The following is a 66,972-nucleotide window of genomic DNA, read 5'->3' on the forward strand; positions in this document are numbered from 1 at the left end:
TTTAGGAGAATTTTCAATTTATCTAAAAGAGTTGATTTTGGAGAGATCAGATCTTCTGGTCCACAAAAAAGTGGACCAGGGGATGGTCCATTCTCAATTGCGGTTAGATCATAATTACGATCCAGTCGCAATTGGTTGCGATCTCTTCATGGGTTTTGTAGGTCCCTTTGGAGGCCGGCAAGAGGGGAGGGGTGAATTGCCCTACAAAATAAAACCAAAAACCCTTCTCGGATATTCAACTAACTTAAAAGAACTTGTAATTAAAAAAGGCAGAGACTAATTAAAACAGAAAATAGACACAGAGGAATTACTTGGTTTGCAATCAGAGGATTGCTAATCCAAGGCAAAGAAGGCGCACTAATTGATTCTCCTCTGGGCGGAGTAGCCTCTTACAGCGTTGAAAGCACAGAAAGAAATAACACAAATGAAAGCACTGGATTACAAGTAGTTGTTCTTAATGTACGGATCAATACTTTATTTATAGTACTGGTCCGGGCGCCTGAAAGTGGTTCCGGGCGCCTGAAAGTGGTTCCGGGCGCCCCCGGGGGGATAACTTTATCCCCCAACGGTTAGATTGCGAAAATCGCGATCCTGGTCAAAATCATGCTCCGAGCGCCCGGAAGCATTCCGGGCGCCCCGGAGCAAAAAGTCAACTGCAGTTGACTTTTTGTCCGGGATGACTTCTCCGTTAAGTCCCAGTCTCGGTCCGGGTCTATTCGCTCCGGCTCCGCTAGCTTGGGTGATCTCGGCCTTCCGGAATAGGGTTCACCCGAACCCATGTTCCGGCCTTCTCCTCGAGCAGCCTTCCTTCCCGGTTTCTCGTCCCTCGAGCGCCGCGCACGCTCTTCTCGTCCACCGGTGTACTCTTCCGCGGACACCTCGTCCCTCAGACGCACCAAGCCCATCGGCTCTCTCCCGTGCCGTCCTTCTCGCTAGCCGCGTCTTCCGCTCGACTTCCTGTGTTCCTAAGTTCCTGCACACTTAGACACAAGGGTTAAACAAACGCAGGATCTAACTTAGCTTGTTTGATCACATCAAAACATCTTGGGGTTCCAACAGGTTTATCGTCCCCACCAAGTTATAGTTTGGGTCAAAGCGAGCGGCCGGAGGCTGCCCCTTGCTCAACGCCCAGCAACTTGGACATTTGCCCGCCTCCGGCCGTCCGCTCTGACCCAAACTATAACTTGATGGGGACGGTGAATCCATGAAGAGATTGCAACCAATTACAACTTGATCGCAATTATAATCCGACCGCAATTATGAGTGGATTATCCCTTAATCTACTTTTTGTGGACCAGGAGATCTGCTCCTAGAAGGGCAATTAAATAGTTTCACAAATACTGAAACAAAAGTGAAAAAGAAAATAAAAAAAAATTATATTGGTATATTCATGATTGATTAAATAGAGAAAATAATGTTTAGAAATATCAATTGTTTCTTCCCTCTCTTGTTAATTTGTAAGCTTGATTATGAGAGTAATTTTCTTAGAAATTACAAAAATAATATATCTATATATATACAAAATTATATTTATATATATATATATATATATATATATATATATATATATATATATATATATATATAGAAATCTTCTCCTGCGGTGCATTTCTTACGGTTTGGTGCAGTAGAAGTGATTTGGCATTCCACGTCAAAGCCAAAAAAAAATAAAAAAACGCGGCATCATCTCTCTTCTCGTCTTCTTCGTCGACCTCGCCACAACGCTGCCGATTCTGGCTGCGATCCGGCCGGAATCCGGTCGCGATCCGGCCGGAATCGGCAGCGTTGCGTCTGCTAGCGTCGCGGCGCAAACGGCCTGATTCCGGCAGCCATCTGGCCTGAATCCGGTCGCGATTCGGCCGGAATCCGGTTGTGATCCGGCCGAGGGGTGTTCCGCCAGCGTCAAACGCCGGGAGAAGCGTTCAGAGACCGATCAGGAGGTTCCCTGATCGGTCACCAGACCGATCAGGAAGGCAAGTCCGCAGCGTGCGTTTTTTTATTTTTTTTGGCTTTGACGTGGAATGCCAAATCACTTCTACCATACCAAAACCGCAAGAAATGTACCGCAGGAGAACATTTCTCTATATATATATATATATATTGAAAGAGTTTTGATGTCTTGCATATCTTTTTATTCTGTGCATCCCATGCACATTCAAATTTTTTTCAATTTAAAATTTTTTTTATGTTTAATATTATAATCTAACTTCTAAATTCTAAAGATAAAAATTTATTGGTATAATTAAAATTTTAAAAATAAATAAAAAATCACCCTTTGGTGTGACTATCACGTGACCTTTCGCTATGCACTCATGCGTGACACTGGTCTAAGCGTCTAGAATGAATCTGTCTAGATTCATTTAGTAAGTTTTTTTTTTAATTTTGTTTTGGATATATTATATATATTTAAGATTTAAGATTTAGGAGTTAGGTTATAATAGGTTGAGCTAATAAAATTTTTTCTCTAGGGTTCGGACTTTTTCTTTGGATTATAGTGTTCAAGATTATAAATTTTAAACTCTCATGGAGCATATTATATGTATTTAAAATTTAAAATTTTAGATTTTAGGGTTTGAGTTATAATGAATTTAGCTAATAAAATTTTCTCTTTAGAATTTAAACTTTCCTCTTAGGTTGTAGTATTTCAGATAAAAAAATATTAGATATCCATGGGATATAATATCTACCTTTAAGAAAATATTGATTTTATAAAAAAAAAAAAAAAAAAAAAAGAATCCCAACACCTTGATATCATCTCATCCGTAGTAAAGCAAAGTGCTCTCTCTATACACTTTATTATATAAAGGAAAGAGTGTGCCACACCATCTCATCCGCAACAAAGCACAGCTCTCTCCTTGCAGGTCAGATCCTCTGGACCATATTTGCGGTCTAGATAAAGCTCCCTTTGTATGTATTAGTGGAGATGTATGGTCCCCACTTGTAAAATAAGTGGGGATCATGCACCCCCATCAATACATGAAAAGGGAGCCTTCTTTAGATCATTTTTTGCGATTTAGAGGATCTCTGCTCCTCTCCCTGTATATATAGTTTAGTTGAGATATAGACATCTTTTAACTAATCAATTATATACATCCATTTGTAATATTAATTTTTTTTTAGAGAATTAAATAGAATATAATAATAATAATAATTAAATTTGTTAAATATATATATATATATATATATTAAAAAAAAAAGAGAGAAGACCAGCGTGCTCACTTTTCAGTCTGTACGCGTTTTATGGCCTTCCGGCAAAAAACAGAGAGAGAGAACATCAGTATTTTATTAGAGCACCTCGTCCTTCCCGCAAAAGACGAGACTGTAGTCTAAGTTTATGGCCTTGCTCTCCCTGTGCAAGGGACAAAAAAGCTTTGTTATAGACTCGCCAGACGCAGACTCTGGCCATGCATGTTCTTTTGCGGTCGCCTGTACTGAATCATCCAGTAGCGGGTAGCCGATAACATTCTACAGGATAAATTTGTGTGTATTAAAAATTAAATTTTTTAGAATTAATTGGTTTCTATAAAAATCTTGTTTTGTTGATAAATTGTGTTCCGCCTTCAGATTTCGCCCTAGCAAGAGAAGTCAGCAGTGGCGGCGGCTTAGAGGGAGATGGAGGAGAAGCAGATATAGAGGGATGGGGCGAGCAGGCAGCCGCATTGCGGCGGAGGAAGCCCGGCGGATAGGGTACGTGGTGGCGCCGATGGTAGGCATGATGATGTCGCTGCTCCTTATGTTCAAGTTTCCTCCAGGTCGGCCTGTGGATTTTATCTGTTGATGGGCTTACTTGTAATTTTTACACAGATATATGTCATTAAAAATGAACCAAGCGATATAATTTAAGATTATTAGATGTGGTTATTATATATATATAACCCGTATTGTTATCATCTATCATCTATGGGTTGATAATAAATATGAATCTTTATATATAAGATTCAATCCATGTTGGATTAGGGATCTAATGATTTTCTTTGCTCCTCATCGATGAAAAAATTTACAGCATTGTCATCCTAATTCTTTCAGAGGACCAACCTTTTTGCTTCTTATTTTTCTCTATAGGATTTTTGAATTCAAGACGATGCTTTCTGAGAAAATGTCAACTCCGCTACATTCAGACTCTTCTTATCAGTTTAACAAGTTCCCGTGGCATAACTTCGATCCAACAAGATCATTGGAGTTTTTGTTTTTCCTATATTCGAATTCTTATTTGTTTTAGAATTTATATGGTTTAGGAATTACAATTTCTAATAAGTAGCGTAGAGTAAGGTTGTTTCATTGATTTATTGCATTAAGGTTTAGGGTTTTCATTGATTTTAATGTTCTATGCTAGATTAGGATTTCTTGGAATAAAATAATGTTTGATTGTCAAAAACACTATAAAAGAAAACCAAGGGTAGGCTAGTTTTTCACGAAGAACACGAAGAACAGGGCTAACCACCACACTTTTCAAGGAAAATTGTCATTTTTGGTACATTTTAAGGCAAATTACGATAGAGCAATCGACTATCATGGCCTAGCAATCGATTGTCAAGTTAAATTAGTGAACAGAATCAATTGACCAGTTCAATCAGTTGACGTCAATCAATTGTTGAATTCAGTTATCAATTGATATGACTAAATTGAGCACAGGATCGATTTGAATCGACTGTTTAGTTTGACTACTTCTAGCAATCTATTGGTGTCAAGCACCAATCTACTGCTAATTATAGGGTTGGGCACAAAATCAATTTTAATCAATTGGCCTAATCAACTATAGCTACTAGTCAATTGATGATTTTCGTTAATCGACTGATGGCCTTGAAGTCAGATGAAGAATTAATTTTAATCGATTACCGGAATCGATTGCTTAAGGCAATCGATCGTTGATTTTTAGTAGTCGGTTGCTAATTCTAAAGTCGAGCATAGAATGCTCTGGAATCGACTGGCGGATTGACCGGTGATCACCAATTGATTCCTTATACCAACAATCGACTATGAGTGTGAGGTAGAATATAGAAGACTATGGAATCAACTATCAGGATCAACTAGTGTTACCAGTCAATTGCTAGACACCATCAATCAACAAATGGTCATAAAGTCATATACAATAGGCTTTCTAGTCAATTGAGGCAATCGACTGGTTGTTTCTAGTTGATTGTCATATAGTATTTGTTGGATCGTATAGTTTCGCTAGGGGGGGGGAGTGAATAGCAATTTAAAAAAAATCGAGAGTACACAGCGGAAAAGATGAAATCAAAACAATGCTAACACAAGAACCTTTTACTTGGTTTGGAGCCTTTGGTGACTCCTACTCCAATGTCCGCACACAAGGGTGCTTTCGATGGGTAATTCACTAGCAATTCGGAAATTATTACAAACTAAGTACAGGAATGCCAATGAAAAAATAAAACAATACCGACAAAGGAAGAAACTAAAAAGAGCAGCGCGTTGTCGGAGATTCGCAGCGTCGCAGGAGCACAGGAGAGCGAATTCTGAGTTGTGTTTTTAGCTCCAGCCTTGACTCTCCTTATATAGGAGGTTCGGGGCGCCCTAAAGTGACGTAGCCGAGCCAACTAGAGAACTCCACGTGGCACAGTGACGTTGGGGATAAAATTTACCTCCGGGCGCCCGGGTACCCTCCGGGCGCCCGGGTACCTCCCGGGCGCCCGAACCCTATTTTCCAGCGGTTTCCTACCTACAAGAAAACGTTAGTCCAAGGCAAATATATATCCTGCAAAATAGAGTGTTAGCATAGTTTATCATTAAATAAAATATTAATTAGATTCCATCTCCTCGAGACCGGAATCTAGTCAAGATCTCGACTTAGAGTTCCGAAATGGTTCTAAGTCAGATCGGCGCCTAAGTTCCCTTCCTGGGAACATGTCCTCACAGTCACTCTCCTCCAGTGACTTACCTTCACTTACCTGTCAGACGTCCAGTAAGCCCTTCGACCCGTCCGGACTTCGCGCCAGCTATCCGGTCAGCCCGTCGACCTAGCTGGACTTCATGTCAAATGTCCGGTCAGCCCGTCGACCCATTTGGACTTCGTGCCAGCTGTCCGGTTAACCCGTCGACCTAGCTGGACTTCGTGTCAAACGTCCGGTCAGCCCGTCGACCCGTTTGGACTACTCCTGCACACTCGGTCAGAGTGTTAGACAACAACGAAACTAACTTACCTATTTTGTATTCATCAAAACTCAAGTTAGACCGTTAGTGTTAATCGCACCAACAATCTCTCCCTTTTTGATAGAATGACAACTTGGTTAAATTAGTGTAAAATGCAAGTAAAACAAGCATTAACAAGTTTTTAAGTTAGTTCTTATTTTCAATTTGCTTTAGCTAACTTAACCACCTAACCCTCCCCCTTTGGCATTCATCAAACATAAACATGGATTAAATAATCATAAATCCAAAAACATTGCAAAAAGAATGCAAACACAAATCAGATCGACTCAGGGTAGTTAAATAATTAGAAATTTTGCTTTAAAAAGTATCTCTTATCCTTTTCAAAATAGCTAAGTTATAAGAAAGATAACTTAGAAAGAGTAATTTTTAATAACTTTTCTAAAATAGCTAAGTTTTGAAAAATGACAAAGTTAGAAAGATAACTAATTTAGCAACATATCTTAGTAGTAATTTTGCAGATTAATTTTCAAAAGATAATTATTGCAATCATAAATTTATAAAAAGCTAATTTTTCAAATAAAAGTTTAAAGTTAACAAAAAAAATCCAAACTTCCAAACATAAGTTTATATGTTCCAAAATTTTCAAAATAAACTTGAACTTGAAACATTTTTCAAACATAAATTCTATAAAGATAAATTTACAAAAGTAAAATTTTCAAAAACCAGGTAAAATTCAATGTTCAAAATCTAATTTTTCAAAGTTAAGTTTGTGAAATCTAATTTGCAAAACTAAGTTTCTATTTTCTTAAATTAATTTTCAACATTAAGTTTGAAAAATCATAATTTCAAAACTAAGTTTGTAACATTCGATTTTCAAAACCAGTTTTCAAACCAAATTTATAACATACAATTTACAAAACCAAGTTAAAAAAAAATTAACATAACTTAGTTTTACAAAGGTTAGGTTTCATAAACACATTTCTAAAACATTTTTAGAAGAATATTTTCCAAAACATAATTTTAAAAATATTTTTAATAACAAAAAAAAAATGTGAAAATAATTATTGCTCCCCCTGAACCTGACACTATTAAAATAAAGCTTTTGAAAGTATTTGCTAAGAATATTTAATATAAGATTTTCAAAAAAATTAAATAAATTGAGGTAGAATTTTCTAAAGAGATTTTAAAGAAAAAAAATAACACTTAAGGAGATAATTAAAAAAAACATCCCCTGAATTTGATACTCCTTTAATTTATTACTCTCCCTTAATTTATTAATCCTCCTTATTTTATTATTCCCCCTTAATATAATGCTAAGGTTTGGGTGTGTTAAATTTCAAATCTCTAACACATTTTTCTACCTAAGTATTTTAGGGGATTTATTAACACTTATATTATTTACATAATTATCTCCGTATCCTGTGTAAAATTGTTTATTTGAGTTTAATTAATCAATAATAAATTTTAGATTCAGGTGCTTAAGCTTCAGTTTAAGGCTAAATATGATAAGATTTTATTAATTCAATAACAGTTAACCATTATCAATAATTTATTGATTAATTTTTACTTGATTTAATAATTTTAAAAATAATTTAAATTTCGTATTAATTGTTTGAGTTGATCAATGAAAGTATTAGTTATAATTAATTTTTTTTTATTTATTATCTTTTAAGTAGAATTAATTTAGTTTGAAGTTAGCAAGAAGTTAAAGTTATTAAATGCAGTAAAATAAGATTTAAGTCAAGTCATATTTAATTCTCAAATAAAGTTAGACTTAAACAGTTAAGTTCTACTTATTAATTACATAACTAAGTTTAAAGCTTAAGTTAATGGAATTTAAGTTAAAATTTTTAAATTTTAATTGTAATTTCAATATTAAGTTTTAATTTAAGTTTTAATTTTCAGTTAAGTTAAATTAAGTTAAAAAATAATTTTAAGATTAAAATTATGTTTAAGGTTAAAAATAAGTTTAAAGTCTAAATAATAATTTTTATAGTTAAAATAATCTATAAAAATAATTTACTATTTTCAAATTAACAAAATTTTATTAAAGTGAAAAATAATATTTAAAAGAATTTTTCAAAATGATTTAAAGTTTTAATTTTAATTACAAGTTTTAATTATTAAAAGAGTCTTTTTTTTAAAAAAAATAATTTTTAAGAGAGTTTTTAAAATAATTTTTAAAAGAGTTTTAAATAATTTTTAAAAGACTTTTTAAAATTATATTTAAAAGAGTTTAAAATAATTTTAAAAAGAATTTTTAAATAATATTAAAAAGAATTTTCAAAAGAACATTTAAATATTTTTTAAAAGAATTTTTAAATAATTTTTTTTAAAAATTTAAAAATTTTTAAAAGAGTTTTTAAATAATTTTTAAAAGAATCTTTAAATAATTTTTTAAAAAAACTTTTAAATAATTTTTAAAAGAATTTTTAAATAATTTTTAAAAGAATTCTTAAATAGTTTTTTAAAATAATTTTTAAATAGTTTTTAATAGAATTTTTAAATAATTTTTTAAAAGAATAATTTTTAAAAGAATTTTTAAATAATTTTCAAATTTTTTTAAAATAATTTTAAATTTTTTAAAAGCATTTTTAAAATAATTTTTAAAGTTTTTAAAAGAATTTTTAAAAGTTTTAAAAAGAATTTTAAAATAATTTTTAAAATAATTTTAAAAGAATTTTTAAATAATTTTTAAAAGCATTTTTAAAGAATTTTTAAAAGAATTTCTAAAGAGTTTGTTAAAAGAATTTTTAAATAATTTTTAAAAGAATGTTTAAATAATTTTTTAAAACATTTTTAAATAGTTTTTAAAACAATAGTTTTTAAAAGAATTTTTAAATAATTTTTAAAAGAATTTTTAAATAATTTTTAAAAGAATTTTTAAATAGTTTTTAAAAGAACTTTAAATAAATTTTTTAAAGAATTTTTAAATAATTTTTAAAAGAATAATTCTTAAAAGAATTTTTAAATATTTTTTAAAAGTATTTTAAAATAATTTTTGAAAGAATAATTTTTTAAAAAAAATTAAAGAATTTTAAAAGAATTTTTAAATAAATTTTAAAAGAATTTTAAAATAATTTTTAAAAGAACTTTTAAAAATATTTTTTTAAAGTTGAAAGATCTTTTTTTAAAAAAAAAAAAAGGTTAAAAAGATTTTTCAAATAATTTTTAGTTAACTTAATCTTAATTTAATTTTAATTTTATTTTAATTTTATATTACATTAATTTTAATTTAATTTTAATTTTAATTTAATTTTACTCTAATTTAATGTTTAATTTGTAATTTAAATTTAAATTTAAATTTTTTATTTTTAATTAATTAAATTGGTCAAATTATCTTTCTTTAAAAGAGTATATTTAATATTTAAATTGTCTTTCAATTTTAATTTTATTAAGTTAATTGAATTATCTTTCTTTAATAGATTATTGTTAATGTTTAAGTTTTTATTAATTTTTAAATTTGAATTAATTAAATTATTTGAATTATATTTCCTTTTAGGTTTATCTTTTATCCTTTCATTAATTGTTAATTTTGAATTTTTCAGATTATCTTCGTTTAATATATTATCTTTAACATTTAGTTTTAAGTCTGTTAAATTTAGTTTTGATTTTATCAAAATATTTGATTTTATCCTTGTATTTTCCTTTTAAGTTGATATGATTAGTTGAATTTATTAGATAAGTTTTATCTTTAAAACTTAATTTTTTTGTTAATTAAATTATCTTGAGTTTGGATAGGATTTTCCAGATTGATATTGCCTAGATTATTAAACAATTTATTAATTTTATCTAGATCAATATTGACCTTATCATTATTATCTAAATTTTCAAATTTGTTTAGGTTTAAATTTGAATTTTTAGAGTTATTAATTATTTTCAAATTTTTTGAATTTTCTAAATTAATTAGATTTGTTTTATCAGAAAATATCCTAGGAGTATTTTTGCAAGTATTGTTAGCTACACTATTTTCACAGATATTTTCAGAAATATCCAAATTAACATTCTTTAATCTACTATTAGCAGGGGTATTTTGGTAAATATTACTAACCTTGAGCGCAACCCCTAATTCAGTAGGTTTTTCTGTTGGATCTGACTCAAGTTTGGATTCGATTTCGACTTGATCGTCCAACTCCAACAGCTCCTCATGAAGTTTGATCAACTATGTCCAAAGCTCATATGCATTCTTGTACTTTTCTAATCTGCATAAAACATTGTTAAGTAAAATATCACAAATAATTTTACTTACATTTTTGTTCAGTTCCGAATCTTGAGAAAATTTTCTTAATATTAGCACATTATCGAAATCTAGGCTTCCTAAGAAACATTCAATTGATCGCTTCCAGTAGTTGAAATCTTCTTGATCGTATGGTGGTGGTTCGTGGGGGTTCCGTCCTTCTTGAAGAGACATTGGTCTTGCACACAAGGAAACAAAGAAAAAGTCCCAAGACTTGTCTTGAATTAGCAGTGTTGGAGAAAAAATATAGTATTTCACTATTTTCGAAAAAAAATAAAATATTATTAAAATATTAATAAAAAATATTATTTCAAATTTTTGAAAATGTAATATTTTGTCAATACTAAACAATGGTGAAAAGATGACGATGTATTTTTCAAAAACAATTTTGGAGGGAAAAAACGAAAGGTGTAAAGTTTTATTTTAAAGATATACAATATCTAATTTTAAAAAAAAACACCCCCTTTGCCTGATTCGTGGTTGCACCAAATCAGAGTGGTACATGCTCTGATACCACTTGTTGGATCATATAATTTCGCTAGAGGGGGGTGAATAGCGATTTAAAAAAAATCGAGAGTACGCAGCAAAAAAGACGAAATCAAAACATTGCTAACATAAGAACCTTTTACTTGGTTCGGAGCCTTTGGCGACTCCTACTCCAAGGCCCGTACACAAGGGTGCTTTCGACAGGCAATTCACTAGCAATTCGGAAATTATTACAAACTAGGTACAGGAATGTCAATGAAAAAATAAAACAATACCGACAAAGGAAGAAACTAAAAAGAGCAGCGCGTTGTCGGAGCTTCGCAGCGTCGCAGGAGCACAGGAAAGTGGATTCTGAGTTGTGTTTTTAGCTCCAGCCTTGACCCTCCTTATATAGGAGGTTCAGGGCGCCCTGAAGTGACATAGTCGAGCCAACCAGCGAACTCCACGTGGCACAGTGACGTTGGGGATAAAATTTACCTCCGGGCGCCCGGGTACCTCCCGAGCGCCCGAACCCTATTTTCCAGCGGTTTTCTACCTGCAAGAAAATGTTAGTCCGAGGAAAATATATATCCTGCAAAATAGAGTGTTAGCACAGTTTATCATTAAATAAAATATTAATTAGATTCCGTCTCCTTGAGACCGGAATCTAGTCAAGATCTCGACTTAGAGTTCCGAAATGGTTCTAAGTCGGATCGCCGTCTAAGTTCCCTTCCAGGGAACGCACCCTCACAGTCACTCCCCTCAAGTGACTTACCTTCATTTACCTGCCAGACATCCGGTCAGCCCTTCGACTCGTCTGGACTTCGTGCCAGCTATCCGATTGTTAGTTAGAGCCCTAGAGCCAATCATTTGATGATTGTTGTATGGACTCGTTGTATCATATTCTTATATATATATAAAGGCATTTGTTTATGGTTATTATGCTTACTTGTATTGGTGCCAAATAACTAAGTATAATAGCGTCCTTGAGTAGAAGGTTCTTACCTATATGAATCGGTTAGTTGAATCGATAGTGAGATGATATAGGGAACACTACTCTTAATCATTCCTAGTCAAGTATTAGCATTCAAGGACAATGTTAATGCGATGAGACTAACATGTAGGTTAACTCGATGACTTGATCTCACAAGTCATGGATATGGAGATATCAAGTTGAGACATGGGTATGCATTGGAGAATGTATACTGAATGACCCGCCATGAGAAATCATGGATCGTTATATGAGTGGCATATACTTTCTCATGTGGCTATTAGTATGACTATTAGTCCTTGGACCTGAAGTCACCATGGTTCCCTACATAAGGAGTTGTATACTTTGGCTTCGTCAAACGTCACTCGTAACTGGGTGGACTATAAAGGCGATTACTGGGTATGTAACAAATTATACGGAGGGATGTGAGTGATGTAGATGGGATCTATCCCTCCTATATGACGGGAGTGAAATCGATATTCTTGATAGAGTGAGACCACTAAGTGCATGGTCATGCCCAAATGAGTCAATATGAGATGTTGAGCTCATTTGATTGAGTGAGTCTACTTGGGATTCAAGATTTAGATTGATTAGAGGATGACACGGTCTATGCCTCACATTGATCAATCTAGATGTCAAGGATAGAAGGACACTTGTCATATATTGTGAAGAGTCACAATTAGTAGTCACAAGGTGATGTTGGATCTCAACATTCTTATAACTTGGGTAGTAATGATGTGTTGCTAGATACTGCTCATTACTTATGCTTCTAAATGGGTTTAGGAGCATTGTCAATGTTATAAGAACCTATAGGGTCACACACAAAGGGAAAATTAGATGGAGATTATGTTCATTTGATGAACCTAAAGAATTAGGTCCATGTGATGAACCAAATTAGATTAAGAGTAATCCAAATTAGGCTAATTGAGTTGGACTCAATTTGGTTCATGTGTTAGATGAGTCTAATTTGGACTTAGACTCATTGAGTCAATTTAATTCAATAAATAGAGATTCATTAAATTAAAATTGACTTGAACCAATGGTTAGATTTGATCAACCATGGGAGAGAAGTGGTCAAGTTTGACTTGACTTGAGAGGAAGATGAAGGGTCAAGTTTGACTTGACCATTTGCCACCTCATTGGTGAGTTGGCAAAGAGTGGGTCAATGATAATGCTCCACATCATCATGATTGCTTAAGTAGGATGCCACCTCATGGGAGTTATCAAGAGTTGTGACTCTTGGTATTCCATAGAGGTTATTAACCTCATTCATGTGGCCGGCCACTCATTCATGGGGTGAGTTTCATTTCTTTTGTGTAACTCTCATCTTCTTCCTCAAGCTCTCTCTTCTCTCCCTCTCTTCCACCTTGGCCGAACCTTTCAAAGGTGCTAGCACACCTTTTTATTTGGTTTCTCTATCTCTTGCTTGTGTGGATACACATAGAGGAGTATCTACTTTGATACTCTTGAGATCCGGCGAACCTTAGACGAGCGGGATTAGGGAAGGGCATCGCATCAAGGGTAAAGTGTTAGGACCGATGGTCGCGGCTAGAGAGGGGGGGTGTGAATAGCCGACCCCAAATTCGCGTTTCTTCCTACGAATTAGGTTAGCGCAGCGGAAATAAAATAATAGAAACGAGAACGAGAAGATCAAACCTTAGACGCAGCGATGTAACGAGGTTCGGAGATGATACTCCTACTCCTCGGCGTGTCCGTAAGGTGGACGAAGCCTATCAATCCGTCGGTGGATGAAACCCCGGATAACCGGCTAATATGAACTCCTTCTGGGTGGAGAAACCTCATCACAAAGTCTTTGCAACAGCAAAACAGAGGAGTACAACAATAGAGGAAGCAAACACGAACAATAGAAATTGTAAACACACTTGCTTCCCTTCTCGTCGGAGTCCGTTGATGAAGCAGCAGCTTCACGGCTCCAGCAGCTAGAAAACCAGCACGAAGCTCACGCGAAGCTTCAGCAAACCGAGAGCTCAGCAAAGCTCAAATCACAGTAAGGAGGAAAAGCAAGAACTATATCTGTAGAGGCCCTCGATCTCGATATATAACCTGCGAAGAAGAAGACACATAAACTAGCCGTTGTGTCGCAACGGCTAGGGCCTGGACCGATCAGGCACACTCCTGATCGGTCCAGGAGTGTTCTGATCGGTCTTGGGGACCGATCAGGACATAGGCTGATCGGTCCCCAGACCGATCAGCCATCTCACAGAGCCACACTCATCGGACTCTGATCGGTTTGTGGACCGATCAGGCCTTAGGCTGATCGGTCCCCAGACCGATCAGCCAACTCTCTGTGAGAGTTGGCCTCGTCTCTGATCGGTCTCCAGACCAATCAGTAACTCTCACAGAAAGCTACTGATCGGTTACTGATCGGTCACCAGACCGATCAGCCGTATCACTAGATCGGTCCCCAAATCGATCCAGAGCTTGGTTTTTCCCAATACCAAGTCCCAAGTCTCCCACACCAACATCCGGTCAACCTTGACCTGTTGGTACATCATGCTTAGCATCCGGTCACTCCCTTGACCTGCTAAGACTCCCCACCAAGTGTCCGGTCAATCCCTTTGACCCACTTGGACTTTTCTCTTCGTGCCAAGTATCCGGTCACTCCCTTGACCTTCTTGACCTTCACAACACCAGATATCCGATCAGCCTTAATCCATCTGGATTTTTCCTTGCCCGGCTTCACTCACCAGGACTTCCCAACTGCCTGGCTTCACTCACCAGGACTTTCACCAACTGCCTGGCTTCACTCACCAGGACTTTCACTTTCACCTAGCTTCACTCACTAGGGTTTTCACCTGGCTTCACTCACCAGGATTTCCAATCTGCCTGGCTTCACTCACCAGGACTTTTCCGTCTGCCTGGCTTCACTCACCAGGACTTTCCATCTGCCTGGCTTCACTCACCAGGACTTTCACCTGGCTTCACTCACCAGGATTTCCAATCTGCCTGGCTTCACTCACCAGGACTTTTCCGTCTGCCTGGCTTCACTCACCAGGACTTTCCATCTGCCTGGCTTCACTCACCAGGACTTTCGCCTGGCTTCACTCACCAGGATTTTCACCTGGCTTCACTCACCAGGATTTTCCATCTGCCTTCCTGATCTAGAGAACGAGCTACCGAGCCCTCTCTGACCTAGTCCGGAGAACGAGCTACCGAGCCCTCTCCGTCTTTCACTTCCGGTCCAGAGAACGAGCTACCGAGCCCTCTCTGACCTAGTCCGGAGAACGAGCTACTGAGCCCTCTCCGACTTCCACTTGCCAAGTTCCCATACTTGGACTTCTCCGTGCCAAGTCAACTCACCTCGAGTCAACCAGGTCAACATTGACCAAGGGTTGCACCCACAACCTCCCAAGTTTCTGTTCTTGTCAAACATCAAGATACAACTTGAGTCAGGTCAACTCGAGTCAGGTCAACCTTGACCTAAGGTTGCACCAACAATCTCCCATCAAAATACAACTCTTCTGTTCTCGTCAAACATCAAAATACAACTCGAGTCAGGTCAACTCGAGTCGGGTCAACCAGGTCAACCTTGACCTAAGGTTGCACCAACAATCTCCCCCTTTTTGATGTTTGACAAAACCATAACCTAACTTAGGTTTTCTAATGTTCTTCCTTGAACATTCTCCCCAAACCTACACTCTCCCCCTTTTTGACACACATCAAAAAGAGTGAATCAAGGTCAAGAGTTTCTTTCTAATGAAGGTCCCATACCTTTCATTGAAACCCTTAATTTCCCCCTTGATACTAAGGTCAACAACTAACTTAGTGATAATCCCATATCACTCAAGTCTTTAGGAGTAAAAACTTCCCCTAAAAGTCAACTCCCCCTTGACTAATAGGTAAAAATCCCCCTAAAGGTCAACTCCCCCATGACCATTGCACCAACAATGTCTTGGAGAGTTTTAAACCTTTAGAAATCTAAACCACCAACTTCCATAGCTGAAATTTCAGTCAACAGTCGAAAAATCAGCATTTGGCACGCTTTGATCGGTCACCAGACCGATCAGCCTTCACTGGATCGGTCACCAGACCGATCCACACTCTCCTGGATCAGTCCTAGTGACCGATCCATACTTTCCTGGACCGATCAGAATCCTCTCTGATCGGTCCACAAGTCTGATATCAGAATTTCTGATTTTCCTTCGAAATTCAGAAACTCCTAGAAAATTCCAGAAAATTCCAAAAATTGTAAAACTTTGAGGATATATTCCTCATAACATATACTATCAAGAAAAAATAGTTTTCTATGAAAATAACTTCCATTTTCAAAACTTGATACAAAGTTCGAAAAACTTTGAAAGAGTTCAAGTTTAACTCAACTTTGTTTCAACTTGCTCAATGATGAATGCTATCACTAGAAAAGCTTCATCAAGGTTTTTCAAATCAATTTTAAAATGATTTTAAACCCTTTAATTTAGGACCATAATCTCAGGACTATATGTACATGACTTGTACACAAGTTTTCCCTATGATCCTCCATTTCGAATTAGGCTCATCTAGGTACAAGAACTATGCACCTTGATCCTAACTCATGATCCTAATATCTCACACACATCTAAGGTGTATCAAACACATCCAAGTCAATTTTGATGTGAGATATGAGTTTAGGTCGTCTTAGACTAAGTTCTCATGCATTTTCTAAACAACAATTTGATCTCCATATCAAATTGTGTTTTTATCCTTAAATCAAATTAATTGATAAATGCAGGAGATGATGACATGGCATAAAATAATATCATAAGTAAAAACATGTGCCAATGTCATGATGTCATGTCATAAAGTATGAAACTTAAATAAGGCATGACATATAGCTAACCTAAGTATTATCATGACATTTCAAATGATAATAAATTAAATATGATGTCATGACATGGCATATGGCAAAAAATACATGGCAAACAATATATAAAGGTATAGAAAATACCTAATTTTAGCCTTAGTTGCCATTTTTGATAATTTTGATCATTTTGCCATAAATTCCATATTCCTAAGTGTAACGACCCAAATTTTCTCGTTTTGAGTCCCAAAAATAATTCAAAAATATTTAGAAATGCTATAGAAAAATTCTAGAGATTTTTAGAGTTTTTTATGCAATTTTTGGATTTCGTTTGGTATTTTTACCAAGGAGAATAAGTTTTAAAAATAAATTAAAATTAAAACAAAAAAAGAGTTGTAGAAGCTGGGTTTCGAACCCAGCACCCCTGGCCCAAGCAAAATCGGCCCAACCAACCGAGCTGCGCTCGATTTGTTAATCATATATGGAGCGATATATATTTAAGTAGTAGTTAGGAACAGTAAAATAAATTGGAAATAAAAGTGCGCGGTTGAGGAATCGAAGCCAAGATCTCTGATTTGGTTAAAGCCGGGCTGACCAAGTGTGCTAGCGATTGTTTGTTATTAAAGAAGGAGAAAATTTTCATTTAAGCTATAGTTGGAAACGAAAATAACCTTGAGTATAAGTTTTAAATCCTTTTCCCTAAACCTAAAATTTCTCCCGAAATTCCCTTTCTTCTCTCACGCTCACGACGCCGCGCGACGGCTCTCGCTCTGGTGGAAACGAAGACGACTTAGGGCACGTCTCCGGCGGCCGACGAGCATCGTTTTCCGACCGGTCTTCATCCGCGTGTGACCACCTCGACGAGAGGAGCTCGGAAACGCAAAGAAGCTGCCGGGATTCTTATCTATCCGAAACCCTAGATCCCCCTTTCCGGCTGTGAGTTCAAGGATACAAGGAGTAAGTTGCTACTCACCTGCAGTAGGATAGCTCCGATTGTTTCTTTCTTTTTCCGAAAGCTTTGGGATAAATTGTAGGTGGTTTGTGCTTTTGTTTTCGGATTGTGTTGTGCCGAATTCATATTTGCTAGGGATTTTGATCTCTTTCTTTGCTTCCGGAGTGATGTGCAGAATTGGGTTTTTGTTAGAGGGTTAAGTGTAGTTCTGAGAATTGATTTCTCCTTTGTGCTTCTGTGGTAGCATGCTCAAAGATTGAATAAGTTTTGCATAGGTTCTATCTTAAAAACAAACCAGCAAGCATAACTTAGTATTGTGCAATGAAAAGGATAAAAACAGCTTCTCTTGAAGTGTTCTGTGGAGTTCGGTTGTGCTGGGAAAGGGACACGAGCAGTTCCTTTTGGGGCTTGCTGTGCAATTCGGATATTGTTGTTGCCAGGCAATGAACCTGTGAGGGTTTAGATTTTTTTGAGCATGTGGTTTAGGTTTTGATTTTCCAGCAAATTCTGTGTTGATTTACGCTACAATAGGGGCACGAATAGCTTCATTTGGAGCTTAGAGCAGCCACATTCCTTTTTGGAGTTCATTCCAGTCCAGATTTCTTTGTGTTTGCTGCAGAAATGCACAGCTCTATTTAGAGCTTAGAACAGTCTATAGTGGCAATGCAGATTTATTTCTTTTCAAGCCTTTATATAGGATTTAAACGGTAGCAGATTTCTAGTTTAGTTCTGGAAGTGTTTAGTTAGATAACAGTGGCTTAGTTGTTTCCATATAGAAGTCCAGTTGTCAAATTTGAATGCCACGGAAGTGGATCTCTAAATTATGTTCCTATCCTTGTTGTTGATCCATATATGATAGTATATGTTAAGCATTTAGTTGGCATTCAATTACATGTTTCAGTTACATGTTGCAAGTTATTGATTCTGTTTATGTAGATAGAATTCGGTTTCCAAAGGAGTTAATGGTTGGACTTGAAGTTGAAGGTATTATTCGATTTGATCTTCAGACAATAAGAGTATATTTTCTAGTTATGTTTGCTATGAGTTGAGCATGACTAGTCTTCTTTGCTATTAGATATGCACGAGTATATGGTTTAGTTTCTTTAGAGTGCAGATTTGAAGTTTACTACTTCATTAACGAGCAAGAATAGCTCTTTAATATAAAGCATGTGTTTCATTAAATTTTTTTTAGAAGATTATGAGTAGCTATAAGTAAGAAAAGACAAAGGTCTTGATAGGATCTCTAAATTTCAGAATTTGGGATCAGCAGCACGCCAAGTGCTCAAAGAAATGTTGAGGCATTCTATAATAAAAGAATTAGAAGATAAGAAACATTTTAGTTCTTTCCTTGCTTGTGGAAATTTCCGGTGTAGATTAAGAGGTTTCAAGTATATTCCTTTGTAGATTTGAGAGGTTCTGTTGGGTTAAAGATGTTCTTTACATGTTATGATAAGAATTGAGGAAGTCTTGCAGTTTATTTCAAGTATATGTAAAGTTAGATTTATCTTTAAGCTTTTAGTTTCCCTTTTGTTTTGCTATTAGGCAATGAATACAGAATGGCTTGGAATAGGTTTTGGTTTATTAGGCTAATTGGAGGTTGATCCGGCAGTGATTTTTGGTTTATTTATGATGAAGTAGGTAGTGTAATTCCCTTAGTGCAGAAGTGTGGATGAAAGGGTGAAGATGAGCATATGTATTATGATGTTTTGGTGAGTATCATGTATTAAGACTAAAAGATGATTTGAAGTGATGTAATGAATTTAACAGGTAAGAAGTATGTGATTGATTTAGATATGCAAGTAGTAACTTTAGAGTAGAAGTTTAGTTTAGAAGATGAGAAAAGAGATTTAAATGTTACATCAATTTTGAGCATGATTTCTACTCTTTTGTGATGACTCTAAATGTTGATGACGTAAATTAAGGATGGAAACTTTACCTTCGAATTTAGCCATAAAGAATTTCGGAAGTGCTAGAGTTTCAAGTCCTAACAAGTTTAGACCTTTTTAGTGTTATTTAATGGGCAAGGACAGCCCTTTGTTAAAGTATAAGTATTAGTTCTAGCTATGAAATGGGCACAAACAACCCCACTTTGGAGTTTCTGTTTAGATGTTTTATTACGGTTTTAAGAAGCATGATCAGCCTTGTTTTTTTTTTAGCATGGCAAATTTAGTTTCCGTGCATTGATAAGCATGAACAGCCATAGCTATTACGCAGATTTTAATTAAATTAGTATGTAGATTTCTGTTAAGCTATTATGCAGATTTTTATTAAGCTAGTATGCAGATTTCTGTTAAGCATTAGTACAGATTTTTGATAAGTATTGTATGTGCAAATTTCTTTTGTATTCTATGCATGATTATGTGTTACATAGTTAGTTTCATTCATAGATGCATACGAAAGATACCCTAACAGTATTTTGGGTTTAAGAAAAGTATAAGAAAGATGAAGAAAAGTATAAGAAAGATAAAGAAAAGAAAGAAAAGGCCAAGGCCTTAAGTAGATCCCAAAGTCAAGACTTTAGGGATTTTTGGCACACAAGGTGCCTATTAAAATGCCAAGGAATTTAAAGAAATAAACAAGATAATAAGTATTTTACTTTTAAGAAGAGGCTAGTACCCGACTTCACAAGGATGTCGTTAAACAAATCCAGGTGTCCAATTCCGAGGTCTTGGCCCTGGTAGACCAAGGTCTGCTCTTTTAGGATTGGTGGCTCGCTACCCCAACCTATTAGGGAACGCGCATAAGATGGTACTATGCCTGGGCCCAAGAAGAAGTTGATTATTATTTTGAAGTATTAAAAGTATAAGCTTTTGAACAAGTAAAAAAATAAGTTTCACATAAGTATTAAAGAATAAGGCTTTAAGCAAGTGAAATAAGATAAAGAAGGTGTTTAGAATTCAGTAAGTTAAGTTCTTTATGCAAGCATGATAGTATAGACTTGTCTTACATGTTTAGCCTTTCAGTATGTTTCTTTACTAATAGAAGAGCATGAGTTAGTTTACTGTTCTTTGCTATTTATGAGCATGATTAGCTATACATGTTTAGTATTAGTACGATTCCTTGTATGTCTTGTTTAACTTTATGTTAGATTCGGTTTTAGCATGTTTTTATTTATATACATGCATATCGAGATTTTGTGAGTTAGATAGCGCTTACTAAGCAAATTTTGCTTATAGACTGCACTTCCTCTTACTGCAGATACAGGAAAGGAAAAGATATAGAAAGGAAGGCGACAAGGAGGTGTTTGAAGGATGTGTGATGCCAGGACTATGGAAGCCTTGGGACTAGGAAAGAAGTTTTATTTTAGTCTCCATTGTCTTTTGCTATGTTAGGAGTATTTGAGATAACATTTGTTATTTTGATGTGATTAGGACATAGTAGAAGAATTGTGATATGATGTGATGAGTTGTGGTATTGTTTCCTTTATTTTGGATTTATTATACTGCGTGGTTGATTGATATGTGTTCCAGCCGCTTGTGACTGTGTATATTATGTCATGTATTAATGATTATGGTCACCGGTACAGGGTAGACTCTGTCGAAATTTTTCGGTAGGGTTTCTTCGAGGATTTTAATTATACCGGTTAAGTAGAGTTAGTGGATAAGTAACGGTCATCCTTAAAGAGTAGTAGTAGTAAGAAGGGTGGTCGTTACACTAAGTGTAATAGACCTAAAATCATATACTAAAGATTTTTAGATCACTATGTGTCAATTAGATTGACCCTAGAGAATTCCTCGAATATGGTTGGCACATCCTAATCACCTTAGGAATAACTTTTCATTTCATTTTCAAGGCTTGATTACACCTTGAAAAATTCCTAAAGTGCCACCTTTTGCCATGACTAGGTTAACTACCTATTCAAGTAAGATTGGCACACCCTAAACCATCTAGCGTGATGGAATCACGCTCTTAGGAACCCAATACCTATTTGAGCTCATTGGGTTCACTAAATATTCACTAGGGATGACTTCCCTAGCAACCCTCCTAATGACCCTTCTAGGCTTTGAAGCCTTAGTCATTTGGGACTCATCAAGATCAACTCTAGGGGTGACTCCCCTTGTGACCTTGGTGATGGTCTTCCTAGTCCTAGGTTTTGTTCCATAATCGAATGGAACATCATGGTAAGTGGGCTTGACCACTTGGGACTTAGGTTTGTGACCCAAACCTTTCTTGTCCTTGGACTTGGGTTTTTGACCCCTAGACTCTAGAGTCAAATCCTCAAGAGCCTTTTCTAGAGAGTCAAGTCTTGACCTCAAGACTTGATTTTCTTTCTCTAATACCTCAAGTTTTAATTTGTCATTTTTCTTTGAGGTACTCCTAGGCATATGTCTAGTAGTTTTGGGATTCCTATCTAGGTTTCCCTTAACCTTAAATGAGTTAATCCTAGGGTTGACATTTCTAGAGTTGTCCTTATTCAAGCTAACATGTTTAGCACCTAAGCACATATATTGATTCCTATAATTAACATGCTTATCATTATTAGCAATTGCAATAAAACTACTAGCATGTGTCTTATTAGAATTGCAATAATGTGCCTTAAAAGGTACCTTAGGGTTTGCCTTAGCTCCCCCTATCAATGTGCTCGGTCTCTTGTCCTTGTGAGGTTGCCTCCCCCTCGGACATTGACTCCTATAGTGTCCCCTTTGCTTGCATTGGAAACACACCACGTGCTCCTTGTCTTTGCGTATCGGGACTCCGGCTTCCTTGACCTTTGGCGCCGGTGGAGTCTTCCTTATCCTCTTTGGACACTTACTCTTGTAATGTCCATATTCCCTACACTCAAAGCACATTATATGTAATTTACAAGAAATTAAATTGCTTGAGTTACCTAGTGTTGAGGGTGGTTGTATGCTTTCTTCTTCATCCCTTCCGGAGGTAGAAGCTTTTTCTTCTTGCTCCAATCTTGAAGAAGAGCTCTCCTCCTTTTCTTCCTTAGATGTTGAGTAGCCCTCAACTTCTAATTCCTTACCTCCATGATGTGAGCTACTTGGCTCACTTGACTCCTCTTCATGACTTGAAGTGGAGCTCTCCTCATGGAACTTAGCCAAGTTATTCCATAACTCCTTGGCATCGTTGTATCCACCTATCTTACACAAGATATCATTAGGTAAAGAAAATTCAATGATTTTCGTTACCTTATCATTGATGGTTGATTGGTGGATTTGCTCCTTCGTCCACTTCTTCTTCTCCAAAAGTTCTCCTTCTTTATCCAATGGAGGAGTAAAACATAATTGCACACACCTCCAATTTTCTAGGTTAGTCATAAGAAAGTACTTCATTCTTACCTTCCAAAACGCGAAGTCGTCGTGATCGTAGAAAGGTGGAATTGTGACGTCTTCTCCAAATAACTCCATTCTCTAGCTCGTGCTCCCCCGGGTGTTGATCCAACGAAGAGCAACCTTGCTCTGATACCACTTGTTAGGACCGATGGTCGCGGCTAGAGAGGGGGGATGTGAATAGCCGACCCCAAATTCGCGTTTCTTCCTACGAATTAGGTTAGCGCAGCGGAAATAAAATAATAGAAACGAGAACGAGAAGATCAAACCTTAGACGCAGCGATGTAACGAGGTTCGGAGATGATACTCCTACTCCTCGGCGTGTCCGTAAGGTGGACGAAGCCTATCAATCCGTCGGTGGATGAAACCCCGGATAACCGGCTAATATGAACTCCTTCTGGGTGGAGAAACCTCACCACAAAGTCTTTGCAACAGCAAAACAGAGGAGTACAACAATAGAGGAAGCAAACACGAACAATAGAAATTGTAAACACACTTGCTTGCCTTCTCGTCGGAGTCCGTTGATGAAGCAGCAGCTTCACGGCTCCAGCAGCTAGAAAACCAGCACGAAGCTCACGCGAAGCTTCAGCAAACCGAGAGCTAAGCAAAGCTCAAATCACAGTAAGGAAGAAGAGCAAGAACTATATCTGTAGAGGCTCTCGATCTCGATATATAACCTGCGAAGAAGAAGACACATAAACTAGCCGTTGTGTCGCAACGGCTAGGGCCTGGACCGATCAGGCACACTCCTGATCGATCCAGGAGTGTTCTGATCGATCTTGGGGACCGATCAGGTGACGATCTTAGGAGTGCGAGGAACCGCCATCTAAGCCCTGATCGGTCTGCGGACCGATCAGGCCTAGGCTGATCGGTCTCACGACCGATCAGGCCAACCCTGATCGGTCTTCTCGACCGATCGCACCGATCGAACTCACGTAAAGCTATCGATGATTCGATCGGTCACCGCACCGATCAGCCAGTATCACCGATCGGTCCCAAATCGATCCGAGCTTGGTTTTTCCCAATACCAAGTCCCAAGTCTCCCACACCAACATCCGGTCAACCTCGACTGTTGGTACATCATGCTTAGCATCCGGTCCCTCCCTCGACCCGCTAAGACTCCCCACCAAGTGTCCGGCCAATCCTTTGACCCACTTGGACTTTTCTTCGTGCCAAGCATCCGGTCACTCCCTTGACCTTCTTGGACTTCACAACACCGGATGTCCGATCAACCTTAATCCATCTGGATTTTTCCTTGCCGGCTTCACTCACCTTTCCACCGCCCGGCTTCACTCACCTGGACTTTCACCAACCGCCCGGCTTCACTCACTGTGACTTTCACTTTCACCTAGCTTCACTCACTAGGGTTTTCACAGCTCCGGCTTCACTCACCGGTCTGGCTTCACTCACCAGGACTTTCACCAACCGCCTGGCTTCACTCACCTGACTTTCACTTTCACCTAGCTTCACTCACTAGGTTTTCACCGCTTCACTCACCGGATTTCCAACTGCCTGGCTTCACTCACCAGGATTTTTTCTGCCTGGCTTCACTCACCAGACTTTCCATCCGCCTCGCTTCACTCACGATTTCGGACTTTCGCCACTCACTGGATTTTCACCGCTTCACTCACCGTGATTTTCCATGCCCTCCCGATCTAGAGAACGAGCTACCGAGCCCTCTCGACCTAGTCCCGAGAACGAGCCACCGAGCCCTCTCTCACCTCCGGAGAACGAGCTACCGAGCCCTCTCTGACCTAGTCCGGAGAACGAGCTACTGAGCCCTCTCCGACTTCCACTTGCCAAGTTCCCATACTTGGACTTCTCCGTGCCAAGTCAACTCACCTCGGGTCAACCAGGTCAACATTGACCAAGGGTTGCACCCACAACCTCCCAAGTTTCTGTTCTTGTCAAACATCAAGATACAACTTGAGTCAGGTCAACTCGAGTCAGGTCAACCTTGACCTAAGGTTGCACCAACAATCTCCCATCAAAATACAACTCTTCTGTTCTCGTCAAACATCAAATTACGACTCGAGTCAGGTCAACTCGAGTCGGGTCAACCAGGTCAACCTTGACCTAAGGTTGCACCAACATAAAGTTCTTCTCCTTTGTAGATCTAGTTTAGATCTAGGCTAGAAACTCGTACTCGAAGTTTTACGTAAATTTTATTTCTTCGCACGGATCCGGTGGCGGAATTTCAGGGTTTCTGCAATGCAAAAAGCGGTTTTTGCGACCCGAAAATCCCAACACCGGTCAGCCCATCGACCTAGCTGGACTTCGTGCCAAATGTCCGATCAGCCCGTCAACCCGTTTGGACTTCGTGCCAGCTATCCGGTCAGTCCGTCAACCTAGCTGGACTTCGTGCCAAATGTCCGGTCAGCCCGTCGACCCGTTTGGACTTCTCCTGCACACTCGATCAGAGTGTTAGACAACAACAAAACTAACTTAACCTATTTTGTCATTCATCAAAACTCGAGTTAGACCATTAGTGCTAACCGCACCAATAGTATCAATCAGCTGATAAGCCTAAACTTGAGCAATTAAGGTTGATTAAATAATTGTCTGTTCGATTAAGGTCCTTAGGATTTTCTTGGGGTCTATCTAAACACATGATATTAAATTGAACTATTGTATTGGCAAAAAAGAAGACACTTTAGGAAGGTTTGATATATTTGTATTGTTAGACGTATATTTATACTAAAAGTAATTCACTCAAAAGAAAAAAATACTTCTATGTCATATATATATATATGTTCGAGAGTAGCTTACAACTAAAGAAAAAAGTTTTGTTTATTCAGACCATGCGCATAATATATCATCTCAAAAGAAGGTATATTACATGGTTGATTAAGGTTATTGTGAGTTACAAACCAATATATAGCTCATATGAAATGTTAATTATACGAATAATATGTCAGCTCAAAGAAAGACATATTATATAGTCAACTAAAGTTTGAGCTATAGATAGAGAGTACCGCTAACAAATTACATTTTAATCCAAAGATTGAAATGTAATGTTGTATTTAGTATCTCATAAAGAATTCATTCATAAGCATATTTTATTGCATAATTTTATAATATATTTATTAACTTATCTATGTTCTTTATTTTTGGCTTTAATTAAATCGTAAGTATACAAGTTTTCTCTCTTCAAATTCAATGCAATTAGTAACTGTTAATATTAACAACATTCTCATACTAATTGGATCAAACTTTATGGAATGAAAAGCGTACGTAATCATAGTCTTGGGTTGCATAGACTTAGACTATAGATTGAGATACGATCACCCCACACCCCTAACAAGTACTAGCAGTGTAAAGCATAGGGCAAAATTTGAAAAGTGGAAGCAATCTAACCGTATGAGTCTAAGTATCAAGAGACTCTCAATTCCAACACCAACAACGGAATCAATAACTGAAGAGGAGGATGCTAGAAGTTTCCTAAACCAACTAATAGACCGATTTGTGTCAAACGAAAAGATCTAGACTACCACACTTCTTTCAAAGTTGGTGTCCATGCGGTATATTGACAAAAGAAATATAAGTGAATACATTATGGAGATATCTAATATCGTCATAATCGTAAAAGTATTAAAACTCAAAATGTCTGAGAGTATGTTAATGTATTTTGTCTTGATGTCTCTGCCTATATGGTTCACTTATTTTAAGATTTCATATAATACTCAAAAGGAAAAGTGAATATTGAATGAGCTTATTGATCAATGTGTATAAGAGAAGAAGAGACTGAGACGTGAGACGTCTGAAAAACCTAACTTTGCATCCGACTCTCAAGGTTTGAGCAAGAAGCCAAAGAGAATCAACAATAAAGGTAAAGAAAACAAACTACATATTCTAGGGAGTTATAGTCATAAGGAGCACAAGAAACAGGATAAGGAATCTACTTATTTTTTCTACAAGAAAAAAATCATATGAAGAATAACTGCCCTAAATACACCATTTGGAGTGTTAAGAAAGGTAAACTTCTAAACTTTATTAGTTCAGAAGTCAATTTAGTTATAGTATCCACTAACACTTGGTGGATAGATACAGATGTTACTATTCACATAAGTGTTATTATGCAGCACGACTTCTACTTGATGATGAAAGATACATCTATACAGGGAATAGAAAGAAGACTAAAGTAGAGTTCATAGGTGTCTTTAGGCTTTGTTTAGGAACTAATATCTTTCTAGATTTGGAAAATACATTCGTTATATTATTTTTTAGATGGAATTTAATTTTAATTTCTTAATTGAACAAATCAAGTTATTCTTGTTCATTTAGAAATAAAATTTTTAGCATTTCCTTTAATTTAGTGTTTGTTGGTAATGGATCCTTGATTGATAAGCTATATAAATTGAACACCTTAACTTCTACGACTAATAACGTAATTAAGCATAGTATAGGTACAAAATACAAATTGACTAACGAAAATTCTTACATGTTGTGGCATAGGTGTTTAGGACATATATCCAAACAATGCCTAGAAAAGTTAATGTCACATGAAATTTTCGATTCACTTGACATGTTAGACCTTGATGTCTGCATAGAGTATGTCAAGGGAAGATCACTAACAAAAAAAAAATAAGGAAGCAAGCTGATATAGTAATATTTTGAAACTAATATATACGAACATTTATGTATCATTCAATAAAGTATCTTGAAGTGCACACATATATTTTATTAAATTCATGATGACTACTCTCAATTTCTTTATTTGTACCTTATTCATAAGAATTCGCAATCTTTTGTGGTGTTCAAAATTTTTAAAATCGAAGTTGAAAATCAACTAGGTAAGAAAACTAAAGTCATACGATCCAATTGTAGTGGTGAAAACTATGGCTGGTAAGACCAATCAGGCAAATAACTTCCTGGACCCTTTATGAATTATCTTGCTGAGTACAGATTGTACCTCAGTATAATATATCTGGTACTCCTAGTCAGAATGGTGTAGCTGAGCGACGTAATTATACCCTAAAAGATATGATAAGAAGTATGATAACTTTTACTTTTTTTACCAGAGTCTTTTTGGGGTGAAGCACTCAAAATAACAGTTTACCTACTTAATCTCGTAAAGTAGTAACTAAAACCCAATACGAGATATGGATGGATAGAAAGCCTAGTATTAGACATTTACAAATATTATATTATTCAGCTGAGGCTACGTCTTATAGGCCTAATAAAAAGAAATTGGACTCAAGAACCGTGAGCTATAATTTTATAGGTTATTTTGAGAAGTCCAGGGGCTATAAATTTTATGACCTCTCAAATAGATCTTTTTTCAAAAAGAGAAACACAAAATTCATTAAGGACAGTCGGAGTACTAAGGTTAGGAAAATATCTTTTGAGGAAGATGCTTTCCTTATGTGGTCACAACTAGTGCAATTAGTAACGGTATGATTGTCATGTCCTATATTATAGATATTGCACATCCAATGGAAGTAGTAAATCAAGATATTTTTGTATCATATCTAATGTAATTGGAGGAACCTTCCACTGAGATTGAAGTATTGTCTCATGTTGATGAGCAAATATCTCAACCACCTCAAGCACAAGTGTCTTTAAGGAGACTCATGAGGAAACAAAAATCCACAATTACCTGTGATTATATTTATCTTTAAGAGCACGAGTTTGATATAGGGTTGGAAAGTTATCCTATCTCTTTCCTAGAAATCAAATGATGCTCTAATCACAAAAGATGGATTAACATCATGCAAAAAGAGCTAAAGTCTATGGTGTATAATGAGGTTTAGGAACTTGTTGAATTGTCTGAAGATAAGAAACTCATTGGTTGTAAATGAATATTTAAAACCAAATGGGATTCAAGAGGCAATGTCAAAAAGTATAATGCTCGCCAAGAGATTCACTCAAAGGATAACATTGATTACAATGATGCTTTCTCATTTGTGCCAACAAAAGACTTCCTTAGAGTATTTATCACACTTTTAGCTCATTATGATATGGAGGTATATCAAATGGACATCAAAATTGTATTTCTCAAATGGTGACATTGAGGAAATTATATACATGGTGCAATCAGAGAACTTTAAGTCTGAGAATTCAAAGTATTTTTATATAAATTAGAGAAGTCTATTTATGATTTGAAATAGACGTACCATCAATGGTACTAAAATTTAATTAGATGGTTATCTCATTTTGATTTAAAGAGAACCATGTTGATCAATACATGTAAAATATCAAAAATAGACGAATATTAATAAAGGAATTTTCCGAAATTTTTAGAAATTTTTCGAAAATTTTTCGGAGCTCGTATGGACGAGTTTACGGGGATAAAACGGGGCCCGAGAAAAACCTATTTAAGCTACCCAATTTAAACGAGGAAAAATTGAATATGTTTATTCATTTCTTTTTTCTTTGCTTTTTCTTTTGTTTTCGCCGAATTCCTTCCCTCTCCCTCACGCACCCGAGCCGCATCCCCTCCTCACCCGACGCCATCTTCTCCCGAGCCCTAACCAGCGCCGAGCGGTTTCCTCTCCCTCTCCGCGTACAAAACCTCTCGGCCAAGGGCTTCGCCTTCTTCTTTTTCTTCCCGAGCTTTGCCCTAATCTCTCTGCAGCCCGCCGCCGTCGAACGAAGCACCGTCGGCCAGTTCTTCTTTCCTCGACAACCATTTCTCCTCGACGCATTCCCTTCTTCTTCCACCTCACCGGCACTTGAACAAGAGCCGGCAGACTCCTCTGCATCCCGATTCCTTTCCCCTCCTCTGGTCCGACGAGACACCGCCGGTCTTCCTTCTGCTCTAGCCGAGTCCCTCCCACCAGCCGCCGAACTCGCGTGCCCTAGATTTTGGGTTCACAGCCACCGCCCCTCTTCGATCTCCTCTGTGACAGCCACCAGGTCTGACCTAGCGCTGGCCGCCGGCTGATTTTCTGTGCCTTAGTCGCCGCTGTGAGGTTTGAGCCGACCAACAGATTCACTGCCGCCACCGTCGGCCAAGTTCCCTCTTCCGTGCCGCTGATCTGGAGCGACTGCTGCCGTGCTTCTGTTTTGTGTGTCGCCGGGAGTTGAGAGCTCGAGAAGGCGACAGAGGGCAACAGTGATTCGACAGTGGGATTTAAGGTAAGGGTTTAAGGTTTGGTTTTCGATTTGTGCTCTGATTACTTTTGTGTTATGAGCAGCACTTGTGTTGGGTGGAAGATCATGCTAACTAAGGATAGTGGTCTTTAATTGTAGATTCATTTCGCTGAAAGTGTATCGGGGTTCCACAGCAGCTGTGATTTTTCTAGCCATAATTTCCAGCAACATCCTTGCTGTGAGAAGTGAGGTAAGGAATAGGGTTTTAATCATGTTATCAATGATTGATAGATAGGTTAATAATTAACGTTAATCTAGGTACATGTGTTTTTTTTTTTTTTTTTTGTAATTAGGGTTTTTGCCCTAATTTAGGGTTAAAGAATTTATTTAGCTATTTATAGGAATTTAGCTAAATAATCGTATATCTAATGGATACAGGACTTTGACGCAAGACGAGTATCTCGATGTCGGATTTGGACATTCCTATTGGAGGCGGGTACTTTTGACTTTATGTCTTTGATATACATAGTAGAGAATTTAACAAATTGCATTAATTATGTTCCTCATTCTGTTTCGATTAATCACTACCCAAAACTTGTTACATGCTTGATTGATTGCTTGGTTTGCATCTCATGTATACTTTACCTGTTTATACATGCTTGTAGGGGTAGTGATATACCATGCTTCACCATGTTCAGGACCTAGATTGTATACCTTATCTGATCTGTGTACCGTTGTTTTGATTCATTGACTTATGGTGCACTTTCTATATATATATACATGGTTTAGCTCAGGATATTTTGTGGTTAGTGTCATGCACCATTTGCATGATTGCATGCTGTGCGATAGTCCACTCCATTATTGTTGAGCACATCGCCAGTTACATGGATCTGCACACACCACCACTCATGGGTTAGTGGTCGATTCAGGCAGTGTGTGTTGCAGCAGTTGGCTCCGTTGGTCCGCTCGTGGGTAGCGTGATGCAACGTGTTAGCCGGTAGGGATTCCTCCCCGCCATCGTGTACTGAGCATAGCGCTCCCCATTTATGATTTGGGGTAGGAGGATAGGTGTACTCAAACGGCATCCACTCGGTTACTCATCAAGAGTAGTGACGACAGAGTGCACGGTTGTCACACTACCCACTCGGCCTCACTATGTGTGTGAGATGATCGACCGCCGGGGTGACCATGATCATTGGCATCATACGCATGATGCATTTATTGTTGTGTTTGTGTTTCTTTATATGCTACTTATTATTGGATACCTATGTTTGCATCAGATTTCTATACCACTCGATTGTTTGTCCTTATATCCAAGTCCTGGTTAGTACAGCTTCTTGTTTACTTCAACTGCATTTTATCTTTCTTATATCAGGAGACTGTGATTAGTGCTAGGTGTTGTTTCCCTACTTTGTATATCAGTTGTACCTGCTGAGTGTTGGACTCACCCCGCCTCCATTGTTGTTATTTTTCAGGTTGATGCTGTCAGGAGAGAGTTCCAGTTGCTAGTCCCTGCAGACCTCGAGGATATTATTGGTCTTTTGGTTTTCTTACATAGACTATGCTAAATTTGTTTTGTTTGATGGTATGGATATGGTATGGATTATGTGATGTCGATGGATTTGGTTTGGTTTTACTTTTACTACATGTCTGCCTAGACGGCAGAAGAGGTAAATTGATCTTATCGTCGGATTTGTGTTTTATGAGTGTAGTTGAGTAGGGTGGATTTTGAGTCTTCTTATCATTGCTTATTAAATTGCGTGGAATGTTTGTGTGTTGTGTTTATTTACTGTTATTATTCCAGCCGCATGTGGCTGAGGTATATGGATATGTAGAAAGTTTCAGATTGTCCGCCGTACAGGGGAGATGCTGTCAAAATTTCTTCGAACAGGGACTCCTCCGGAGCGTGACAATACATATATGTCAAGTTATTTGCTATACTGTCATGTATGTAAATGGCATATTGCTTACCAGTAATAATAAGGGTCTACTTGATGAAATCAAGTCATTTCTATTCAGTAATTTTGAAATAAAAGATCTCGGAGAGGTGAAGCATTTTTTATTTTATGCATATAGATATATTGTAATCATTCAAAAGACATTCTTGAACTTTCTCAGAAGGCATATATAGAAAAGGTACTCGCATGGTATGACATGAAAAATTGTGTACATGGCGACACACATGTCTTGAGAGATAGATTCAGTTTATAACAGTGCCCACGGCTTGAACCTGAAATAAATTGATATTTCAATTCTCTTATGTGTTAGTTGTGAGAAGTCAAGCATACACAAGTTTGTACACGTCTAGATATAACGTACATAATGGGGATGTTAGACAGATACTTAAGTCATCCAAAACCATCACATTGAAAAGTTGTGAAGAGAATAATGTGGTATTTGCAAAAAACTAAAGAACGCATACTTACATATCGGAGGTTTAGTCACTGGAGATGATTGGATATTCCGACTCTGATTTTGCTGGATGTTTGGATAGTAAGAGGTATAATTCGGGATATTATTTCATACTTGTTGGAAGAGCTATAACGTATAAAAGCGTCAAACAGACACTAATAGTCACCTTTACTATGGAGGTAGAGCTAGTAGTATGTTACGAAGCATCTAATTATGAGATTTGGTTATGAAACTTTATCACAGCATTATAGATCGTTGATGGCATTAATAGATTATTGATGATGTCGTAAAACTTTATGCCAAAAATAATTATAGTTTATAAAAATTAAAATACATTGACATTAAATTTCTAACAATTAAAGAAAGAATTTAGAATCGTCGGATAATAGAGAATAATCCTACGAACCTCACTAAAATTTTCACTAATCTTCTTCCTTCTAGACTTGGTCAAGATAGAAGAAGCCTCTTACAATACAATGATTTTACAATTTTATCAAATGGTATAAATTTGGAGTGCTAAAGACAAACAAAAACAAAAAGTTAAATATACTTTATAGAATTTTTGCAAAAAGAAGATGATCTAATGAATCTGAGATGCACATATTCTTCCTTCTGATTGCAAACAACAAGAAGAATAAGAAAGCGTAGATTAAGATCCTTTCCATCGAAAATTTGAAAATTAAGAACTAGAGTTTCCGCAAGACAGAGCAGTGAAGATAACCAAAAACCCTTTTTCCATAATTCTTATTTTTTTTCGTTTGCGAACTTTGTATCTTCTTTTAAAAACTTTACCATCTATCTGATTTATGGTATGCTAAGTCTTCATGATTAATCATATCACCTTTCGATTTGTCTCTAGTCAACTATATGCTCCCACAGTCGATTGCGTTGTTGATGAGTTGACTTCCTAAATCGATTGTCCAACAATGCTCGATTGCAGAATTCATCAGTTGACTTAATACTGTCCAACCTTTGGTTCCCTTCCGAATTCAAGCCGACTAGTAGTTGAATGTTCAACCTTCAATTTCATTTGGAACTCATCAATCAACTGTAGTAGTCAGACCATTTTTCACTTTCATACTAAATCATGAATTCCAATGCATTGTGATTTCTACCAGTCGATTGTACATGCATAACAATCAACTGAATGCAAACCACAATTTCCAGTCATTCGTGATATCGATCAATTGACTCTAACAATCCACTATTGATTTTGTACCACCAATTATTCAGACTTGCTTGAATTCGATGTTTGTGTATTCCAGTGCAATAGTCGATGGATACTTCAATATCAATCCACTAGGACACCATGACTCAATCCATCTACAAGTTCAGTATGCTTAGCTCTAATACTACCCTCTTCCAAGAGTTACAATAACTTTAAGCTCTCAAATTAGAAGTATACTTGATTTAAAAGGCCTCCATGTCAATTCGACTTCCATGCCTAGAGTCTCATCACTCCGAATCTTCCTCTACTGAATTCTCCCTTCTCTGGATCTTCCTCGTCAAGATCCTTCTTAGAATTTCTCCGCCATGTACTCGCATTCCTTATATATTAGGTCTTCCACCACATCCATCTATCTAGCATTTGGCATCTTATGCCTGTTAGGACTTCCAACATGTCCATCCGTACAACATTCGACATTCCATATCTGCTATTACTTCCACCATGTCCATCTGCTTAGCATCCTGCATCTAACGTCTACTCAGACTTCCATTTGACATGTCAACTCAACTACTCCTACACACAACATTAGATTATAATAAATATTCAAGTTAAAGGTGATCCAAACATCAAAAACATGCAATATATGTTTGGTTAGATCGTATCTACAACCCTCCAAAACATGCAATATACATGACTGGATGATTGCATCAACATGATCAACCCTATATCACGATGCTCATCCTGCAATCTATCAAATGTCTCAAATCATCCTTCACTGATCTCCAACAGACTTAGAGCAACCAAGCCAAGCAATTTTGTCACGCCAAGTCATCCTCCACAAACCACTTCAACACCACCATAATATTTCTCATCCTGCCGTCCCTCAAATGTCTCATGCAACCTTCTTCAAACTCAATCTGACCTTTAAGTCATTGGTTGCTGTTTCTTCATCGCGTCAAGTCATCATAAACACTATCTCCTCAAGTCACAAGTTCCATGTCTATCTTGCCAAGTTACTACACAATTTAAATAAACATATCAAACACAAATGCAAAGTCTAATTTAAAACCTTTGTATAAACATCAAAATCAATATCAAATTTAACCACTTAGGGCATAATTGCACTGACAGGTTATGCAAAGGGAAGGGTTCTTATCATAAAAGATGTTATAAAAGATTTCTCCACCTCCAAAGGTTCTTGACAGAGAAAAAACATAGTAAATTTTTTAAAATGACTTACTGACATAACATAACATAAAATATAAACAAAGGTTTTGAACTATATTACTTTTAAATGTTAGCAATTGGTACATATTGATTTCTTATGCTTTTATTTTCACTACACAACTTGTTTTGTACAACCTTACTAATTATTAATAAGATTTTATTTATAAGAACAAACACTACTCAACCCCAGCTACCTGACCATCTATCCCAACTAATCCTAACAATTGACTCAGTTGCCATTAGAATAGCAATGTATACAATCTTTTGTAAGTTTGTATAGATCTTTTATATATGTTTAACCCCTTAACTTTATATATCCGGAAATTGGAGATCAATTCATTCCAGAAACTCAATCACACCAGTCTAACAGAAAAAACTGACTCGTAGAATGACCATTTATAACCTCCCGGATCAGTTTCTAAACATTGAATAGCAGCTTGGCATTAAATTCAATACAATGAAAAAAAATAAAAAATAAAAACAATCCGGGAACCTTTCAGTTCTTCCCGTGGTATGTATTTAAAACATGAGAGATGGAGAATTTCAATCACCTGTTTTCTTAATCAGTCATAACTTGTAATACAAATGGAGTTATACAAAACCAGCGAGGGCATTCCACTCTTGTGGGTACTTCTCTCGCAGTATCTCTTATGGCCAATAGAATTTAGCTGTCAATGACCAAGAGTTCGCTCAGGTTGTCTTGTTTGTCTGTCTTCCACTCCATTCAAATCACATTTATTAATAAAAGATTTCTAGTGGAAACTTCAGATGTACCAAACACCCACAGGCAAAACTGATAACTTATTTGGCATGAATTTGATTGTGATACACTTGAATGATTTGAACCAGTGGAGCAGAAATGGATGAACTGAAAAGAAGGGAAAGAATCACTTACCCACCCCCTATTTTGATGCCAAGGGCTCGTACCAGTCAGGTCCAAAGCCAGCAGCTTTCCTTGCTTCGGCATTGAAAGGGGGCTTAAGTGGGCCCCGAAAGTGTTCACGGACAGTGGCATGAAAACGCTGGATTACTAACTCTTGTTCATCATAGCTTATTTTTAGAAAGCTTCCGACATTGTGTTCCAGGTTTTTTATCTCACCATCCTCCTTATCAGCTTCTTGCTGGTAGGGAATGCTTTGTCCCACCATGGGTTGCACATGTTCAACATATCCACAAATGGTCTCTGAACCATGATGTTTGCTTGCTTCCCTAAGGCACAAGTATCTGAACCATTTAACACCAGCAGCACAGTGTGTTATTTCTTCTGGATATACCACAGTTTCCAGTAAAGTTGCAGTTCTCTCATCCCCTGCATTCCGGAATCGAGAGATGGTGGTAGGAAGGACATCAAGTCCTCTAGCCTGCAAAGTATTATAGATGAAACATATATTGTTGATATCCTAGGTTTAAAACTATAAATTTGAGTGCAGTTAAATTGACAAATTCATGGGTTCTCTGACATTTTCCAGTGAGAAAATCTAAAATTCTGAATGAGCGCTTACAGGGAATAGAAGGGGCATAGCTTAAGTCTAAAAGAAATAAAATTGTTTCCCACGTAATAAAAACATATGAACACAAAGGTCTATTAAGACAAGATTTTTGATGGCATAGGATCAATGGCTACTTTACAACATCAACAACCAAGTCTCATCCCACTAGGTGAAGTCGGCTATATATCCTCCTACGTCATTATGCTTTTTTCCCTACTACATCATCTATATTTAAATAAATTTAATCATAGTTTCTTGTTTCAAATCAAGTCTACTTTGATCTTCCTATTCCTCATTTAATGTGCGTATTTGTCATAGTTTTACATCGCTTACCTGAGAATTTATTAGTCATCTAAATACATGTTCATATCATCTTTAACGCGTCTCTCGAAGTTCTCTCAAATAGGCACATCCCCAATTTTTTCTCTAATAGTCTCATTTTTTATCTTGTTCATCCTTATATATCCGCATATCCACCTTAACACCCTTCACCTCTGCAACTCTCATATACTGCTTATCCGCTCAAATTATAGTCCAACATTCAACTTTATATAGCATAGTAAGGTTAATTGTCATTCTGTATAACTGCCCTTTAAGTTTTAGAGGTGTTTTATGATCACAAAGAACACTAACTACTCTCCTCCATTTTAATCATAATACTTATATTCTATATAAGACATCTCTCTCAACTCTTCATCTTTTTGAAAAAATGATCCTAAATATTTAAAATTCTCAATTTCAGATAACTCGTCATCTCCTATCTTAACAATTATCTTACTACGTCTAATATTGCTAAATTTAAATTTTATATATTTTGTCTTTACTCTACTAAATTTAAATTCTTTCAATTTTAGTATTTCCCACCAGAATTCGAGTTTAGCATGTCTCATCTACTAAAATAATATCAACTGCAAACAACTTATATCATGATAGCATGTCTTGAATATAAACAATTAGTTGATCCAGAATTAATTTTAAAAGATAGAGATTTTTGCTATGTTTCCTTTGAGGTGCGGATTAAGGAGGGAAAGAATCCCTCCGGAAAAAAAAAAAAAAATCCTTCGAGCAGAGGAAGAGAAAAGAAAAGAGAAAGAAGAGAGAAAAGAATCATGTGTAAAGCATGCAAAAAGGAAGAGGGTATGGAAGAAAAACGATGGAAAGAGAAAAAAATAAAGGCGAAGTCGCACAAGGCGAGTGGTCGTGCAGGCCGGTCCTGCGTGACGCGATCACGCCTGGCACGTAGTGCCGCCCTGCACGAGGTAACCACGCGGTGCCATCGTGTGAGAGGCGCAGCATCCTCACTCGGCCATGTAGTGCAACCTATCACGATCACACTGGGCGATCGTGCAGGGTCGTCCTCGGCCGCCCGCAACTGCCCATGGCTCGCGAGGTGGCCACAGTAGGCCAGTTGTGTAGTGCTACTGCACAAGGGTCGTCGTACCTGGCACAGTTGAGGGCGAAGATGTGGAGATTTGTGGGCGAGGATAAAAAGGATAAACAGGCGAAATAATAAAAATAAGGAGGTGAGAACTCATAGATAATATTATTTCAAACAGGACCTTACAAGCTCTTGCAATTTTCCCAAGTAAAGCTCAAGTTGTGCTTGAATGCTTCGCAAGGGTAGTGAGCATTCTTATTTATAGAGAAGATGTTGGGTGCACAAGGGGCCCCATCGTCACATCTTGTCTAGATAAGAACGCATCGGATGCCTCTTTACAACTAAGGGCATCTTACTTTAGATACTTTACAGCACACAGATGCCTCTTTACAGCTCACGGGCATCTTACTTTAGATACTTTACAGCACACACATGTCTCTTTACAGTTCATGGGCATCTTATCTAATAGGTAGTAGGGTCCACCACTTCCGCGAACGTTACACTTGGAAGGAATTCATTCTGTTAACAGCGTCTTGAAGCGTATAGGAGGTTTGTGTCGGTTGTTCATCAATTTGTTTAGTGACAGGGTACCAGTCATGCCACCAATTATCTTTGGAACATAGTCGTTGGCACTCCTATTTCTTCAGGTAGTGAAATAAACGAAGCTGTTGGAGTGCGTTAGTGGCTTGGATAGCCGCTCTTTATTGTAGATTGTGCAGGTTTTGTCGTATCTATTGGTCTCTTTCGAATGTGATTGGATAGACACGTAGCTTGTTAAGTTGTTGTTGATATTGCTCAGCGAAGTGGATAGGGCTTGGAGGGCCATCATCAGGTGTGCTTGGGCCTCTGGGTTGGGCCGTTCTTCTAGCTCCTGCAGGGCTAGTGCTACCAGCCCTAGTCGGCTCATTTCTTGGATCGGCCATTTTGCCAAAATAAGTAAATTGATTAGTCGTGAGAGAGCATCAGCTACCTGATTGTCTTCACCCTTGATGTGCTCGAACTGAACTTGAATGTCTATCCCAGTGATATAATCAACAAAGGTCATCCAGCAAACACGCGAAAGCTTGTTACTGGAAGTTTTTCCGAAGAAGCTTATTATTGCTTGGCAGTCTGTTCTAATGAGCAACTCTAGCTTGTCTAAGAAATAAATCTTTAGAGCTTCTAGGGAATTGTGGATTTCTGCATCAATTGTGGACTTAGGAGGGTTGAATTTTCCGCTTGCATATGCGCATATTTTTTCAGTATTCTTTGAGTCGTATTTGGCCTTTTTCCATTTACATATCCCTCCCCAACCATCCATGCATCCATCAACCTCGAGAATGATGAAGCAGTTTTCGGTTGGAATTTCCAACTCTGGTAACTTTTGGATCTTCTCCTTAATTTGCTTGATTAAATCCCAATCTTGCTTGTTAAGCCTTTTATCTCCATTGGAGTTTGTCTTAGTGTAGAGGGGGCTCAGTAACTTCCCTAGGTTTGGGATATAATTTCGGGTGTAGTTTAATAGGCCAAGCCAAGATCTTATACCCTTTGTGGTTTTTAAATCTTCATCTTTAAAATCAGTAACCTTTGTAATAATATGCGGTTGTAGCTTAACTCTGCAATTGTTAGAGTGTATACTAAAAGCCTAGCTTTTGGTATAAACATTTATCTAGAAATAAGAATCACATTGGTCAAATGTCTACATTTGTGATAAATGTAGTTGTTCAATTAATTTATATTGTAGATAACATGGTGTGTAGTGTCACACACAGAGGATCATGTTATCAGTACCTTATAAATTATAAACAGTAGCTCACGACCAAAATGGAAAGGAACAAACCATTAGAAGGTCGTAGTGTAATTAAGTATCAGTTTATCTTGACTGTATAATTACACTAGTACACTTAGAGTGTATTGAGTAGGACCATTTGAGGTCGTTTCTTTTATACTGATTTTATAAAGAAACAAAGACCTCGGTTATTATGGAAGTGTGTGCTCTTAATCCTGATATAATAACAAGCACATATATTTGATATTTATTTCTTTAATTTATCAATGGGTGAGATTTAGTTCGATGAATCAATAAGCCCGATAAGTTGGGAAATGGTATCACTTATAGTGTGTGTTGTTGATTATAGAAGGAAACGTATCCTAGAGATCTAGGTTGAGAATGTCCCCAAGAGGAGCTCATAAGGATTGTCACGTTAAACCCTGCAGGTGGACTTAGTCCGATGAAGTTGAGTGGTACTACTCTTGAGCTAGATATTAATTAAGTGAGTTGTCAATAACTTACTTAATTAGTGGACATTGTTATCTTAAACACAGGGAGACTAACACACTCATAATAAGAAGGAGCCCAAAATGTAATTTGGGATTGGTGCGGTAGTTCAATAATAATTCTAGTGGAATGAATTATTATTGATAAAATTAAGTTGTGTGTTAGCGGGATGCTTAATTTTATCGGAGACCAAAACCAATTCCTCCTCCTCATCCCTATCGTAGCCTCTTATTTATGAGTTCTATACCCACCTCTATACCCACTATAAGGGGTTTGGCCAAGCTAGCTTGGGAACCAAGCCAGGGCCCAGTATATTGGCTACAACCCAAGCTAGTGGGGCCAAATTAAATTAAAAGGATTTTAATTTTAATTTTATTATTATGGAAGATATAATTTAAAGAGAATTAAAATTAAAATATCTCTCTTAGAAAAGATCTATAAAGATTAAAGAAAGAGATTAGATCTCTTCCTTATTTGTAGATTGGAGAGATGTTTTATTTTCTTTAAAATTATTCACGTTGATAAAATTAAAATTATAGAAATTTCCTTTATCAACCATAAGAGATTTTAAAGAGAAATTTTATTTTTAAAATTTAAACAAATTAGGAAGTTTTAATTGTTGATTAAAACTTATCCAATTTGCTCTCCAATGATGTGGCCATCAAGTTTGATTTGGAAAATTTATTTTATTTTTCTAAATTAAATCATGTCGAGAAATTGAGGAAATTTTATTGTAATTAAATTTCCTAATTTGCCTAGCCAAGGAATATAAAAGAAGGGTGAGGTGCCTTCACGAGACACAACCCTTATTGTTTTCTCTCTTATTCTTTGGTGTGGCCGGCCAACACCCTTTCCCTTTCTTCTTCGTGGTGGCCGAACATCTCTATTCCTGGAGCACTTGTGGTGGCCGATCCTAGGAAGAAGAAGAAGGAGAGGAAGCTAGCATCTCTTGGAGCTTGGTTAGTATTTTGGTTTTCCTCCTTGGTAAAGTTTTTCCTGGGAGGAACCTTGCTGGAGGAGAAGAAGGTGGTTGGTGGTTTCTCGTCTTGGTAGATCGTTGCCACACAACGTCCGAGGGTTAGAAGAGGAATACGGTAGAAGATCGAGGTTTTCTACAAGGTATAACTAGTAATTTTTATTTCCGCATCACGCTAGTTATTTATGGAAATAATACCAAATACGAGAGGCTTACGTCTAGAATTTCGAATATGTTTTTCGAAGTTGTGTTCTTTTGTTTTTTCTTTCCTTGTGATTTGATTGTTCTCTTTGGTTAACCTAAAGTTATTTTAGGAAATTAAATATTAGCTTTCTATAAAAGGTTTTGTCTAGTCGGTGGTGGTTGCTCCCATATCCAAGAAGGTCATGTGCCTCGCCACGTCAGTACTGGGAACCAATTATGGAAATTAATATTTAATGGAATTAATAACTTAAGGAGACTTGGATCGAACGTGTTAAGTTCCGCAGGAGATCCAAGTCAAACCTAAAAGAACAATAGATTAAGTTTTGGATCAAACGTGTTAAGTTCGCGAGCGATCCAAAATTTAATTTAAAAGAACACATGGTAGCTAGGGAAAGGTTAAGACCTTTACAAAAATTTTTGTACAGTGGAACCTATAGGTTTTCCGAGTAGAAACCAACAATGGTATCGAGCTAGGGTTTTACCTCTACGTATTTGGTATTAGTTTAATTACGCACATGTCTACATAATTTAGGCGGGATAATAGTAGGATGTCTAACTTTGTGACGCAGGATCCAACTATTATGGCTTATAGTTTTACGTGTGATTGGACCTCGACGTATCGCAGGCATTTATACGTGTGCGTGATTGTATTATAAAATACAATCAGAGTCGTATTTAGTTTTATTAGATTTTATTTTGATCTAGATACATATACATTCCTTTTATGGAATATAGGATCAAAATGTAAAATTCTATTTATGTCGTGGATCGAATCTCGCAGCGTGGAACCTTCTAAGGACCGAGGCGCAATGAACAAGGAGCAAGATGGATCGCGATACCAGACATGGCCAAATATGGCGAATTGGGATACAACACACTGACGATTAATCAGAGATAAAAGCCATAATAGTTGAAAATTAGATTTTCTATTTATTGCTTTTATATTGTCATGTGTGTGCGTGTTAGTTACATGATTAGTAGGCTAGCATAGTTAAAATTCCTCGTTAATAAATAACTAAGTGGGAGAGGATTTTTAAGTAAATCCCATGGTCTCCATTCTTGGTTTGTAAGTGATGCAAACAAGCTTGCGTTGGCTCGAGTGCCTTCCTCCATAACGGATGAGCTTGTTTGCGGATCACACTGAGACTTCCATTTTGGATGACTATAGGAAGTTAATTAGGCGTGTGATCTTCCCAACGAAGGGGCATAATCTTATTAATGGACTTAGTGTCAAGTAATGGTATACACTTGACACATCTAATAGTATCCTCCCCATCGGAGTCACTGCTATTATTTGTGTGACCAAATGAAACCAACTATTAATTTTTCATAAAACAAGGTTGACAAGATAATAAAATTAAAGGGTTAAAACCCTCTTATAAATGATTGATTTTGTATACGTCCACACTAACGGTGCATACAAAAGTAACGGTGTTGAGATAATTTTATTTGTCGTAAAGTTACGTTGACAAGATAGTTAATGGGTAAAACCTCCTCTTACAAATGTTGATTTTGTATCACACTAACGTGGCGTACGAAATTCACGGTGTTTTGAGGTGTTGGTAACTTTAACTTGTATTGTTAGCGGACTAAATATTATTTTAAATTTAGAGTCTTGACCAAATCTTTGATTAAAGCTAGCACAACTATTCATTTTATTAGTCCTCACGTAAGGTTGACGAGATCATAAAATTAAATGCTAAAATTTCCTCTTTGAATTTGTATCGTCCACACTAACGCGCATACAAAATTCATGGGATTTTAAGGAGTTGGTCTTAACCAAATATTTTGTGATTCTTAGGAAGAAGGTCAATCCCTAGCTGATATACTTTAGACATAGTGGTCCCAATTATAATTGATTGGAAATAAATTTGGACATTAAGGTAGATGTCCTCTTAGAACTAAGAACAATATAGGTGTATTTTATTCATTAGTTGATACATGTTTAGTGGAGTTATCTCCGGCACTGGTGTGTAGATATGGGAGCCACCGATCATGTCTTCATTGCAGGGTTCCGTGAAACCCGACAACTAAATGAAAATAAAAAAAAACACCGTCCATATGGGCACTATTGCAAGTAGCGTATTGCAGTGGGAGAGGTTTATTCTCTAATAGAATAAAATTTGGATTATTAGGAATTGTCTTTACATACTAAGTTTAGAAAGAACCCGATTTCGTTTAAACTATTATAGAATAGATATATTGTACATTTTGATAACAAAGTCATATCGAGAAAAATAAAGTTATTATCTATTGGTATGTTAGTTGACAATTTATAATCCAATAACTCCCATGATGCAACAAATGGAAATTAATAACACATCTTCTAACTTAAGAGAAAGCAACCTTCAAATGAACCAATTATATCTTTGACATCTAAGGCTAGGTTATATTAACTTAAGTAGGATTCATTGGTAGGTGATGAACTTTTGGGTTCATTAGTAGTGGAAATCTTTCCAACCTGCGAGTCTTACTTGGAAGGAAAATAACCAAGAAGCTTTTAAGTCCAAGGGTATGAAGTCAAAGATATGTTGAAATCGGTTCATTCCGATTTGTGTGATCTATGACTATCCAGACAAGAGGTAGTATTGAATATTTCATCTATTTTATGATAACTATTCAAGATACAAATAAATTTACTTAATGTATCGCAAGACTAAGTACTTTGATTAGTTCAAAGAGTACAAGGTGATGGAGAAATGTTAAAGTAAATGTCACTATGGTAAGATCGTAGTGGCAGTACCTCTTGGGAGAATTTGGGAGTCACTTATAAAAAGTAGGGATTGATCCCAACTAACCGCACCTGGTACACCCCAACGGAATGGTGTAGTAGAAAGAAGGTAAAGGACTCTTATGAAATAATTAGATAGATGATGAGTTATTTAGAAAATTACCAAATTTGTTTTAAGGATAAACTCGATAACGAAAGTGAACATAGTACCTTCCAAGTTAGAACTCTCTACTCATATAAATTGTTGAATAGGTGAAAACCTATTTTGAAGCATATTCGGATTCGTAATCCACACATATGTTAAAAGAGACAATGATAAGTTGGATAGAGTTCACTTGTTTGTAAGTTATCCTAGATAAACAAAAGTAGGTTTATAGTCTTAAAATCGGAAGGTCATTAGCATCAATGACTGTTTTTTAAAAAGACTATATAATGAACCACGTGCTCATAAGTAAATTTGTTTTAAGAAAATAATAAAGGACACGTCTAACCTAGTACTAACTGTTAAGATGAGATACCACAAGAAAACCGCAACACGTATCACAAATTGATACACAATTACAGAAGTGTCTTGTTGTAGTGGGAGGGTTGTTATGCGACCTAAATAGGTTCGTGTTTTGGGAGAGTTTTTGACTCGATCCTCCACAATCGAATCACCCATTATGATGAAGCACTCCAAGATAAAGACGCAACGTCTTCGCAAAGAGTAATGAATAAAAGAATTGTAATATATGATTCTAATAAAATATGGAAGCTTGTAGAATCACCAAACGTGTAAAAGCCATTGGGTGTAAAAGGTCTATAATAGGAAAAGAGGATGGACATGAAGGTAGTAACTTTCAAAGAAAGGCGATGAAAAAGGAAACTTTTTCACGGTAGTCACGCTTAAGTCTATCCGGATTCTTTTATCTATTTGCAAGTGGATGTCAAGACAAGATTCCTTAATGGAAGTCTCAAGAAAACATCCATATAAAGCAACCGGAAGGGTTCATCGCAAAGGGCTAAGAGCATCTTGTGTGAAGCTCAATCAGGCTATGGCAAAGGTCTTGGAATATCCGGTTTATCAAAGTAATCCGGATCTATGGATTTAGTAACCGGACAAGTCTTGTGTATAAAAGACGTGATGGAAGCGTGGTTGTATTTTTTGTACTATACTTAGATAACATTTTTGGTAGTTGGAAACAATATCAAAATGTTGTCGAAGTAAGGGTATGATTTGATATAAAGGACTTGGGAGAATGTATATATTCTTGAGATCGAAATAATAAGGGATCGCAAGAAAAGAATATTTATCCCAAGCTTCATACATCGGAAAAATCCTTGTTCGTTTTAAGCGTACAAAACTCCAAGAAAGGTTTCTTACCTTTAGGATGGAGTAACTTTATCTAAAGATACGTCTCTGTAGACATCAAAGGAGATAAACACAACAAGCGCAACTGTTTATTATTGTAACAAGGGTATGCGTCCATTAATTATGCATTTATAGTACAATTTTATTCCCGAATCAATCATTTTTATCCATTAATAGTAAACTTGATGACGAGTCGATTGCCAGATCAACTGCTACAGAGAAAGATAATACCAATGATGACGAATCATATAAAGAAGATTTGGCATCTATAGTTGGCACTTTCAAAGTTTTATTTCACTTTAATATTGGACCTAAATAAATTTTAGCGTATAATTATCTTTGTTATTGTAGGTTCTAACAACTTGCCCTTTGAGTTATGAGGCAAGGTTTTCCAAACTCTCGGTGAGCGGTTATTACTTATTATAGATGGTTTTTCTTCTACTCTAAATCTTACGCTGTTATTCTATTAATAATCAGAGATATATTATATAAAGCCTAACTTTTTGTTATAACAAATTATTTTTTCGATTGAACTTGCTTCCATCACCATCCCTCTTTCAACCAATTATTATTTGATGGGTCTCCAAAAATTATATAAGTGACCATTGAATTATTAATAGAGATTATGACTTGTTAGCTGCATCGACAGTAGATCTCTACACTTTGTAGCAGATCATGTTAGAGTGTATACTAAAAGCCTAGCTTTTGGTATAAACATTTATCTAGAAATAAGAATCACATTGGTCAAATGTCTACATTTATGATAAATGTAGTTGCTCAATTAATTTATATTGTAGATAACATGGTGTGTGGTGTCACACACAGAGGATCATGTTATCGGTTCCTTATAAATTATAAGCAGTAGCTCGCGACCAAAATGGAAAGGAACAAACCATTAGAAGGTCGTAGTGTAATTAAGTATCAGTTTATCTTGACGTATAATTACACTAATACACTTAGAGTGTATTGAGTAGGACCGTTTGAGGTCGTTTCTTTATCTTGATTTTATAAAGAAACAAAGACCTCGGTTATTATGGAAGTGTGTGCTCTTAATCACGATATAATAACAAGCACATATATTTGATATTTATTTCTTTAATTTATCGATGGGTGAGATTTAGTTCATGAATCAATAAGCCCGATAAGTTGGGAAATGGTATCACTTATAGTGTGTGTGTTGATTATAGAAGGAAACGTGTCCTAGAGATACTAGGTTGAGAATGTCCCCAAGAGGAGCTCGTAAGGATTGTCGTGTTAAACCCTGCAGGTGGACTTAGTCAAGCGTGACGATGAAGTTGAGTGGTACTACTCTTGGAGCTAGATATTAATTAAGTGAGTTGTCAAGAACTTACTTAATTAGTGGACGTTGTTATCTTAAACACAGGGAGACTAACACACTCATAAGAAGGAGCCCAAAATGTAATTTGGGATTGGTGCGGTGGTTCGATAATAATTCTCTAGTGGAATGAATTATTATTGATAAAATTAAGTTGTGTGTTGCGAACACGGGATGCTTAATTTTATCGAGACCAAAACCGATTCCTCCTCTCCCTATCGTAGCCTCTTATTTATAGAGTTCTATACCCACCTTCTATACCCACTGATAAGGGCCAAGCTAGCTTGAAACCAAGCTGGCCTACTATATTGGGTGGCCCAACCCAAGCTAGTGGGGCCAAATTAAATTAAAAGGATTTTAATTTTAATTTTATTATTATGTGGAAGATATAATTTAAAGAGAATTAAAATTAAAATATCTCTCTTGTAAAGATCTATAAAATATTAAAGAAAGAGATTAGATCTCTTTCCTTATTTGTAGATTGGAGATGTTTTATTATTTTCTTTAAAAATTATTCACATGTTGATAAAATTAAAATTATAGAAATTTCCTTTTATCAACCATGAAGAGATTTTAAAGAGAAATTTTATTTTTAAAATTTCCGGAAACAAATTAGGAAGTTTTAATTGTTGATTAAAACTTGTCCAATTTGCTCTCCAATGATGTGGCCGGCCATTGAAGTTTGATTTGGAAAATTTATTTTATTTTTCTAAATTAAATCATGTCAAGGAAATTGAGGAAATTTTATTGTAATTAAATTTCCTAATTTGCCTAGGCCAAGGAATATAAAAGAAGGGGTGAGGGTGCCTTCATGAAACAACCCTTATTGTTTCTCTCCCTCTCTTATTTTTTGGTGTGGCCGGCCAACACCCTTTCCTTTTCTTCTTCTTGTGGTGGCCGAACATCTCTATTCCCTTGGAGCTCTTGTGGTGGCTGGATACTACTAGGGGAAGAAGAAGAAGAAGGAGAGGAAGCTAGCATCTCTTGGAGCTTGGTTAGTATTTTGGTTTTCCTCCTTGGTAAAGTTTTTCCTTTGTGGCCGAACCTTGCTTGGAGGAGAAGAAGGTGGTTGGTGGTTTCTCATCTTGGTAGATCGTTGCCCACACAACGTCCGAGGTTAGAAGAGGAATACGGTAGAAGATCAAGAGGTTTTTCTACAAGGTATAACTAGTAATTTTTATTTCCGCATCATGCTAGTTATTTATGGAAATAATACCAAATACAAGAGGCTTACGTTCTAGAATTTCGAATATGTTTTTTCGAAGTTGTGTTCTTTTGTTTCTTTCTTTTCCTTGTGATTTGATTGTTCTCTTTGGTTAACCTAAAGTTATTTTAGGAAATTAAATATTAGCTTTCTATAAAAGGTTTTGTCTAGTCGGTGGTGATTGCTCCCATATCCAAGAAGGTCATGTGCCTCGCCAAGTCGGGAACCGATTATGGAAATTAATATTTAATGGAATTAATAACTTAAGGAGACTGGATCGAACGTGTTAAGTTCCGCAGAGATCCAAGTCAAAACCTAAAAGAACAAATAGATTAAGTTTGGATCAAACGTGTTAAGTTCCGCAGCGATCCAAAATTTAATTTAAAAGAACACATGGTAGCTAGAAAAGGTTCGGACCTTTGTACAATTTTTGTCAGTGGAACCTATAGGTTTTCCGAGTAGCAACCAACAATTGGTATCGAGCTAGGGTTTTACCTCTATGTATTTGGTATTAGTTTAATTATGCACATGTACATACAATTTAGGCGGGATAATAGTAGGATGTGCTAACTTTGTGAACGCAGGATCCAACCATTATGGCTTATAGTTTTATGTGTGTGATTGGACCTTGGACATGTCGAGGCGTTTATATGTGTGTGCATTGTATTATAAAATACAACAGGAGTCGTATTTAGTTTTATTAGGATTTTATTTTGATCTAGATACATACATTCCTTTTATGGAATATAGGATCAAAATTGTAAAATTCTATTTATGTCATGGATCGAATCTTGCAAAGCGTGGAACCTTCTAGGACCGGAGGCGGAACAAGGAGCAAGATGGACGCGACAGCTAGACCCGGTGGTGGCCAAATATGGCGGCAAATTGGGATGACAACACACGGATGACAACTAGAGATAAAAGCCATAATAGTTGAAAATTAGATTTTCTATTTATTGCTTTTATATCGTGTTTAGTTTACAAGTTTAGTAGGCTAGCGTAGTTAAAATTCCTCATTAATAAATAACTAAGTGGGAGAGGGATTTTAAGTAAATCTACGGTCTCCATTATTGGTTTGTAAGTGATGCAAACTTGCGCGTTGGCTCGAGTGCCTTCCTCCATAACGGATGAGCTTGTTTGTGGATCACTGTAATGGACTTCCATTTTGGATGACTATAGGAAGTTAATTAAGAGCGTGTGATCTTCCCCAACCAAGGGCATAATCTTATTAATGGACTTAGTGTCAAGTAATGGTATACACTTAGACACATCTAATAGTATCCTCCCATCGAGTCACCGCTATTATTTGTGTGACCAAATGAAACCAACTATTAATTTTCATAAAACAAGGTTGACAAGATAATAAAATTAAAGGGTTAAAACCCTCTTATGAATGATTGATTTTGTATCGTCCACACTAACGTGGCATACAAAATTAACGGTGTTGAGATAATTTTATTTGTCGTAAAGTTACGTTGACAAGATAGTTAATGGGTAAAACCTCCTCTTACAAATGTTGATTTTGTATACGTCCACACTAACGTGACAAATTCACGGTGTTTTGAGGTGTTGGTAAATTTAAATAGTATTGTTAGAGGAATCGATATTATTTTAAATTTAGAGTCTTGACCAAATATTTGATTAAAGATAGACCAACTATTAATTTTATTCGCCATAAAGTAAGGTTGACGAGATAATAAAATTAAATGATAAAATTTCTCTTTGAATTTGTATACGTCCACACTAACGTGGCATACAAAATTCACGGGATTTTTAAGGAGTTGGTCTTAACCAAATATTTTGTGATTCTTGGAAGAAGGTCAATCCTAGATATACTTTAGGATGAGCATAGTGGTCCCAATTATAATTGATTGGAAATAGAATTTGGACATTAAGGTAGATCGTCCTCTTAACTAAGAACAATATAGGTGTATTTTATTCATTAGTTGATACGTGTTTAGTGGAGTTATCTACCGGCACTGGTGTGTAGATACGGGAGCCACCGATCATGTCTGCAATTCATTGGGGTTCCAGAAACCCGACAACTAAATGAAAATAAAAACACCGTCCATTACTGCAAAAGTAGCAGCTGTTGCGATGGGAGAGGTTTATTCTCTAATAGGAATAAAATTGAATTATTAGGAATTGTCTTTACATACTAAGTTTAGAAAGAACCCGATTTCAGTTTAAACTATTATAGAATAGATATTGTGTTACAACTTGATAAAGTGTTATCAAGAAAAATAAATCTATTCCGGTATGTTGGTTGACAATTTATAATCCAATAACTCCCATGATGCAACAAATGGAAATTAATAACACATCTTCTAACTTAAGAGAAAGCGACCTTGAAAATGAACCAATTATATCTTTGACATCTAAGGCTAGGTTATATTAACTTAAGTAGGATTCATCGGTGGTGATGAACTTTTGGGTTCATTAGTAGTGGAAATCTTTCCAACCTGCAGTCTTACTTGGAAGGAAAATAACCAAGAAGCTTTTAAGTCCAGGGGTATGAAGTCAAGATATGTTGAAATTTCGTCGATTTTGTGACAACTATCCGAATAAGAGGTAGTATTGAATATTTCATCTATTTTATAGACAACTATTCAAGATACAAATAAATTTACTTAATGTACCGCAAGACTAAGTACTTTGATTAGTTCAAAGAGTACAAGGTTGATGCGGAGAAATGTTAAAGTAAATGTCACTATGGTAAGATCGTAGTGGCAAGTACCTCTTGGGAGAATTTAGGAGTCACTTATCAAAAGTAGGGATTCAATCCCAACTAACTGCACCTGGTACACCCCAACAGAATGGTGTAGTAGAAAGAAGGTAAAGGACTCTTATGAAATAATTAGATAGATGATGAGTTATTTAGAAAATTACCAAATTTGTTTTAAGGATAAACTCTGATAACGAAAGTGAACATAGTACCTTCCAAGTTAGAACTCTCTACTCATATAGAATTGCTGAATAGGTGAAAACCTATTTTGAAGCATATTCGGATTCGGGTAATCCAGCACATATGTTAAAAAGAGACAATGATAAGTTGGATAGAGTTCACTTGTTTGTAAGTTATCCTAGATAAACAAAAGTAGGTTTATAGTCTTAAAATCGGAAGGTCATTATTAGCATCAATGCGTTTTTAGAAAAGACTATATAATGAACCACGTGCTCATAAGTAAATTTGTTTTAAGAAAATAATAAAGGACACGTCTAACCTAGTACCAATGTATAAGATGAGATACCACAAGAAAACCGCAACACGTATCACAAATTGATACACACATGAAGTGTCTTGTCAGTGGGAGGGTTGTTACATGAACCTAAATAGGTTCATGTTTTGGGAGAGTTTTGGACTCGATCCCTGGAGGACGTGAACACGATCTCCGATAAATATGATTAAGCACTCAAGATAAAGACGCAAGATCTTGGCAAAGAGTAATGAATAAAAGAATTAGAATATATGTATTCTAATAAAATATGGAAGCTTGTAGAATCACCAAATGGTGTAAAAGTCATTGGGTGTAAAAGGTCTATAATAGGAAAGAGGGATGACAGAAGGTAGTAACTTTCAAAGAAAGGCTGATGAAAAGGAAACTTTTCACCGGTAGTCATGCTTAAGTCTATCCGATTCTTTTATCTATTGGCAAGTGGATGTCGAGACAAGATTCCTTAATGGAAGTCTCAAGAAAACATCCATATAAAGCAACCAGAAGGGTTCATTGCAAAGGGCTAAGAGCATCTTGTGTGTAAGCTCAATCAGTCTATGGACTGAGGCAAAGCTTCAAGGTCTTGGAATATCCGGTTTATCAAAGTAATCCAGATCTATGGATTTAGTAATCGGATAAGTCTTGTGTATACAAAAGATGTGATGGAAACGTGGTTGTATTTTTTGTACTATACTTAGATAACATTTTTGGTAGTTGGAAACAATATCAAAATGTTGTCAGAAGTAAGGGTATGGTTGTCCAAACAATTTGATATAAAGGACTTGGGAGAATGTATATATTCTTGAGATCAAAATAATAAGGGATCGCAAGAAAAGAATATTTATCCCAAGCTTCATACATCGGAAAAATCCTTGTTCGTTTTAAGCATACAAAACTCCAAGAAAGGTTTCTTACCTTTTTAGGATGGAGTAACTTTATCTAAAGATATGTCTCTGTAGACATCAAAGGAGATAAAGGAAATATAGGCAGTTCTTTATGCTACGGCTGTTGAAAGCCTAATGTATGCTATGCACGAGATCAGAAATCTATTTTGCCAAGGGCATAGTTAGCAGATATCAAAGTAACCCTAGACAAGGACATTGGACTGCAGTAAAGCATATATTAAAGTACCTTAGAGGCGCTAGAGATTATATGCTAGCTTACAAGGCAGTTAATTTGGTCCCTGTGGGTTACACGGATTTTGGCTTCCAATCGGATAGGGACAATAATAAGTCAACCTCGGGTTTTGTGTTTACTTTAGGAGGTAAAGTCATAACTATGGAAGAGTGATAAGCGTAGGTATTTTTCGGACTCCACCATAGAAGCTTAGTATATGGCAAGCCTCTTGGGAAGCCATAAAAGCTGAATGACTTAATTACCTCAAGATAGACTTAGATATGATTTCTGGTTTGTTCAAAGATTATTACAATTTATTGTAATAATAATGGTGCAGAACAAACTCGAAGAAACCATGAGTCTATAAGGCAAGTAAACACGATAGAGCTAGTACCACCCAATACGAGGAATCGTATAAACGAGGAGAAATTGTTACCAGATCAGATCAGTGATGATCTATAGATCCTTTCACTAAGGTCCTTAAGGCAAGAGCTTTTGATGGGACGTGTTGAAGGGAGGGAATCGATGTATGGCGAAATATGGCGACTTAGTCTTTAGTATAAGTGGAGATTGTTAGAGTGTATACTAAAAGCCTAGCTTTTGTAAACATTTATCTGAAATAAGAATCATATGGTCAAATGTCTACATTTGTGATAAATGAGTTGTTCAATTAATTTATATTGTAGATAACATGGTGTGTGTCACACACAGAGGATCGTGTTATCGTTCTTTATAAATTATAAACGGTAGCTCACGACCGAAATGGAAAGGAACAAACCATTGAAGGTCGTAGTGTAATTAAGTATCAGTTTATCTTGATCAGATAATTACACTAGTACACTTAGAGTGTATTGAGTAGGACCATTTGAGGTCGTCTTTTATCTTGATTTTATAAAGAAACAAAGACCCTAGTTATGTGTGCTCTTAATCCCGATATAATAACAAGCACGTATATTTGATATTTATTTCTTTAATTTATCGATGGGTGAGATTTAGTTCGATGAATCAATAAGCTCGATAAGTTGGGAAATAGTATCACTTATAGTGTGTGTTGTTGATTATAGAAGGAAGCTGTGTCCTAGATACTAGGTTGAGAATGTCCCCAAGAGGAGCTCATAAGGATTGTTAAACCCTGCAGGTGGACTTAGTCCGACATGGCGATGAAGTTGAGTGGTACTACTTGGAGCTAGATATTAATTAAGTGAGTTGTCAAGAACTTACTTAATTAGTGGATATTCTAAACACATGGAGACTAACACACTCATAATAAGGAGCCCAAAATGTAATTGGGATTGGTGCGGTAGTTCAATAATAATTCTCAGTGGAATGAATTATTATTGAAAATTAAGTTGTGTGTTGGCGAACACGGGATGCTTAATTTTATCGGAGACCAAAACCAATTCCTCCTCTCGGTCCCTATCGTAGCCTCTTATTTATGTAGTTCTATACCCACCTTCTATACCCACTGATAAGGGTAAGCCAGCTTTGGGAAACCAAGCTAGCCTACCAGTATATTGGGTAGGCCTAGCAACCCAAGCTAGTGGGGGCCAAATTAAATTAAAAAGGGATTTTAATTTTAGTTTTATTATTATGTGGAAGATATAATTTAAAGAGAATTAAAATTAAAATATCTCTTGTAAAAGATCTATAAAGATTAAAGAAAGAGATTAGATCTCTTTCCTTATTCGTAGATTGGAGAGATGTTTTATTTTCTTTTAAAATTATTCACATGTTGATAAAATTAAAATTATAGAAATTTCCTTTATCAACCATGAAGAGATTTTAAAGAGAAATTTTATTTTTTAAAATTTCCGAACAAATTAGGAAGTTTTAATTGTTGATTAAAACTTGTCCAATTTGCTCTCCAATGATGTGGCCGGCCATTAAGTTTGATTTGGAAAATTTATTTTTCTAAATTAAATCATGTCGAAATTGAGGAAATTTTATTGTAATTAAATTTCCTAATTTGCTAGCCAAGGAATATAAAAGAAGGGGTGAGGGTGCCTTCATGAGACACAACCCTTATTGTTTCTCTCCCTCTCTTATTCTTTGGTGTGGCCGGCCAACACCCTTTCCCTTTCTTCTTCTTGTGGTGGCCGAACATCTCTATTCCCTTGGAGCACTTGTGGTGGCCGGATACTACTAGGGGAAGAAGAAGAAGAAGGAGAGGAAGCTAGCATCTCTTGGAGCTTGGTTAGTATTTTGGTTTTCCTCCTTGGTAAAGTTTTTCCTTTGTGGCCGAACCTTGCTTGGAGGAGAAGAAGGTGGTTGGTGGTTTCTCATCTTGGTAGATCGTTGCCCACACAACGTCCGAGGTTAGAAGAGGAATACGGTAGAAGATCAAGAGGTTTTTCTACAAGGTATAACTAGTAATTTTTATTTCCGCATCATGCTAGTTATTTATGGAAATAATACCAAATACAAGAGGCTTACGTTCTAGAATTTCGAATATGTTTTTTCGAAGTTATGTTCTTTTGTTTCTTTCTTTTCCTTGTGATTTGATTGTTCTCTTTGGTTAACCTAAAGTTATTTTAGGAAATTAAATATTAGCTTTCTATAAAAGGTTTTGTCTAGTCGGTGGTGATTGCTCCCATATCCAAGAAGGCCATGTGCCTCGCCACGTCAGTACTGGGAACCAATTATGGAAATTAATATTTAATGGAATTAATAACTTAAGGTGATTTGGGTCGAACGTGTTAAGTTCCGCAGGAGATCCAAGTCAAAACCTAAAAGAACAAATAGATTAAGTTTTGGATCAAACGTGTTAAGTTCCGCAGGCGATCCAAAATTTAATTTAAAAGAACACATAGTAGCTAGGAAAAGGTTCAGACCTTTGTACAAAATTTTTGTACAGTGGAACCTATAGGTTTTCCGAGTAGCAACCAACAGCAATTGCCTATTATTGCTCCCAAAAATTCAATTTCAGGGACGGCGATTTTCATCTTAGTTGGGCTTAGCACAAGCCCCTGCTCTTTGCATATACTTAGCGTACTTCTGAGGTGTTGTGCATGGCTTTGCTTATCAGGAGAAAATACCAATATATCATCAATATATACAGCAATATATTCTTCCGTACCTCTGAAGCAATTATTCATTTTCCTTTGAAAAACAGCGGGGGCATTTTTAAGTCTGAATGGCATCACCAGCCATTCATAAAGGTCGTCTGGAACAGAATGTTGCCCATTCAATTGACTCTGGGTGCATGGCTACCTGATGAAAGTCATTCTTCAAATCAAACTTAGAGAAAATATAGCTATTACTGGCCTTTTTTAGGATAGTGTTTATGCCTGGGAGGCTATACTGGTCTTTGTGTGTGATGTAATTTAGGCGTTTATAGTTGAACACCATCCTTTCTTTGCCTTTTACCTCTTTGTCTGTCTTTGGGTCAACTGTTGTTCCGGAGTTGATAATGATCGCTGTAGTTCGATGCTTGCTTTTACTTGGTCGGATGACGCCAAGTTTTAGTAATGCCTTTACATGCTTACTGAAAGCCTCCTTTTGTTGGGGCGTCAGAAGTTTAAGAGGTCTGTCTTCAATAATAAAGTCCGTATTTTTGATGTCCAGTTGGCAAAGTATTTTATTCTTCTCCCAATGTTGTAGGGGGGTCTCCCCAATATATCCTTGATCAGTTAGCTCTTTTAATAATGAGCTAAATTTTTGCTGGAAGTCAAGGTTGGTCTTCCCGACTGAAAAATTGACCATTTCCTTGATTTGTATATATTCTTCTTCTTCCAATTCCAGTTCCTCTATTGCTGCTGCATTAATGGAGGGTAAGGTATTTATAGTTGTCAAATTTTTATAGAATGTTACCGTATTGCCTTCAATTCGTAGTCCTCCTTGCATGGCTCATATAAAGTTGCAACCAATTATGAGCTGAATATTATCACCTTGTACCATAGGAAAACTATAAGTGTATGGTATTCTGAAGAAATTATCTCCTATAGTCATCTTTCCTTGCTTCAGCTTCATATCAGCCTTTTGCTGAGAATTAATCCCGCTAAAGCTGACTTCAAAAGTATTTCGTTCTAGTGCTTCCTTTGGTACTGGCCTTTGGTCAACGCAGCAGGTGGTAGCTCCAGTGTTTAATATCGTCTTTAAAGGAAATTTTGGAATTCCTGGAATATCGATTTCCACTATAAGGTTATATAGCATATGTTTTACTAACCTTGGGCTTGGAGCTGCTGCTATAATCTTGCTGGTTGTTGTTTCAAGGAGCATATTTGCAGCTTCCGCTTCTTCTTCTTCCTCTAAGGCCTGGAAGTCTTCCCTTAGGTCCTTTTCTAATAATAATTCTTCAAACTATTTTTTATAATAGGCTATTTCCTTTTGCAAGCGTTCTATCTTTCCTTCGCACCAGGTGATATAATACCTCTGTTCTTGTATAAGATTCTGTGGGAAAAAGGGGGTTTGAGGGGATGGTGCTACTGGTACCTCCTTGTTGAAATAGTATGGTCCACATAAATTGCATGTTGTGATAGAACACTCGGGGCAATGTATTCTTGCTCTTTGAAGAGTAGCCCTTTTACAACACGTACATGTTGTAGATTGTGAGGGTAATATTCTTTCGTTTAACCTCCAATTGTGTAGACAGCTTAACTGTTGATCAGAGACCTTTACCTGTGGCCTGTAACCACCATCTATCTGTCCTAACATATATATGGAATTAAAGTGAAGGGTTTGAATAGACCTGTTTAAGTCATCCATGTCATCTTCTCCTTCAGAGATGTTGTAGATAGCATCACTTTGGTTTTCTCCTTCTTGGACGGATAAAATATCACAGTCTTCAGGTATATCCAGTTGCTCGAATATTGCCACTCTTTTGATATTCCTTTTCTCGTTAGAGCATTCTCGGGCAAAATGTCCTTCCTATCCGCATAGGTAGCACTTACATTTCTTATTTCTGATTAAATGCTTCCTCTTATCATGATTCTCCATAGATAACTCAAGTACTTCATATGGATAGAGATCGTTGCACATAATGGTAAACACAAGTTATCAATTGCATGTGTCATGGGCTGATGTGGGCACTTCAGACATACAACAACTATAGTTGACACTAATCCAATTGCTCAACCAAAAGTCTTTGTTGTTCCTTTGGTAACTCCTATAAACAAGTTATTGTTAATTCATGGTAGCTAGTATTTATGTATAAAGTCATGATAATCAAAGCTTATGAGAGTTTAATTATTTAATATCAAGCACATATGCTCTATTATTGTGCATATTTAGTCAATCTAAACATGAATTATTTTTAAGAAGTTTAAAAGGTCAAAAATGTTGGCCCACCATACCAAATGATTAATGTAGCACTAGTAAGGCGCCATATAGATCTATGTAATCACCAAGATCAATCTTGGATTTCTATTTGCAGTCACTTTGATACAGCATGTAACAAAAAATTTACAATACCAATCTTGGCTATCTCAACAATGTGAAAGATTCAACATAATAGTCACACTATTACATGTATTATTGAATTCAATCCCTCAAAGGTTCTTTTTATTTGTCATGTTATTCTTTTCCTGCATAATAACGTAAGTAAAAATATCATAACATACCCCCCTTCAAATAATGGCCAAGGTTCTTATTTTATTTGAGTTACATGTCTAGTCAAATTCAAAACTATAACATGGCTTGTGTAATGATCAAGGTTCTCATTTGATTTGTCAAAAACAAACAGAAGGCACAAATAAACTAATTCAAAGTAAATTTTGCTTAACAGATATCAACTTTAAGAAAAAGGAAAAATCTGAAAGGGTTAAGTTTGAGCATGTATAAGGAGTTCTCGAGAAATATGCAATCTAGCAAATATTCATACAAGAAATAATGTAAAACAAACTAAATGAAAAAAAATAATAATAAGATCAAATATTTCTTTGAAAGAAATAAAGAATAAGTGTCTGATGGATCCATTCATTGAACATTTGCATGAATTCAACGTTGGTTGGCAACCTAACGCAATCCTCACCCTTTCTCATCCAAGCTTGGGACCGGCCATGGCAGGCTTATAATAACAGTTATCTAAAAATAAAAAACTTGCAACCTGGAACATTGGAATTATGCTGAGTTTCGAGGAGCAAAAGCACGAACATTTAGGCCATCACTAACTAGTTGAGCTCATAATTCTTCTGCACCTTCCTATTGTTCTCCTTCCAAAAGTCTTGACAAGCGCTATAGACAGTAAAAATTTTACCTAACCCATGCAAATGCCTATTTGAATACAGTCCATCTAAATGACTGAAATTAAATTCACTACCATTCACATTATGACATCAGTATTTAAGAATTCATAATGGTTGAAACAACTGTTCTCTAGGGAATGTTGGATGAGGATTCAGGTTACTATGATAACAATATCAAGATTAGTAACATCTCTGTTTCAATGTGTTTAAAGTCTGCAATTATGAAGCTCAAAAACACTCAATTAAACCACAAATTATGAATCCCAATGATGATTGATAACATAGAAAATATAAAAGTAAAATAAAACGCAAGGACACAAACCTCGTGCACGCAGTGCTCCACAGCGAGACGGGCCAACAGGCTTTTGGAGGTCTCCAACGCAGAGTCCCAGAGGCCATCATGCGCAGGGAGAGCTCCATAGTACGTGCCGAGCTCCTCCAGCCTCTCGGCAAGCAGTGTGAAGTGTCGGCCTTCATCTCGGGCTATCTTTACAAAGTCAGTAAAAAATTCCCTGGGCATCGCCTCCAGCCTCCCAAATCGAGCAATAATATCCTGGGATCGAGAAGGGAAGAACAGAGGCGAAAGGTTGAGCTGGAGATGTATGAGACATAATGATAAACATATTGCAGGCAATCAAAACAAAATTGACCCAGGAAAGATCGATGGCCCAGCTTTCCGTGTGGGCGAGGCTGTGTACAATAGCTTGCCGGCTTTGAAGGCTTCCTGCTTTGCCGAGTTTCGGCATCATGCTCGGAGACACCAGCTTCATCTGCGAGTACGCAGAAACCTGTCTGTTAGTTTCTTGATCTGGGGGTACAAATAAGGAGTGAAAGAAGGGGGGTGAAGATTACTGTTGTGAGCCGGGCGGGTCGATCGGGGACGGGCGGAGGAGGACCATCGTCACTATAGGGGATACAGATCGCGCCTTGTAGCCATCGGACGGCAGAGGCTTCACCGAGACGAGCCTTCTCAAACGGATCGGCCATGTTCAAGACCTCAAGCGCGGCCTCCACCAGAGTCTGTGCGTCCGCGCCGCCGTGGTTGCCATCTCCCTTTCTTTCGCTCATCGGTTTGCAAACTATGCCCCCGTCCCTCGAACGCCTACTATGTAATGCCCCCTTCGCTGCGCGTTGGTTCAAGGTTATCAATGTTATCTCTAGAAGGTTATCGTGATAACGCTGTTTGGTTTAGGTATTGATCGATCAAGGATGTCTGTTATCACTAAAACGTCAGCAAAAGAGTGTTTTCCAAAATTATCCTCGCTTTTCTGCGCGCGGAGGAGGGCAGGCGGGCGTTAGGCGAGGAAGGAGCGAGGCGAGGGAGGGGCGGACGAAGGGGACGTCTCGTTCTGCACTCACGCGGACTGCTGGCGATGGGAAGGCGTCGGCCGGCGGCGGTTACGCCGGCTCGCAGCGGAGGGACGGCGGCTGGCAGTGGCGCCAGTTATACTCTTTCACTCTCCCACGACACCCACGGCGGAGGGGGAGCAGTGGCGATGGGAAGGCGTCGGCCGACTGCGACGCCGGCTCGCAGCGGCGGCGACGGCGGTGGCGGCGAGAGCGCGCGGGTGAGTGAGAGAGTCGGCACAGTAATTAAAAAAAATCAGCGATCGGCTCAGAAAAAAACACATGGAATTAAAAATTCAGTAAATCTTGGTGGCAAAAATTTGATACGTATAATTAATATATAAATATGATATTATTAAAATATTTTTAATAATAATTTATAAAATATATTTTAGCTGGTCAAATTTTAATCATTTAATATTATTCTTAAAAATTTTAGATTTAAATAATTAAAATAAATTTTATTTTAACGGATAATAGTTGGAATCTAGCCGCTAGAATGAAATCTTTTACCTTTAATTTTTAGTTCACATGCATTAATTAAGAGGACAATACTAAATAGTTAAAATACGACGCATCCAATACAATTATTAAAGATATTTAGTAATATTATTTTTATATATTAATTATATATGTATATTACAATTCAATTCTGATCCGTTAAATTTTGGTCTATCAAATTCTAACCAGATAAATTTATTTTAATTAAGATTGTATGTAATAATAAAATATAAAATAAGGAAAATAACAAATAGCCAGAATCAAATAAATTTTATTGGGTTACTTAAAATTAGAAGTTAAGCAAAAGGTTTATTTTATTCCTCTAAATTTTAATTATATGATTATTTGATAATTACATGACTATGTTTATCAACGATAATTATGTGATCATTCAATTGAAGGCTTGTCTTATTTTAATTAAAGACTTATTTTTTATAAAGAAATTGATTAGGACTTACTCTACAGCTTGATGTAGATTATTATTTGACAAATTAACTACGTTCTCATTTATTTTCTTTGAGATTTTCACAAGAATGTTTTCTAACTTTTCTGCAAAACACAATCTGTTTATTTATATTTTGAAAGTAAATTATGTTAAAAAAATATATATATTGAATAGCATTATTGTTTTTAATATTATTTTAAGATATTTTTAGCGTTATAATATACATCAGATATAGGAATTTAAGATTTATTGTAAATTATTATGTAGTTCTATAATGAATAAATATAAGTTGACGATGTGTTTCAACCATGCTAATGTCCAGCATTGAATATCGACTGATGAGTTTTATAGCCGATGGAAAATTTTTATAGGATTTAATTGGTCATTACTAATATTAATTGGTTAAAAAAAATAAATATCTAAATTACTAAAAGAATATATATTGAACATTAAATAACTGATATAAGAAAGCAAGAATTAAGGTTCTTTTTATTGAGATTATAATTACTATGTAATTCCTTATATGAATAAACAAATATAGTTGTCCACCTAATATTAGAAGAAAAAAATTATTATTTTAAACAGTAAATATTGTTGGCTAGAATTTGATCAGCTAGAAATGAATTATAATACATATATATAATTAATATATAAATATGATATTACTAAAATATCCTTAATAATAATTTATAAAATATATTCTAACTAGTCAAATTCTAATCATTTAGCACTATTTATTTTAAAAGGTTTCTCTTATGCAACATTGTATTAGTACTTATTTTTCTAATACAATGTGACAGTATTGGTTTCTCCAACGCAACACCATCATAGTGCTACTTTCTTTTAGGCAACACCATCATGGTGTTGATCTCTCCAATGCAACACCACAATTCAACGTATCACTATGATGGTCTTGGGGTCGAAACTCGGTGTGACTGAGCATAACCTCTTTCGTGTCTTGGTCATTTGCACTAATGGCTAGTAGTCACCCGTGATTTATCTCCTCCGTGTTGACCTAGGGACGGATTAACGGGGGCACTGAGAATGAGCAAATCGTCTTTTGCCACATGATGGTGATGACCTAATTTGCTCTCTTTTAAGAATATAGTATAGTTCTAGGAAACCGTTGAGATGATCAATTTCACATTTTATAGAACTATAGTATTGGTCTCTCCAACGCAATACCATTGTTGTGTTGTTGTCTTCAACACAACATCACAGTGTTGTTGATTTCTTCAACGTAGTATCACTATGGTGCTAATTCGTATAAAGCATCACCCACACATACGTGTCAATTGATATAATGTCATTGTTGGTCCTGGTGCAACAATAAAAAAAAAAGGTGAATTGACTTTAAAAACAAAACAATCATTTTCTCATGTTTTGGAATTTGATTAGTAAACATAATTAATTTACATAAAAATAAATAGAATAACTAAAATAAAGAATAGATGAGAAATCATTGGTTATAACTTAGGTGATTATTAATATTGGTACAATCGATCTTCAAGGTTTTAATATTCGACAAATTACAGGACTGTTGCGGTCAGCTAGGAGGGGGTTGTTGGATAGTCCTGTAAAAATAAAACAAACAATCCTTCCTCAAATGCTTTAAGCTAACACTTGCATGAATAAATTTAAGCAGTAAATTAAAAACATAAAAAGACGAGGCACAAGATATTTACTTGGTTACAACCGATATGGTTGTTAATCCAAGGAAGATTAAGCTCTAAAAACACCTTTAGGTGGAGAAGCCTCTTATAGCGTTGAAACACAAAAAGAAAGAAGCTAATCTAAACAGTGGAAAGCGCACAAGCGTTTTTACAATTTTTGAACTGATTGAAAAGCTTCTGGACCAAGGCTATATTTTTAGTCTTGGTTGGAGCGCCTGGAAGGAGTTACGGGCGCCCTGGGGGGATAAAACTTTATCCTCCAAAGTTCAGATTGCGTTTGACGCGATCTAGTCAACAATCAGGTCCGGGCGGCCGGAAGGGTTCCGGGCGCCCCGGAGCCAAAAGTCAACAGTGGTTGACTTTTTCATCCGGGACCTCTGCTCCGGTTCGGTTCGGCTCGGTCAATGTCTTCTATTCAGGATCTGTTCGCTTGGGTGATCTCTGCCATCCGGAAAAGGGCTCACCCGAACCCAACTTCCGGTCTTCTCGAGCGGGCTTCCCTCCGGCTTCTTGTCAATCGGAATCACCGTGTCTTTCCTTCTCGTCCGCCGGCGTACTCATCCGCAGTCTTCGTCCCTCAGACGCACCGGGTGTCGTCCTTATCGCTAGCTGTGTCTCTTGCTCCCCGAGCAATCTTCCGCTCCGGCTTTCGTCCCTCGGAACCACCACACGCTTCTTTCTCGTCCGCCGGTGTACTCTTCCGCAGCACCTCGTCCCTCGGACTGCCGTCCTTCTCGCTAGCTACGTCTTCCGCTCGACTACCTGTGTTCCTAAGCTCTTGCACACTTAAACACCAGGTTAGAAACACACAGGACCTAACTTAACTTGTTGATCACACCAAAACAACCTTGGGGTTCCAACAATCTCTCCCTTTTTGATGTGATCAACCCAAGTTAAGCTAAGGTCAAAATAAATATGAAAATAAAACAGTTTATATTGCAATAACGTGCAACAAGATAGAAAAAAATTAAATTTTTAAAAAATTTCAATTTTCAATTTCAATTTTCTACCTCCCCCTAGACTTATACTTTTTCTTCTCCCCCTTTATTTACATAAAAAAAATTGGGGTTGCAAGAAAAAAATCTAAGGGTTGACACTTAGAAAATTTATGGGAATCTATTTCAATGGTTTTCAAGGGAAAAAAAATATTTCCAAGTCAAGGAAAAAATTCTAAGTCAAAAATTTTAAGTGATAGAATAAGAATAAATCCTGACTTAGGCAGTTTTTCAAAAAAAAAAATTCTATGTAAAAATTTAAGCAAATTTTAGAAAAAACTTTCAACTTTGGAAATAATAATTTTATTTTATTTTTTGTTAAAAAAAATTATTCTCAAGTTATTGCCAGTTCTCTAATATCATATGAAATTTAAATTTCCATTTTAATATATCATAACTTCTTAAATCACACTTTTTCATATGTAAGGCAACGAATATTAAACATGCAAGAAATTGTATTGACAAAATAATTGGTAACAATTCGTTTGACAATTTTTCTAATTTGCAATATTCATTCGACAAAATATTTTGTAACTTGCAAGAATCTTTTGGCAATATTTCTGATTTGCAAAATTCTTTTGACAAAATAATTTGTAATTCACAAGAATCTTTCGTCAAAATATTTTGTAATTTGAAAAATTCTTTCGATAATATTTCTAATTTGCAAGAAGAGTTCGACAGTTGATTTTCTAATCCGAAAAACTCTTTCAATGATTCAAATTTTAATTCACAAAATTCTTTCGGCGATATTTTGATTGATTTAACTAAATGTTCAGAAGGTGGAGACCATACCTAACTTACCTTGTCAGTTGTTGATTCTCCCCCTGTTGAATTGCTTTCTTCTAAAGACTCTCCCCCTTTCTCGATGCTTGTCTCGGTTGAGCTTTTTTCATCTTTAGGTGGGTGTTCTGCTATGATTGCTATTTCGGCAATTTCTTTAGTCTCGGATTTGACTTCTTCTGATTCTTCATGAATCTTTAAGAACTTTTCCCAAAGTTCTTTTGTGCTTTTGTACTCTCCGACTCTGTTGATATCTTCATTTGGTATTACAATTAGAATGTGAAATTTAGCTCGCCCGTTTGCCATAAACTCCTCATGTTGCTTGTGGGTCCAGAGACGTTTATCGATTTCTTCTCCGTACGTGTTCTTCGATTCTTCATAACCAAATTTCATTATTAAAGAAATACCAAAATCTGAGTTAAGGTATACCTTGAATTTTTGTTTCTAAACAACAAACTCCCCCTCGAATGCAGGTGGGTAGACGCTATCTTCGGCCATTGTTTTGTTGCTTCAGACGGCGGTTAGTCCTTCTTGAAGCATCTCGACTCTGATACCACTTGTAGAACCGTTGCGGCCGGATAGGAGGGGGTTGTTGGATAGTCCTTTAAAATCAAAACAAATAACCCTTCCTCGAATGCTTTAAGCTAACACTTGCATGAATAAAGTTAAGCAGTAAATTAAAAACATAAAGAGACGAGGCACAAGATATTTACTTGGTTACAACCAATGTGGTTGTTAATCCAAGGAAGATTAAGCGCTAAAAACTCCTTCAGGTGGAGAAGCCTCTTACAGCGTTGAAGCAAAAAAAGAAAGAAGCTAATCTGAATAGTGGAAAGTGCATAAGCGTTTTTACAATTTCTGAACTGATTGAAAAGCTTCTGGACCAAGGCTATATTTATAGCCTTGGTCGAGGCGCCTGGAAGGGGTTCCGGGCGCCCTGGGGGGATAAAACTTTATCCCCCAACGTTCAGATCGCGTTTGACGCGATCTGGCCAACAAATCAGGTCCGAGCGCCCGGAAGGGTTCCAGGCGTCCTGGGCTGCTCCGGGCGCCCCGGACTACTCCGGGTGCCCCCGGACTGCTCCGGACGCCCCGGAGCCAAAAGTCAAAAATGGTTGACTTTTTCATCCGGGACCTTTGCTCCAGTTCGGTCTGGGTCTTCTATTCTGAATCCGTTCGCTTGGGTGATCTCTGCTATCCGGAAAAGGGCTCGCCCGAACCAAACTTCCGGTCTTCTCTAGCGGGCTTCCCTTCGGCTTCTCGTCCCTCGGAATCGCCGCGTGTTTCCTTCTCGTCCGTCGGCGTACTCATCCGTAGTCTTCGTCCCACGGACGCACCGCGTACCGTCCTTCTCACTAGCTACGTCTCTTGCTCCCCGAGCAATCTTCCGCTCCGGCTTTCGTCCCTCGGAACCACCGCATGCTACCTTCTCGTCCGCCGGTGTACTCTTCCGCAGCACCTCGTCCCTCGGACTGTCGTCCTTCTCGCTAGCTGTGTCTTCCGCTCGACTACCTGTGTTCCTAAGCTTCTGCACACTTAGACACCAGGTTAGAAACACACAGGACCTAACTTAACTTGTTGATCACACCAAAACAACCTTGGGATTCCAACATAGATATGTTTAAGTAAGTTTAATGGAGTTTGATCATGGAAAGTCCTAGTCGTGGCTAGGCAAGGGTGGGAAATCAACCGAGTGACTAGTCTTAACTGCGATTAAGCAATGAAAGTCCTAGTTGTAGGCTAAGTAAGGAAAATCTCGGTAAATTGTGAAAGCCAGGTGGATTAGATAGGTCTGGAGGACCTAATCCTTAGGTAGTCGAATACTGAGTCTTAGTGAGTGAAGTCAGGTGGAGAAACCCTTAGGAGATGGTAACCTTAGGTTTTGGTAAGTGAAGCCAGACGGTGAAAATCCTAGGGGGAGATAACCTTAGGTAGCGAGAAGTCTTTGAGGAGTGAACTCTAAGCAAGGTTTATCAGACCAGACTAGCGGATCTCGGTAAATCTAAGTTTAGGTTTACCATAGTATTCTGTATTACTAATATTGTTGTTGGCTAATATAGTATTACAGGAAAAGTCTTAGTGGATCAGACGACCAGACACTAAGCAGGCAAAGTCTAAACAAGTCTGGAGGATCAAAGCAGGTAAGTTGAGGTATGCAACTAAAGGAGCGACAGTGAGCTCGTGTTTCTGAAAGGAACAACCTAAGGTCACTGATCCAACTGAAGAAACCGGGAAGACAGTTCTACTGTCTAATATTACTTGTGCATTATATATATTACTGTACTAACCTTTGTGTTACAGAAATACTCTAAGTTATATACTCTGTTTAACTATGTGTTGCAGGTTTGGCCTAATCGGTCGATCGAACCAACTGATCAGAGATCAGCTCAGACTAAAGTAGAGCACATTCTGATCTAAGCTTGATTGGTCGACCGAACCAGAGGATCGGTCGACCAAACCTTGATGACTCAGCATAATTCAGATCGAGCAAAAGCAAAGAAGGAAAAGCGACTGATTGATCGACCGAACCAGGGGATCGGTCGACCGAACCAGGGGATCGATCGACCGAACCAGGGGATTGGTCGATCGAACCAGGGAATCGGTCGACCGAACCATCATCACTTAATGGCGCATTAATTCCATATTTCAGCGAACATGGAAAGATCTCTGTTCAGTCGACCGAACAAGGGGATCGGTCGACTGAACACTTTAATGTCATTAAATGTCAAAGATCGAATCAGCATCAGATCTCAACGAAGATGGAAGGGAGCTAGTTTGGTTAACCGAACCTAGGGATTGGTCGACTGAACGTTGATGACTCTTATAAAAGTGAGCTCAATGTCCGAGGCTGTGTAACGAAAATGAAATCAGTTTTGGTTCGAAGTTCATCTCTGTGCTAGCTGCTGCTTGTGCTACTGCTCTACAACTCACGCAAGCAACTATCTCGTTTAAGCGCCGACCGAGCATGATCTTCCATATTTATGTCGATATACTTTTATTTTACAAAGCTTGCATTGTACTTAAACTCACATAAGATAGTAGGTTCTTACTATCTTATATTCTTGCATATTGTATGCACTACTTCTTTCCGAGGTTTTCGGAAAGAATAGTCTTAGTGGATT

General features: G+C 36.8%; 2 protein-coding genes and 1 long non-coding RNA gene across 3 annotated transcripts in view; 2 read left to right on the forward strand and 1 right to left on the reverse strand.

Moving 5' to 3' along the window:
* The window catches only part of LOC122000529 (protein DETOXIFICATION 10-like), a 6,726-nt gene extending 2,914 nt beyond the window's left edge, over nucleotides 1-3,812 (forward strand). Inside the window, exon 7 of the mRNA XM_042554909.1 lies at nucleotides 3,565-3,812. Coding sequence (XP_042410843.1) covers nucleotides 3,565-3,576 — 12 coding nt within the window. The 3' untranslated portion in view covers nucleotides 3,577-3,812. The remainder of the gene's footprint in view (nucleotides 1-3,564) is intronic.
* Nucleotides 3,813-29,179: 25,367 nt separating this feature from the next.
* Nucleotides 29,180-30,361, forward strand: LOC122000530. Its single transcript, XR_006117163.1, has 3 exons — nucleotides 29,180-29,907; nucleotides 30,022-30,112; nucleotides 30,301-30,361. It is a non-coding gene; the product is annotated as an uncharacterized LOC122000530 (long non-coding RNA).
* Nucleotides 30,362-34,032: 3,671 nt separating this feature from the next.
* Nucleotides 34,033-59,684, reverse strand: LOC122002730 (uncharacterized protein HI_0077-like). Its single transcript, XM_042558013.1, has 5 exons — nucleotides 58,962-59,684; nucleotides 58,760-58,879; nucleotides 58,432-58,662; nucleotides 35,565-36,030; nucleotides 34,033-34,458 (listed from the first exon to the last, which is right to left on the reverse strand). Exons 1-4 carry the CDS (start codon nucleotides 59,175-59,177, stop codon nucleotides 35,572-35,574), a joined length of 1,026 nt encoding a protein of 341 aa, XP_042413947.1. The 5' UTR covers nucleotides 59,178-59,684; the 3' UTR covers nucleotides 34,033-34,458; nucleotides 35,565-35,571.
* Between the last annotated feature and the right edge of the window lie 7,288 nt (nucleotides 59,685-66,972).

Source organism: Zingiber officinale, chromosome 7A (genome assembly GCF_018446385.1).
Source record: "Zingiber officinale cultivar Zhangliang chromosome 7A, Zo_v1.1, whole genome shotgun sequence".
Taxonomy (NCBI): domain Eukaryota; kingdom Viridiplantae; phylum Streptophyta; class Magnoliopsida; order Zingiberales; family Zingiberaceae; genus Zingiber; species Zingiber officinale.

Excerpts from the sequence above, each read along its gene's own strand:
- LOC122002730 (XM_042558013.1), bottom strand. The coding sequence starts at position 59,177 with ATGAGCGAAAGAAAGGGAGATGGCAACCACGGCGGCGCGGACGCACAG. Across the intron at positions 58,880-58,961 it reads GACCCGCCCGGCTCACAACA|ATGAAGCTGGTGTCTCCGAG; the intron begins GTAATCTTCACC and ends GCGTACTCGCAG. Across the intron at positions 58,663-58,759 it reads GGGCCATCGATCTTTCCTGG|GATATTATTGCTCGATTTGG; the intron begins GTCAATTTTGTT and ends TCTCGATCCCAG.